At 48.4% G+C, this 71048-nt stretch overlaps 3 protein-coding genes across 3 annotated transcripts; 2 read left to right on the plus strand and 1 right to left on the minus strand.

Moving 5' to 3' along the window:
* Positions 1 to 6962: 6962 nt before the first annotated feature.
* LOC309543262 (protein S100-A13-like) lies at positions 6963 to 25299 on the minus strand. The gene is made up of 3 exons (XM_082242717.1): positions 25164 to 25299; positions 12846 to 13001; positions 6963 to 7191 (listed from the first exon to the last, which is right to left on the minus strand). The coding sequence occupies exons 2-3, from the start codon at positions 12993 to 12995 to the stop codon at positions 7057 to 7059; spliced, it is 285 nt and encodes a 94-aa protein (XP_082098843.1). The 5' UTR covers positions 12996 to 13001; positions 25164 to 25299; the 3' UTR covers positions 6963 to 7056.
* A 3044-nt stretch (positions 25300 to 28343) lies between these two features.
* Positions 28344 to 40671, plus strand: LOC309569537 (protein S100-A1-like). The gene is made up of 3 exons (XM_082275403.1): positions 28344 to 28592; positions 37024 to 37260; positions 40462 to 40671. Exons 2-3 carry the CDS (start codon positions 37123 to 37125, stop codon positions 40603 to 40605), a joined length of 282 nt encoding a protein of 93 aa, XP_082131529.1. The 5' UTR covers positions 28344 to 28592; positions 37024 to 37122; the 3' UTR covers positions 40606 to 40671.
* A 9692-nt stretch (positions 40672 to 50363) lies between these two features.
* CHTOP (chromatin target of PRMT1) lies at positions 50364 to 65280 on the plus strand. Its single transcript, XM_082275400.1, has 6 exons — positions 50364 to 50480; positions 52881 to 52962; positions 56486 to 56636; positions 63295 to 63478; positions 63574 to 63705; positions 64843 to 65280. The coding sequence occupies exons 1-6, from the start codon at positions 50462 to 50464 to the stop codon at positions 65043 to 65045; spliced, it is 771 nt and encodes a 256-aa protein (XP_082131526.1). The 5' UTR covers positions 50364 to 50461; the 3' UTR covers positions 65046 to 65280.
* Positions 65281 to 71048: the final 5768 nt, after the last annotated feature.

Below are 71048 nucleotides of genomic sequence, written 5' to 3' on the forward strand. Positions count from 1 at the left end.
TTTTTCCAGAAGCGCATTTGTGAGGTCAGGCACTGATGTTGGATGAGAAGGCCTGGCTCACAGTCTCGGCTCTAATTAATCCCAGAGGTGTTCTATCGGGTTGAGGTCCACACCAAACTCGCTCATCCATGTCTTTATGGGCCTTGCTTTGTGCACTGGTGTGCAGTCATGTTGGAACAGGAAGGGGCCATCCCCAAACTCTTCCCACAAAGTTGGGAGCATGAAATAGTTCCAAAATGTCTTGGTATGCTAAAAACCTTAAGGCTCCGTTCACATGTCAGCGTATGGATCGCGGGCAGAACCGCTGCGGTTCCGCCCGCGATCCGGAGATTATTGCAAATCGCGGGACGCCTAGCGTTGCCCGTTGATTTGCAATAGCCCCCCAAACGCTGAGCGATGTTGCCGCGATTTCCGCCTGCCGAATCGCGGTAACATCGCGCAAAAAAAAATTGCGGGACGCATTACGCCCAAAAAAGTACAAGAGCTTCTTTGGAGCGTATTGCGTCCCGCAATTTTTTTTTGCGCGATGTTACCGCGATTCGGCAGGCGGAAATCGCGGCAACATCGCTCAGCGTTTGGGGGGCTATTGCAAATCAACGGGCAACGCACAGGCGTCCCGCGATTTGCAATAATCTCCGGATCGCGGGCGGAACCGCGGCGGTTCTGCCCGCGATCCATACGCTGACATGTGAACGGAGCCTAAGAGTTCCCTTTACTGAAACAAAGGGCCCAAGCCCAACCCCTGAAATACAACCTCACACCATAATCCCCCCCAGAGGCATAACTAAACCTTCAGGGCTCCGGTGCAAGAAACTATAAAGGGCCCCCCTCCCTCCTATGGATTAGTGGCATCAGTGCTGGTGATAGTGAGGGGGTAGGGTTGCCATCTCATCCCTTTAAAACTGAACACATATTAATAACACAGGTTCTGTGGCTGAATAAGGTGATGGGGGGGGGGGTCATTGGGATGGTGTTAGGGGGATGGGATCAGTGGCAGTGGGACGGTGTTGGGGGGATGGGATCAGTGACAGAGGGATGGTGGTGGAGGGATGGGATCAGTGGCAGAGGGATGCAAGTGGATGGATGGGATCAGTGGCAGAGGGATGGTGGTGGAGGGATGGGATCTGTGACAGAGGGATGATGGTGGATGGGAAGGGATCATTGGCAGAGGGGATGGTGGTAGAGGGATGGTATCAGTGGCAGAGGGATGATAGTGGGGGATGGAATCAGTGGCAGAGGGATGCAAGTGGAGGAATGGGATCAGTGGCAGAGGGATGCAAGTGGATGGATGGGATCACTGGCAGAGGGATGGTAGTGGGGGATGGGGTCAGTGGCAGAGGGATGGTTGTGGAGAGATGGGATCAGTGGCAGGGGGATGGTGGTGGATGGGATGGAATCAGTAGCAGAGGGTTGGTGATAGGGGGAATGGGATCAGTGGCAGAGGGATGGCAGTGGAGGGATGGGATCAGTGGCAGAGTGATGGTGGTGGAGGGATGGGATCAGTGGCAGAGGGATGGTGGTGGAGGGATGGGATCAGTGGCAGAGGAACAGTGGTGGAAGGATGGGATCAGTGGCAGAGGGATGGTGGTGGAAGGATGGGATCAGTGATAGAGGGATAGTGGTGGAAGGATGGGATCAGTGGCAGAGGGATGGTGGTGGAGGGATGGGATCAGTGGCAGAGGGATGGTGGTGGATGGGGTGGAATCAGTGGCAGAGGGATGGTGGTGGAGGGATGCGATCAGTGGCAGAGGGATGGTGGTGGAGGGATGGGATCAGTGGCAGAGAGATGGTGGTGGAGGGATGGGATCAGTGGCAGAGGGATGGTGGTGGAGGGATGGGATCAGTGGCAGAGGGATGGTGGTGGATGGGGTGGGATCAGTGGCAGAGTGATGGTGGTGGAGGGATGGGATCAGTGGCAGAGGGATGGTGGTGGAGGGATGGGATCAGTGGCAGAGGAACAGTGGTGGAAGGATGGGATCAGTGGCAGAGGGATGGTGGTGGAAGGATGGGATCAGTGATAGAGGGATAGTGGTGGAAGGATGGGATCAGTGGCAGAGGGATGGTGGTGGAGGGATGCGATCAGTGGCAGAGGGATGGTGGTGGAGGGATGGGATCAGTGGCAGAGTGATGGTGGTGGAGGGATGGGATCAGTGGCAGAGGGATGGTGGTGGAGGGATGGGATCAGTGGCAGAGGAACAGTGGTGGAAGGATGGGATCAGTGGCAGAGGGATGGTGGTGGAAGGATGGGATCAGTGATAGAGGGATAGTGGTGGAAGGATGGGATCAGTGGCAGAGGGATGGTGGTGGAGGGATGGGATCAGTGGCAGAGGGATGGTGGTGGATGGGGTGGAATCAGTGGCAGAGGGATGGTGGTGGAGGGATGCGATCAGTGGCAGAGGGATGGTGGTGGAGGGATGGGATCAGTGGCAGAGAGATGGTGGTGGAGGGATGGGATCAGTGGCAGAGGGATGGTGGTGGAGGGATGGGATCAGTGGCAGAGGGATGGTGGTGGATGGGGTGGGATCAGTGGCAGAGTGATGGTGGTGGAGGGATGGGATCAGTGGCAGAGGGATGGTGGTGGAGGGATGGGATCAGTGGCAGAGGAACAGTGGTGGAAGGATGGGATCAGTGGCAGAGGGATGGTGGTGGAAGGATGGGATCAGTGATAGAGGGATAGTGGTGGAAGGATGGGATCAGTGGCAGAGGGATGGTGGTGGAGGGATGCGATCAGTGGCAGAGGGATGGTGGTGGAGGGATGGGATCAGTGGCAGAGGGATGGTGGTGGATGGGGTGGAATCAGTGGCAGAGGGTTGGTGATGGGGGGAATAAGATCAGTGGCAGAGGGATGGTGGTGAAGGGATTCCCATAGACACTCCTAAACCTTGTGGACAGCCTTCCCAGAAGAGTTGAAGCTGTTATAGTTGCAAAGGGTGGGCCAACTCAATATTGAACCCTATAGACTAATGGGCCATACACACTATAAGATTTTCCGGCCCTTACACTACATAGAAAAGGTAAATCTGAAGGAAAAAGTCTTCAGAAAATCTTATAGTGTGTATGGCCCCTAAGACTGGGATGCCATTAAAGTTAATTTGGTTGTAAAAGCAGGTGTCCCAATACTTTTGACAAAAGCAGAGACCTCTGATAAATAAAATGGTGGTAGCTACTTTTTTTTTTTTTTATGTCACGCAATATTAGTGCAACAGTTGCAAAATCTTCAGAAAAAGTTGATGTTACTACGCAATATATTCCTTAATTTTTGGTAAAATATAAAAGGTGAGGTTGTGCCGAGTAAATAGATACCCAACATATAAAAGGAATAGGGGTGATGGCGCTGCCTATATAATTTAGATATAATAAAAAGCTGTGCTGCAAAGTGCCTTAAACTAAAAGCAATAATGTGTAATATTCAAACAATAATATATTTCATAAAAACTTCAATTAAGTGCAAGGTATAAAAGTGCCTGCAGAAAGATTGGAAAGTGACTGGTGCAATGATGTATGAGCAATAAATAATATTTAACATGCAATATTAATGTGCTAAAAAATATAATACTATATAAAGTGAGCTGTTCCACTAATACCACGTGTTGGTATGGGGAATAAAAAAGTGCCAACAGAGCAAAAATAGAAAAAAGTTATTATTTTAAAAAATACAGCTTGCAATGTCCAATAAGAAAGATCCAGTAGAAAAGTCTATTTCATGTGCGGTGACTTCAAAAGAAATAAAAATAAAATAAAAAAAAATTTGACGCTGCTGATGACGTACAAGCTACGAAACGCGTACAGCGTGTCAAGTCATTTCCGGTAAACCTATATGGGAACGAGGCTTGGATCGCAAGCGCTCGGACAATACAGTCACGCTCGTTTTTTTCCTGTTTAATGTGAGTACCTTTTCAAATTTCTGCTCAATAAAGCATATCGCGGAATTACACTATGTCCACCATTTATTTTCTGGTTTAAATATCGGGAGTGGAGCTGAGTGGATCCCTCGGAACATACCTAGGCAGGAAGGCACACAGGGGACCATCCTAGGGCACATCCATACCAGGACCAGCCTGATTCTCGGCACACGCCCTCCACCCAGGGATAGGAGGATACCGCTAGGTTGCCAGACCCATAAATACACCCGCTCTATACCCCTGTGTGGGGTGGGTGTCTCTGGTAAGTGTGCAATTTTATCAAAGGAATCCCAGCACCTTACCACCCACCACGGGGTCACCTTTTCACCTGAGTGTCGGTTTGTTCCGAGTGTTGTCACTTTTATTTCTTTTGAAGTCACCGCACATGAAATAGACTTTTCTACTGGATCTTTCTTATTGGACATTGCAAGCTGTATTTTTTAAAATAATAACTTTTTTCTATTTTTGCTCTGTTGGCACTTTTTTATTCCCCATATCAACACGTGGTATTAGTGGAACAGCTCACTTTATATAGTATTATATTTTTTAGCACATTAATATTGCATGTTAAATATTATTTATTGCTCATACATCATTGCACCAGTCACTTTCCAATCTTTCTGCAGGCACTTTTATACCTTGCACTTGCACTTAATTGAAGTTTTTATGAAATATATTATTGTTTGAATATTACACATTATTGCTTTTAGTTTAAGGCACTTTGCAGCACAGCTTTTTATTATATCTAAATTATATAGGCAGCGCCATCACCCCTATTCCTTTTATATCCAGTGCATAGTCTTCGGACTATCATCCAGGGAGGCTGCAGCCTATTTTTAGATATATATATATATATATATATTTTATATTTCATACATTTACTACATATTTTTTATTTATTTATTTATACACACATTTTTTTCACTTAATTATTCACTTATCTATCCACTTAATCCATAGCGCGGAAGTTCTCATTTTTCTTAAATAGATACCCAACATGCCCAGCCTTAACATTATGTGCGCCCAGCGACAAACTTTGGCATCCTGAATTTTCCATAGGGGACACTTTAGAAGCTCCTTTAAAAGTTAAAGTCTAACGAAAGGCAAAACTTTTTTTTTTGTGTTGGACGGAGTGGAGAGGGATTGGACCCCCTGTCAGGTTTTTATTGCTGTCTGCATCCACATTACGGAGATTCACCCTCTCTATTTGTCCTAGTGATCCCCATTAGTGAAAAGTGAAAGAAAATCCCAAATTTTGAGTTGTCGCCAGAACAGGAATAGAGAGGAAATTTTCTAATGGGGACACTAGTTTTGGTGACCCCGATGATAACTAGGAATTTCCTCTCAATTCCTGTTGTGAATATAAAGTGAAGGTAAACTTCCCCATTGGGAAGCTGTAAAAACTCTTCTTTACCATATAACCCTTCCTTACTCTGGACCCAGGACTCGGGGCACTCAGGAGAAGACCCAGGCACTTAGTCTCCTCAGCTCCATGTGTCTACTAAGACCTGGGCTCTTAGAAGAACACTCAGGGAGGGCACTCAGTAGAAGACTTGGGGCTCTCAGGAGAAGATATGAGGGTACTCAGTAGAAGACCGGGGGCTCTCATTAGAAGACTTGGGGTACTCAGTAGACCTGGAGTACTCAGTACAAGACCTGGAGCACTACTGGGGCGCTCAGTACAAGACCTGGGGCTCTCAGTACAAGACCTGGGGCACTCAGTAGAAGACCTGGGGCACTTAATGCAAGTAAAGGGGCTCTCAGTACAAGACTTGGAGGTCTCAATACAAGACCTGAGGTATTCAATAGAAGACTTTGGGCACGCCATAGAAGACCTGGGGCTCTCAGTAGACCTGGAGCACTACTGGGGCACTCAGTACAAGACCTGGGTCACTCTGTACAAAACTTGGGGTACTCAGTACAAGACCTGAGGCACTCAGTAGAAGACCTGGGGCACTCTGTACAATACCTGGGGCTCTCAGGACAAGACTTGGAGCTCTCAATACAAGACCTGGAGCACTCTGTAGAAGACCTGGGGCACTCTGTAGAAGGCCTGGGGCTCTCAGTAGAAGACCTGGGGCTCTCAGTAGAAGACCTGGGGCTCTCCGTAGAAGACCTGGGGCATTCTGTAGAAGACCTGGGGCACTCTGTAGAAGACCTGGGGCTCGCAGTAGAAGACCTGGGGCTCTCTGTAGAAGACCTGGGGCACTCTGTAGAAGACCTGGGGCTCTCCGTAGAAGACCTGGGCTCTCAGTAGAAGACCTTGGGCACGCCATAGAAGACCTGGGGCTCTCAGTAGACCTGGAGCACTACTGGGGCACTCTGTACAAAACTTGGGGTACTCAGTACAAGACCTGAGGCTCTCGGTAGAAGACCTGGGGCACTCAGTACAATACCTGGGGCTCTCAGGACAAGACTTGGAGCTCTCAATACAAGACCTGGGGCACTCTGTAGAAGACCTGGGGCACTCTGTAGAAGACCTGGGGCTCTCAGTAGACCTGGGCACTCAGTACAAGACCTTGGGCACTCCATAGAAGACCTGAGGTACTCAGTAGAAGACCTGGGGCTCTCAGTAGACCTGGGGTACTCAGTACAAGACCTGGGGCACTCAGTAGAAGGCCCGGTGCTCTCCGTAGAAGACCTGAGGAACTCTGTTGAAGACCTGAGGCACTCTGTAGACGACCTGGGGCACTCAGTACAAGACCTGGGGCACTCAGTACAAGACCTGGGGCACTCAGTACAAGACCTGGGGCACTAAGTAGAAGACCTCTGTAGAAGACCTGGGGCTCTCAGAGGGAAGACTTGGGCATTCAGTTTGATACATGGGGAATGTGCCCTGGGTGCCAGGGTCTAGGTCTAGGTAGACCCCAAAGATTGCTCTGTGTATTGTAGATAAGAAACTCACTCATTTTTTTCATCCTATGGTATATCTCAGTGCTGCTGATCTCCTGCAGCCTCTTTGAATCCACTTCCCCTCTACAGGCACTCCAGTGATGGCTAGTGATGGTATATGTCAGAGCTATATAGCTATTTTATTAACATACAATACATAAGACACAATTCACAAAAGCAGTTTAATTTTATTATAATAAACAAAAATGAGAATGCATTCCGATGGCTTTGTTCCCGGTGGCTCCGCCCTCTCCGCGGCTCTTCACTTATTTTTGGCTTTGATCTCTTTCTTGGTCTCTTTGGCCAGCTCTCCGATCAGTCTCCAGAACTCGTTAAATTTCAGCTCGTTATCCTGATTAATGTCCAACTCCTTCAACTTGTCCTCCAGGGAGACGTCCTGAGGAAGGGAGGAGAGGTTAGTGAAACATGGCGGCAGCCTGGTCATGTGACGCCTACTGAAAGATTAGCTTAGTGTTCTCTGTACAGCACTGCGGTATATGTCAGAGCTATATAATGTATAATAATAATGGGTGACTGTGGGGGAGGGGACATTAGAGTGTAAGCTCCTCTGGTACAGAGACTGATGTGACTGTGGGGGAGGGGACATTAGAGTGTAAGCTCCTCTGGTAGAGAGACTGATGTGACTGTGGGGGAGGGGACATTAGAGTGTAAGCTCCTCTGGTACAGAGAATGATGTGACTGTGGGGGAGGGGACATTAGAGTGTAAGCTCCTCTGGTACAGAGACTGATGTGACTGTGGGGGAGGGGACATTAGAGTGTAAGCTCCTCTGGTACAGAGACTGATGTGACTGTGGGGGAGGGGACATTAGAGTGTAAGCTCCTCTGGTACAGAGACTGATGTGACTGTGGGGGGAGGGACATTAGAGTGTAAGCTCCTCTGGTACAGAGACTGATGTGACTGTGGGGGAGGGGACATTAGAGTGTAAGCTCCTCTGGTAGAGAGACTGATGTGACTGTGGGGGAGGGGACATTAGAGTGTAAGCTCCTCTGGTACAGAGACTGATGTGACTGTGGGGGAGGGGACATTAGAGTGTAAGCTCCTCTGGTAGAGAGACTGATGTGACTGTGGGGGAGGGGACATTAGAGTGTAAGCTCCTCTGGTACAGAGACTGATGTGACTGTGGGGGAGGGGACATTAGAGTGTAAGCTCCTCTGGTACAGAGACTGATGTGACTGTGGGGGAGGGGACATTAGAGTGTAAGCTCCTCTGGTAGAGAGACTGATGTGACTGTGGGGGAGGGGACATTAGAGTGTAAGCTCCTCTGGTACAGAGACTGATGTGACTGTGGGGGAGGGGACATTAGAGTGTAAGCTCCTCTGGTACAGAGACTGATGTGACTGTGGGGGGAGGGACATTAGAGTGTAAGCTCCTCTGGTACAGAGACTGATGTGACTGTGGGGGAGGGGACATTAGAGTGTAAGCTCCTCTGGTAGAGAGACTGATGTGACTGTGGGGGAGGGGACATTAGAGTGTAAGCTCCTCTGGTACAGAGACTGATGTGACTGTGGAGGAGGAGACATTAGAGTGTAAGCTCCTCTGGTACAGAGACTCAAGTGACTGTGGGGGAGGGGACATTAGAGTGTAAGCTCCTCTGGTACAGAGACTGATGTGACTGTGGGGGAGGGGACATTAGAGTGTAAGCTCCTCTGGTACAGAGACTGATGTGACTGTGGGGGAGGGGACATTAGAGTGTAAGCTCCTCTGGTACAGAGACTGATGTGACTGTGGGGGAGGGGACATTAGAGTGTAAGCTCCTCTGGTACAGAGACTGATGTGACTGTGGGGGGAGGGACATTAGAGTGTAAGCTCCTCTGGTACAGAGACTGATGTGACTGTGGGGGAGGGGACATTAGAGTGTAAGCTCCTCTGGTAGAGAGACTGATGTGACTGTGGGAGAGGGGACATTAGAGTGTAAGCTCCTCTGGTACAGAGACTGATGTGACTGTGGAGGAGGAGACATTAGAGTGTAAGCTCCTCTGGTACAGAGACTCAAGTGACTGTGGGGGAGGGGACATTAGAGTGTAAGCTCCTCTGGTACAGAGACTGATGTGACTGTGGGGGAGGGGACATTAGAGTGTAAGCTCCTCTGGTACAGAGACTGATGTGACTGTGGGGGAGGGGACATTAGAGTGTAAGCTCCTCTGGTACAGAGACTGATGTGACTGTGGGGGAGGGGACATTAGAGTGTAAGCTCCTCTGGTACAGAGACTGATGTGACTGTGGGGGAGGGGACATTAGAGTGTAAGCTCCTCTGGTAGAGAGACTGATGTGACTGTGGGGGAGGGGACATTAGAGTGTAAGCTCCTCTGGTACAGAGACTGATGTGACTGTGGGGGAGGGGACATTAGAGTGTAAGCTCCTCTGGTACAGAGACTGATGTGACTGTGGGGGGAGGGACATTAGAGTGTAAGCTCCTCTGGTACAGAGACTGATGTGACTGTGGGGGAGGGGACATTAGAGTGTAAGCTCCTCTGGTAGAGAGACTGATGTGACTGTGGGGGAGGGGACATTAGAGTGTAAGCTCCTCTGGTACAGAGACTGATGTGACTGTGGGGGAGGGGACATTAGAGTGTAAGCTCCTCTGGTACAGAGACTGATGTGACTGTGGAGGAGGAGACATTAGAGTGTAAGCTCCTCTGGTACAGAGACTCAAGTGACTGTGGGGGAGGGGACATTAGAGTGTAAGCTCCTCTGGTACAGAGACTGATGTGACTGTGGGGGAGGGGACATTAGAGTGTAAGCTCCTCTGGTACAGAGACTGATGTGACTGTGGGGGAGGGGACATTAGAGTGTAAGCTCCTCTGGTACAGAGACTGATGTGACTGTGGGAGAAGGGGACATTAGAGTGTAAGCTCCTCTGGTAGAGAGACTGATGCGACTGTGGGGGGGGGGGGGACATTAGAGTGTAAGCTCCTCTGGTATTGGCTCAGTGATCTCTATATGTCAGAGGTATATAAATGTATAATAATACAGAAGTAGAAGTTGTAGAGTAGAGGTCACTGTCCCTTGGCCCCGGGGGGGCCTCCGCTGACAGAGGGGTCTTCTGTTGGGTGGTATTGATTGGCTCTCGGAGAAGGTGGCAGGAAGCCGCAGGGAACAAGCCGGCTCTCACACTCCCGGACAAAGCTCACCTGTCCTCCCCCGGGCAGGAAAACGAGGACATTGTTCCCGATGGATAAACATGTCGGAATGGCCTGAACTTCTCTATGTAATGGCGCCATTCATGGAGGGGCGCCTGAGAGATTCCAGATGGAATTCCTGATTCTGGGGGGGGGGGTTTGGGGGGAAGATATTCCCCTGCGCACAACCACCTTCCTCTCAATCATCCAACAAGGCAGCAAAACCCCAGACAAAAATGTTTTGTTTGGCAGGGGGAGGGGGAGGGAGGGTTTGAACCCTTTACCAATACTAAAAAATATAAGTTGCCTCCTGCATTGGGCGCTTTATAGTGGAACTCTACAATGGTGGCCAATCCAACGCTGAGGAGGGAGGTGGCCTTATTACTCTAGAGGAGTATATCTGTGCAGGCTCTTAAAGTATACACTATATTACCAAAAGTATTGGGACGCCTCTCTATATACACTATATTACCAAAAGTATTGGGACGCCTCTCTATATACACTATATTACCAAAAGTATTGGGACGCCTCTCTATATACACTATATTACCAAAAGTATTGGGACGCCTCTCTATATACTCTATATTACCAAAAGTATTGGGACCCCTCTCTATACACACTATATTACCAAAAGTATTGGGACGCCTCTCTATATACACTATATTACCAAAAGTATTGTGACGCCTCTCTATAAACATTATATTACCAAAAGTATTGGGACGCCTCCCTATATACACTATATTACCAAAAGTATTGGGACACCTCTCTATATTCACTATGCTACCAAAAGTATTGGGACGCCTCTCTATATTCACTATGTTACCAAAAGTATTGGGACGCCTCCCTATATACACTATATTACCAAAAGTATTGGGACACCTCTCTATATTCACTATGCTACCAAAAGTATTGGGACGCCTCCCTATATACACTATATTACCAAAAGTATTGGGACGACTCCCTATATACACTATATTACCAAAAGTATTGGGACGCCTCTCTATATACACTATATTACCAAAAGTATTGGGACCCCTCTCTATATACACTATATTACCAAAAGTATTGGGACCCCTCTCTATATACTCTATATTACCAAAAGTATTGGGACGCCTCTCTATATACACTATATTACCAAAAGTATTGGGACGCCTCTCTATATACACTATATTACCAAAAGTATTGGGTCGCCTCTCTATATACACTATATTACCAAAAGTATTGGGACCCCTCTCTATATACACTATATTACCAAAAGTATTGGGACCCCTCTCTATATACACTATATTACCAAAAGTATTGGGACGCCTCCTTTACACACACATGAACTTTAATGACCCCCCAGTCTTAGTCTGTAGGGTTCAATATTGAGTTGGCCCACCCTTTGCAGCTATAACAGCTTCAACTCTTCTGGGAAGGCTGTCCACAAGGTTTAGGAGTGTCTATGGGAAGGTTTCACCATTCTTCCAGAAGCGCATTTGTGAGGTCAGGCACTGATGTTGGATGAGAAGGCCTGGCTCACAGCCTCTGCTCTAATACATCCCAAAGATGTTCTATCGGGTTGAGGTCAGGACTCTGTGCAGGCCTGTCAAGTTCCTCCCCCCCAAACTCTCTCATCCATGTCTTTATGGACCTTGCTTTGTGCACTCGTGGGCAGTCATGTTGGAACAGGGAGGGGCCATCCTCAAACTCCTCCCACAAAGTTGGGAGCATGAAATTGTCCAAAATGTCTTGGTATGGTGACGCCTTAAGAGTTCCCTTCACTGGAACTAAGGGGCCAAGCCCAACCCCTGAAAAACAACCCTACACCATAATCCCCCCCTCCACTCAATATTGAACCCTACGGGCTAAGACTGGTGCACTTGGGTTGGTGGGGAGCCCTTTTATAATGGTTGGTAGGGAGGGAGCTTTTTTGCTCTCAGGAGGGGGCTGGGCTTGATAGATCTTTGGCCTGAATTTTATAAGAGAGTGCATGGGCATTCTCAGTAGGGGGCGGGGCCTAGTAGATCTTTGGCGTGACCTTTTTAGGGGAGTACGTGGGAGCTCTCAGGAGGGGGCGTAGCTTGGTAGATCTTTGGCGTGACTTATATTGGATAGTACGTGGGAGTTCTCAGGATGGGGCGTAGCTTTGTAGATCTTTGGCGTGACTTTTATTGGATAGTACAAGGGAGTTCTCAGGATGGGGCGGGGCCAGGTAGATCTTTGACATGATTTTCATTGGGGAGTTTGTGGGAGCTCTCAGATGGGGTGGGGCTTGGTAGATCTTTGGCCTGATTTTTATTAGCGAGTGCATGGGCATTCTCAGTAGGGGGCGGGGCCTGGTAGATCTTTGGCGTGACCTTTTTAGGGGGAGTACGTGGGAGCTCTCAGGAGGGGGGTGTAGCTTTGTAGATCTCTGGCTTGACTTTTATTGGATAGTACCGTACGTGGGAGTTCTCAGGATGGGGCGGGGCTCAGTAAATCTTTAGTGTGACTTTTATTAAGGAGTTTGTGGAGCTCTCAGGAGGGGGTGTGGCTTGGTAGATCATTAGCGTGACTTTTATTGGGGAGTTTGTGGAGCTCTCAGGAGGGGGTGTGGCTTGGTAGATCTTTGGCGTGACTTTTATTGGTTAGTATGTGGGTGTTCTCAGGATGGGACGGGGCTTGGTAGATCATTAGCGTGACTTTTATTGGTTAGTATGTGGGTGTTCTCAGGATGGGGCGGGGCTTGGTAGATCTTTGGCGTGACTTTTATTGGGGGTATGTGGGAGATCTCAGGAGGGGGCGGGGCTTGGTAAATCTTTGGCGTGACTTTTATTGGGGAGTACGTGGAAGCTCTAAGGAGGGGGCTTGGCTTGGTAGATTTTCGGCGTGACTCTGATTGGATAGTACGAGGGAGCTCTCAGAAAGGGGAGGGGCATGATGGCTCACCTTCATCAGGTGTGGGAGTTCTTTGGCCACCAGACTGTTGAACTCGCCCTGCGTCAGGGTCTCCTTCTTGCCCTCCTCACCGGCGTGTTCGAAGAAAGTGGTCACGATGGTGACAATTGCGCGTTCTACCTCGGTCTGTGCGGCTGCCATAATAATCTGCTGGGAGAGAGAGAAGAAAGGGGAGGATCAGGGGGCGGGCCTGACAAGAATCCAGAAGAAACGGGTTTTCAGCCGGTCACACACTGTTACCATTTGATACAATGTATCCATGTGTTACAATATTACACTCAATTCAACAACGCTAACACAACAGGATAAGGAAACTTAGCAAAAAAAGTCAGTTGTTATAAAAAATGAACTGTTGTTATAATGAAACATTTCAGTTATTATATAAAAAGTGACAGTCATTATAAAACAAGTGACAGTTATAGAAAAGAAGTGACAGCAGAGACATAGTACACAGAGTAACAGTGAGCAGAGACATAGTACACAAAATAACGGTGAGAGACAAGGTACATGGAGTAACAGTGATCGGGGGACTACATTGAGTAACAGTGAGCAGAGACCTAGTACTCAGAGTAACAGTGAGCAGAGACAAGGTACATGGAGTAACAGTGATCGGGGGACTACATACAGTAACAGTGAGCAGAGACATATTACTCAGAGTAACAGTGAGCAGAGACATAGTACTCAGAGTAACAGTGAGCAGAGACATAGTACTCAGAGTAATAGTGAAAAGAGACATAGTACACAGAGTAACAGTGAGCAGAGACATAGTACTCAGAGTAACAGTGAGCAGAGACATAGTACTCAGAGTAATAGTGAAAAGAGACATAGTACACAGAGTAACAGTGAGCAGAGACATAGTACTCAGAGTAACAGTGAGCAGAGACATAGTACTCAGAGTAATAGTGAAAAGAGACATAGTACACAGAGTAACAGTGAGCAGAGACATAGTACTCAGAGTAACAGTGAGCAGAGACATAGTACTCAGAGTAACAGTGAGCAGAGACATAGTACACAGAGTAACAGTGAGCAGAGAAATAGTACACAGAGTAACAGTGAGCAGAGAAATAGTACACAGAGTAACAGTGAGCAGAGACATAGTACACAGAGTAACAGTGAAAAGAGATATCGTATACAGAGTAAAAGTGAGAAGAGACATATTACTTAGAGTAACAGTGAGCAGAGACATAGTACACAGGGTAACAGTGAACAGAGACATAGTATACAGAGTAAAAGTGAGAGGAGACATATTACTTAGAGTAACAGTGAAAAGAGACATAGTACACAGGGTAACAGTGAGCAGAGACCTTGTACACGATGGAACAGTGATCGGAGACATAGTACATGGAATAACAGAGATCGGGGAACTACACAGAGTAACAGTGAGCAGAGACATAGTACACAGAGTACCAGTGAGCAGAGACATAGTACACAGAGTAAAAGTGAGCAGAGACATATTGCTTAGAGTAAAGCCCCGTACACACGTACTGATCGTCGGCCGAACGATCGGCCGTCTTTTGTCCAGGGCTGTCCTGTGGGCTGAAAACTGCTAAACACTGCACACGAATTTTGTCGGCCAACAACAGCCGACTGCAGAAGTGATGTCATGTGATGGTTAACTTTCCGTGTCTTTTTTCTTTTCTGAGCATGGCCAGTCTTGCTAATCGGCTGTTTGTCGGCCGAATTCTGTACTGACTGGCGAACAATCGGCCGTTCTGGTGACGGCCAACAAAAATTTTAATGCCTGCACGACAGATTCTGTTCGGCCGAAAATGCGCTGTCGGCTGTCGGAAGCATCATACTAACAAGCCTACAATCGGCCGATCGGTCGGCGGCCGAATATTTACGGCTGACAATCGGTGCGTGGGTACGGGGCTTAACAGTGAGCAGGGACATATTACACAGAGTAACAGTGAGCAGAGACATAGTACTCAGAGTAATAGTGCACAGAGACAGAGTACTCAGAGTAATAGTGCACAGAGACAGAGTACTCAGAGTAATAGTGCACAGAGACAGAGTACTCAGAGTAACAGTGAGCAGAGACATAGTACTCAGAGTAATAGTGCACAGAGTACTCAGAGTAATAGTGCACAGAGACAGAGTACTCAGAGTAATAGTGCACAGAGACAGAGTATTCAGAGTAACAGTGAAAGAGAGATAGTACATGGAAACAGTGATCAGGGGACCACACAGAGTAACAGTGAGCAGAGACATAGTACTCTGAGTAACAGTGAGCAGAGACATAGTACACAGAGTAACAGTGAGCAGAGACATAGTACACAGAGTAACAGTGAGCAGAGACATAGTACACAGAGTAACAGAGAGCAGAGTAACAGTGAAAGAGAGACAGTACATGGAAACAGTGATCAGGGGACCACACAGAGTAACAGTAAGCAGAGACAGAGTACTCAGAGTAACAGTAAAAGAGAGATAGTACATGGAGTAAGAGTGAGCAGAGAAGTAGTACATAGGGTAACATTCATCAGAGAAGTAGTACTCACTGTAAGAAGATGATATATAGTACACAGTAGCAGTAAGCAGAGACCTAGTACTCAGAGGGAGAGATTTACTGAAACTGAAGAGTACAAAACTTGGTGCAGCTCTGCACAGGAGCCAATCAGCTTCTTACATTGTTACACATAGTTACACAGTAGGTGAGGTTGAATAAAGACAATAGTCCATCCAGTTCAACCTGTGTAGGTGTGTAGCTTCTAACTTCAGCTTGTTCAATTAAGCTTTCACAATAAAGACCCGGAAGCTGATTGGCTCCCATGCACAGCTGCACCAGATTTTGTACTCCTCAAGTTCTAGGAAATCCACCACAGAGTATTGGTGAACAGAGACACAGTACTGAGTAACAGAAATCAGAGAGATAGTACACAGAGTAATAGTGAGCAGAGACATATTACTGGGTAACAGTGAGAAGACACATAGTACACAGAGTAATAGCAAGTAGAGACCTATTACCCAGAGTAACAGTGAGAAGACACATAGTACACAGAGTAACAGTGAGCAGAGACATAGTACTCAGAGTAACAGTGAGCAGAGACATAGTACACAAAGTAACAGTGAGCAGAGACATAGTACACAAAGTAACAGTGAGCAGAGACATAGTACACAGAGTAACAGTGAGCAGAGACATAGTACACAGAGTAACAGTGAGCAGAGACATAGTACACAGAGAAACAGTGGGCAGAGACATAGTACACAGAGTAACAGTGAGCAGAGACATAGTACACAGAGTAACAGTAAGCAGAGACATAGTACACAAAGTAACAGTGAGCAGAGACATAGTACACAAAGTAACAGTAAGCAGAGACATAGTACACAGAGTAACAGTGAGCAGAGACATAGTACACAAAGTAACAGTGAGCAGAGACATAGTACTCAGAGTAACAGTGGGCAGAGACATAGTACACAGAGTAACAGTGGGCAGAGACATAGTACACAGAGTAACAGTGAGCAGAGACATAGTACTCAGAGTAACAGTGAGCAGAGACATAGTACACAAAGTAACAGTGAGCAGAGACATAGTACACAAAGTAACAGTAAGCAGAGACATGGTACACAGAGTAACAGTGGGCAGAGACATAGTACACAGAGTAACAGTGGGCAGAGACATAGTACACAGAGTAACAGTGAGCAGAGACATAGTACTCAGAGTAACAGTGAGCAGAGACATAGTACACAAAGTAACAGTGAGCAGAGACATAGTACACAAAGTAACAGTGAGCAGAGACATAGTACTCAGAGTAACAGTGGGCAGAGACATAGTACACAGAGTAACAGTGGGCAGAGACATAGTACACAGAGTAACAGTGAGCAGAGACATAGTACTCAGAGTAACAGTGGGCAGAGACATAGTACACAGAGTAACAGTGGGCAGAGACATAGTACACAGAGTAACAGTGAGCAGAGACATAGTACTCAGAGTAACAGTGAGCAGAGACATAGTACACAAAGTAACAGTGAGCAGAGACATAGTACACAAAGTAACAGTGAGCAGAGACATAGTACTCAGAGTAACAGTGGGCAGAGATATAGTACACAGAGTAACAGTGGGCAGAGACATAGTACACAGAGTAACAGTGAGCAGAGACATAGTACACAGAGTAACAGTGAGCAGAGACATAGTACTCAGAGTAACAGTGAGCAGAGACATAGTACACAGAGAAACAGTGGGCAGAGACATAGTACACAGAGTAACAGTTAGCAGAGACATAGTACTCAGAGTAACAGCAAGCAGACATAAGCAGGAGTAGTAGCAGAGTATGGAAGAGTAGTAGCAGAGTATAGAGGAGTAGTAGCAGAGTATAGAGGAGTAGTAGCAGAGTATGGAGGAGAAGTAGTAGCAGAGTATGGAAGAGTAGTAGCAGAGTATAGAGAAGTAGTAGCAGAGTATAGAGAAGTAGTAGCAGAGTATGGAGGAGAAGTATCAGAGTATGGAGAAGTAGTAGCAGAGTATTGGAGTAGTAGCAGAGTATGGAGGAGAAGTAGCAGAGTATTGGAGAAGTAGTAGCAGAGTATGGAGAAGTAGTAGCAGAGTATTGGAGAAGTAGTAGCAGAGTATTGGAGTAGTAGTAGCAGAGTATGGAGAAGTAGTAGCAGAGTATTGAGTAGTAGTAGCAGAGTATGGAGAAGTAGTAGCAGAGTATGGAGAAGTAGTAGCAGAGTATTGGAGTAGTAGTAGCAGAGTATGGAGAAGTAGTAGCAGAGTATTGGAGAAGTAGTAGCAGAGTATTGGAGTAGTAGTAGCAGAGTATGGAGAAGTAGTATCAGAGTATGGAGAAGTAGTAGCAGAGTATTGGAGAAGTAGTAGCAGAGTATGGAGGAGAAGTAGCAGAGTATTGGAGAAGTAGTAGCAGAGTATTGGAGTAGTAGTAGCAGAGTATGGAGAAGTAGTAGCAGAGTATTGGAGAAGTAGTAGCAGAGTATTGGAGTAGTAGTAGCAGAGTATGGAGAAGTAGTAGCAGAGTATTGGAGAAGTAGTAGCAGAGTATTGGAGTAGTAGTAGCAGAGTATGGAGAAGTAGTAGCAGAGTATTGGAGTAGTAGTAGCAGAGTATGGAGAAGTAGTAGCAGAGTATTGGAGTAGTAGTAGCAGAGTATTGGAGTAGTAGTAGCAGAGTATGGAGAAGTAGTAGCAGAGTATGGAGAAGTAGTAGCAGAGTATTGGAGAAGTAGTAGCAGAGTATTGGAGTAGTAGTAGCAGAGTATGGAGAAGTAGTAGCAGAGTATGGAGAAGTAGTAGCAGAGTATTGAGTAGTAGTAGCAGAGTATGGAGAAGTAGTAGCAGAGTATTGGAGAAGTAGTAGCAGAGTATTGGAGAAGTAGTAGCAGAGTATTGGAGAAGTAGTAGCAGAGTATTGGAGAAGTAGTAGCAGAGTATGGAGAAGTAGTAGCAGAGTATTGGAGTAGTAGTAGCAGAGTATGGAGAAGTAGTAGCAGAGTATGGAGAAGTAGTAGCAGAGTATTGGAGAAGTAGTAGCAGAGTATGGAGAAGTAGTAGCAGAGTATAGAGAAGTAGTAGCAGGGTATTGGAGTATCACCTGGTATGAGGAGAGTGCTGTGGTCCCGGCTGTTCCCTGCTCTCAGTCTGCTCTCTGCGCTCAGAATGACCAATTTCTCCCCTGACAGAGAAGTTATGTGTCCCCGCCACACCCCCCAATCCTGGCACTACAACAGCGCCCACTGTTCTCCTGGACTGACAGGGGCCAGTGTGTACCATGGGGGGCCCCACACCGCCCCCAACCACAGCCCACCTCCCATTAACCTCTCACTGCCTGAGGTGTACCAGGGACTTCATCATTCAATAACACCCTTTGTACCCCAATATACCCCTGTGTACTATAACTGTCACCCCAAAAAACTGATACCTTCCCCCTGTGTACCCCAATATACTCCTGTGTACTATAACATCACCCCTGACCTGATACCTGCCCCCTGTGTACCCAAATATACTCCTGTGTACTATAACTGTCACCTCCAAACTGATACCTTCCCCCTGTGTACCCCAATATACTCCTGTGTACTATAACTGTCACCCCCAAACTGATACCTTCCCCCTGTGTACCCCAATATACTCCTGTGTACTATAACTGTCACCCCCAAACTGATACCTTCCCCCTGTGTACCCCAATATACTCCTGTGTACTATAACTGTCACCCCCAAACTGATACCTTCCCCCTGTGTACCCCAATATACTCCTGTGTACTATAACTGTCACCCCCAAACTGATACCTTCCCCCTGTGTACCCCAATATACTCCTGTGTACTATAACATCACCCCTGACCTGATACCTGCCCCCTGTGTACCCAAATATACTCCTGTGTACTATAACTGTCACCTCCAAACTGATACCTTCCCCCTGTGTACCCCAATATACCCCTGTGTACTATAACTGTCACCCCCAAACTGATACCTTCCCCCTGTGTACCCCAATATACTCCTGTGTACTATAACTGTCACCCCCAAACTGATACCTTCCCCCTGTGTACCCCAATATACTCCTGTGTACTATAACTGTCACCCCCAAACTGATACCTTCCCCTTGTGTACCCCAATATACTCCTGTGTGCTATAACTGTCACCCCCAAACTGATACCATCCCCCCTGTGTACCCCAATATACTCCTGTGTACTATAACTGTCACCTCCAAACTGATACCTGCCCCCTGTGCACCCCAATATACTCCTGTTTACTATAGCATTACCCCTGAGCTGATACCTGCCCCTGATAGGATGGTTTATCCTATAACTGGTGTAGTGCTCCCCACGCAGGGGACCCTTGGTATGACAGGTCCTCTGTTCTGCAACTGCTTTGTCCTATCTGACACACCTGGATATGTCTTAGCGTGCTGCAAGGACCTGGATTAGCTTAGGCATTAGTATAATACCACAACGGTATTAGCACCCAGGAAATAGGCCACAAGCTGCTTGATGGTGGGTAAAGTAAATATATGATTGCAGGGCAAGCAAAATGCGATGTATGGAACGGTGAACAAGGCAATGAATACGTTAGATTACCTGGCTGGTATAGTAGCCACACCTATGGCCATTAACTTACACCACAATAAGGCTAAGCCCCATTAGACTAGTACACACAACATTAGTAAGAACAGTATCAACCTTGAAACCATGAATGCCACCAAAAAAAAGCCTCACTGTAACTCTTGGCAATAGCTATTTAAAAAAAAAAAAGTCCCCAAGAGCGGGTGGGTGTACGCGTTCCTCAGAGGGAAGCCCCTGGGAATGGCAAGTACCTGCCGCCTTAATTAGCAGATTTAAGCCAGCTAACGTTGGGGCCCATCTGTAAGGTGGTGCACGTAAAGCTATCCCTTTAGACCAGCTTTTCTCCAACTTTGCAACAAAGAGTAACCCTCTTAACCCTCTCCCATGACCCACTGCTGTCACAGTCAGGCGAGAGACCCGGCTACGCTGGCTTTATCTTAGCAGTCACTCACAGCCATTAAGGTTCACCTTGAAGCCTCTGCAATGGGCTCTCCAAAAACGTACCTGAAACGTCCAGAAGAAATCCCTTTCTACTGAATTGGTCATTAGGGCCCCTACCGATGACAGCCTCATGGTCACCCTCCCTACCAGCCCAACCATCCCATAAAGGTCTACTGATGGCTCTGTGCAACCAAAAAAAGAATCACAATTTTAGTACTGTGACTCCGGCATGTTCATTGAATGTGTTCATTGTGGTCAGTAGTCGGTCACCTGGGTGAGGCTAGGAGCGAGCCAAGCTGGCCAATACAGCGTTATTTTTCCTGCGTCTCGTAGGTGCTTCAAATATTCAGTATTATATACTTACTACAAATGTGCTCCAGATTCTGAGCAGCGGAACCTATACGGAATCAGTGGTAAGGTTCACCCATTGTCCCTGAGGCAGGCGCGTCATGACTGCTCTGGTTAGACCAGTTCAGCTATTTTCATGGGCTTTTCACCTAATTTCCCCTCTTTCTCTTGTTAAGTCAAGAATGAGGACAGAAAGAGCTACAAAAATTCTTATTGAATTCGGGAGAACTTTTTTTTGGCACCAAGTCCCCGGCATTGTGAGATATCAGCTCAGGAGGGACCCTAATGTTCCTGGAGCCTCATAACGTAAATGCTACACCTCAGGGGTTAATCGTTATTAGGACTTATGGTTAGGCTATGGTCAGAGTCGCATATTTGTGGTGCTGCATGTATGTAATGTGCGTTGCGGTTCGGCAGCTCCTTAATTATTATGGCTTTCCAACGCACCACAAACGATCTAATAATGGACCTACAACTTCACTGAGGTTATCACATTAGTGTACTCGAAACGAGATGACATTGTAACACAAATATCTAAATTCTGACTTAGTAAAGGTTACTGTTTAAGGATTTATGGATTATTTTTATATTAAGTGTTAAGGTTAAGTTAGGTGGGGTCAGATAGGGGAGTGTTGAGCATTGGGGTCAAGTTGTTTGAGTATTGAGTGTTGGGGTCAGACAGAGGGAGGGTTGAGTGATGGGGTCAGATAGGGAAAGGGCTGAGTGTTGTGGTCAGGCTGGGTGAGGGCTGTGTGATGGGGTCAGATAGGGAAAGGGTTGAGGGTTGTGGTCAGGCTGGGTGAGGGCTGTGTGATGGGGTTAGATAGGGAAAGGGTTGAGGGTTGTGGTCAGGCTGGGTGAGGGCTGTGTGATGGGGTTAGATAGGGAAAGGGTTGAGGGTTGTGGTCAGGCTGGGTGAGGGTTGAGTGTTTGGGTCAGGTTGGTTGAGGACTGAGTATTCAGGTCAGACAGAGGGAGGGATGAGTGATGGGGTTAGATAGGGAAAGGGATGAGTGTTGTGGCCAGGCTGGGTGAGGGTTGTGTGATGTGGTTAGATAGGGAAAGGGATGAGGGTTGAGTGTTGAGTTCAGGTTGGTTGAGGACTGAGTATTCAGGTCAGACAGAGGGAGGATTGAGAGTTGGGGTCAGTTTGGGTGAGGATTGAGTGCTGGGGTCAGATAGGGGAGGTGTTGAGTGTTGGGGTCAGACAGAGGGAGGGTTGAGTGATGGGGTTAGATAGGGAAAGGGCTGAGTGTTGTGGCCAGGCTGGGTGGGGGTTGTGTGATGTGGTTAGATAGGGAAAGGGATGAGGGTTGAGTGTTGAGGTCAGGTTGGTTGAGGACTGAGTATTCAGGTCAGACAGAGGGAGGATTGAGAGTTGGGGTCAGTTTGGGTGAGGATTGAGTGCTGGGGTCAGATAGGGGAGGTGTTGTGTTTTGGAGTCAGATTGGTTGAGGATTGAGTGTTGGGGTCAGACAGAGGAAGGATTAAAGGTTAGGATCAGATAAGGGAAGGATTGAGTGTTGAGGTTAGGTTGTGTAAGATTTGAATGTTAGGGACAAACAGGAGAAGGATTGAGTGTTGGTCTCAGGTAGGGAAGGGTTGAGTGTTGGGGTCAAATAGGGAAAGGGTTGAGTGTTGTGGTTAGATTAGGGGAGGGTTAAGTGCTGGAGTCAGATAGGGGGGGGGGTTGAGTGTTGGGGTCAGGTTGGTTGAGGACTGAGTGTTCAGGTCAGACAAAGGAAGGGTTGAGAGTTGGGGTCAGGTTGGGTGAGGTTTGAGTGTTGTGGTCAGGTCAGGTCAGGGTTGAGTGTTGAGGTCAGGTTGGTTAAGGACTGAGTGTTCGGGTTAGATAGAAGCATTGAGTATTGGGGTCAGATAGGTGAGGTGTTGGGGTCAGATTGGTTGAGGATTGGGTGTTGGGGTCAGACAGAGGAAGGATTGAGGGTTAAGATCAGAAAAGGGAAGGGTTAAGTGTTGAGGTTAAGGATTGAGTTGTGTAAGGATTGAGTATTAGGGTCAAATAAGGGAAGGATTGAGTGTTGGGCTGGAAACGGGAGGGGTTGAGCTTTGGGGGTCAGACTAGTTAAGGGATGAGGTTAGATAGGTGAGGGGTTGAGTGTTGAGGTAAGGTTGGTTAAGGACTGAGTGCTCGGGTCAGATAGAAGAAGGGTTGAGTGCTGGGTGTCAGATAGGGAAAGGGTTGAGAGCTGGGGTCAGGTTGTGTGAGAATTGAGTGCTGGGGTCAGATAGGTGAGGGGTTATGTGTTGAGATCAGGTTGGTTAAGGACTGAGTGTTTGAGTTAGATAGAAGGGTTGAGTGTTGGGGTCAGATCGGTGAGGGGTTGAGTGCTGAGGTCAGTTTGGTTAAGGACTAAATGTTCAGGTTGGATAGTAGAAGGGTTGAGTGTTGGGGTCAGCTAGGGAAAGGCTTGAGTGTTTGAGTCAGATTGGTTGAGGATTGGGTGTTGGGGTCAGACAGAGGAAGGATTAAGGGTTAGGATCAGATAAGCGAAGGGTTGAGTGTTGAGGTTAGGTTGTGTAAGGATTGAGTGTTAGGGTTAAATAAGGGAAGGATTGTGTGTTGGGCTCAGATAGAGAAGGGTTGAGCATTGGGGGCAAGTTAGTTGAGGAGTCCTCAACTAATTTGACCCCAACTCTCAACCCTTACTGAGCCTGACCCCAAAGCTCAACCCCTCCCTATCTGAGCCCAACACTCAACCCTCACACAATCTGATCCCACATTCAGTCCTGATTGTGGGATCAGGTTGTGTGAGGGTTGAATGTTGGGTTCAGATAGGTGGAGGGTTGGATGTTGGGGTCAGATAGTGAAAGGGTTGAGTGTTGGGATCAGTTAATGTTGAGGATTGATAGTTGGGAGTCAGATAGAGAAAATGTTGAGTGTTAGGATCAGATAGGGGGAGGGTTGGATGTTGGGGTCAGATAGTGAAAGGGTTGAGTGTTGGGTTCAGATAGGTGGAGATGTGGATGTTGGGGTCAGATAGTGAAAGGGTTGAGTGTTACGATCAGATAGGTGGAGGGTTGGATGTTGGGGTCAGATAGTGAAAGGGTTGAGTGTTACGATCAGATAGGTGGAGGGTTGGATGTTGGGGTCAGATAGTGAAAGGGTTGAGTGTTAGGATCAGATAGGCGGAGGGTTGGATGTTGGGGTCAGATAGTGAAAGGGTTGAGTGTTACGATCAGATAGGTGGAGGGTTGGATGTTGGGGTCAGATAGTGAAAGGGTTGAGTGTTACGATCAGATAGGTGGAGGGTTGGATGTTGGGGTCAGATAGTGAAAGGGTTGAGTGTTAAGATCAGATAGGTGGAGGGTTGGATGTTGGGGTCAGATAGTGAAAGGGTTGAGTGTTGGGTTCAGATAGGTGGAGGGTTGGATGTTGGGGTCAGATAGTGAAAGGGTTGAGCGTTACGATCAGATAGGTGGAGGGTAGGATGTTGGGGTCAGATAGTGAAAGGGTTGAGTGTTACGATCAGATAGGTGGAGGGTTGGATGTTGGGGTCAGATAGTGAAAGGGTTGAGTGTTGGGATCAGTTAATGTTGAGGATTGATAGTTGGGAGTCAGATAGAGAAAATGTTGAGTGTTAGGATCAGATAAGGGAAGGGTTGGGGTAACTCAGAGGTTTAGGATTGATTGCTGAGGTCAAAGAAGAAGGAGGATTGAGTGTTGGGGTCAGTTAGGGCCAAGAGTTGTGGCCAGGAACTGTTCTAGGCACACCACAGATACCCCCATGGCACCACTAAATAGCAATAGTGAATACCATTCTCCACCCTCCCAAAGAGTCACCCCCTCACAAATTTGGGCACCCCTGTGTACCCAGACTTGAGGGCACCCTTTAGGATGTAAGCTACGTGTGCAGGACCCCATCATCCTTTACCACTTAGCAAGCCTTTCACCCAGAATGAGTTTGTAGGTCACAGGTCGCATGCTAGGAAGACAGCCCCTCAAAACTTCCTCAAGGGCCCCCCCAGAGTGGTTTCTGTATTGGCACAGAAAAACCATCCTACAAAAGAAGTTGGAGAGATCGGTCAAGCTACTGATAAAAGAACCATCCTAAAAGTAAGCCGGACGCTTTGGTTGGGGAACTGTTTTAAAAGATCCAATTGGGCCACCGCCAAGGAAAGTTTGACATGCCAACATGGCAAGCTCAGCATGGCATACCATAGGAGTGCTATGGGGCCCGACTCTGGATACATGACAACTTCTACGGGAAACATTTGGATACATTGAACATACTATATATAAACCTGCTGTGTCAGCAAACAACATTCCATATCCCCGGGGGGAGTTGACGTTGACACAGAGAGTAAACAGGGGGCCACCTAACGTACGTGGTGACACCCCTCAGCGACGCGCACGCACACAGCCCCTAACGGCCAAGACGGTTAACCCACATGTGTGCCGGACCTCCATGCATTTTTAAGGAGCAGTCCCCAGGAGTGGGATCAGATGATACAGTTGCTACATTTAAGGTCCCGATGCCTCCTACTTACAGGCACTGCGGTGTAGCCAAGGCTCCGGTCCCTTTAAGTCATCCCTGGCCTCCCGAAAACAGGACGTTTGGGGTGTATGAACGAGGAGGAGGAGGTGGTGGAGGAGGAGTGGCCCTCTGCTGACTGCAGCCTCTTCATAGCTGGGAGTCGCTGACTCATTCCAAGGAGATTCCTGAATCCCAGCTGTAATGGAGAGCGGCAGGCAGCAGGGGGCGGCGCAGAGACCGTATAGAGTGGCACATCATCAATAATGGATCTGCGGGAGCTTGTCCTTTAAAATTAAATCTTAATTATTGACAAGGGCATTGTCCACCACGGAGATAGGAGAGATAGAGACAAATTAGGAGAGGAACCTGAGATGCCACCTGGAGCTCAGGGGGAGAAGAGCTTGCAATCTAACGGAGGTGGGGGTTGACGACTGTAGCCTACCGGGCAAATTTAGAAATCTGGCGAAATGGTTGCGTAAAAAAAAGAAAAAATTGGTTGTTTTTATAAATCTCATTTGCGTATCTCCGGGGATCGATGTGTTATTGATAATGCGTTCACACCTGAGCGTTTATTTTTTTTTTGCGTTTTCTTTAGCTTTGGCATTTTTTGTTAGCCAATAGAGAAAACCATCATCTTTTGCATGATTGATTGCTAGGTTTTTCAGATTTTCTTTTTTTTCTTTTTTTTAGCTTTTCCATTAGCTTTTATTTATTATTTACTAATATTATTTATTTATTTATTTATTGTTAGGATAAATTAGGTTAAGGTTAGGACTAGGGGTTGGGGGTTATTTATTTATTGTTTTACTATTAATCATGTATTTATTTTTTTGGTAGGGTTAGGACTAGGGGTTGGGGTTATTTATTTTTATTTTTATTTTTTTACTATTATTCATGTATTTATTTTTGTTAGGATAAATCAGGTTAGAGTTGGAACTAGGGGTTGGGGTTATTTATTTATTTTTTTTATTTACTATTATTCATGTATTTTTTTTTTTTTTGGTAGGGTTAAGACTAGGGGTTGGGGTTATTTATTTATTTATTTATTTATTTTCTCTACCTTTTTTAATCCTATCACAAGAAATATACGCGGGTGAAACCTACGTATGCGTTCTCATCTGCGGGCGAGCATGGGGGGAACGAGGGCGCTTTACATTTTTTTCGATTAATATTTATTTTATTTTTATTTTTTTCATTTTTACATTCTCTTTATTTTATTTTTATTTTTTTCATTTTTACATTCTCTTTATTTATTTATTTTTATTTTTTGATCACTTTTATTACTATAACAAGAAATATAAACATTGCCTGTAATAGAAATAAGGGAAGACCGGTCCTCTTTATGGAAAGATCTAAGGAATAGTGCCCCATCATTGGTGTCAGTGGAAGGAATAGTGCCCCATCATTGGTGTCAGTGGAAGGAATAGTGCCCCATCATTGGTATCAGTGGGAGGAATAGTGCCCCATCATTGGTGTCAGTGGGAGGAATAGTGCCCCATCATTGGTGTCAGTGGAAGGAATAGTGCCTCGTCATTGGTGTCAGTGGGAGGAATAGTGCCCCATCATTGGTGTCAGTGGGAGGAATAGTGCCCCATCATTGGTGTCAGTGGAAGGAATAGTGCCCCATCATTGGTGTCAGTGGGAGGAATAGTGTCCCATCATTGGTGTCAGTGGGAGGAATAGTGCCCCATCATTGGTGTCAGTGGGAGGAATAGTGCCCCATCATTGGTGTCAGTGGAAGGAATAGTGCCCCATCATTGGTGTCAGTGGGAGGAATAGTGCCCCATCATTGGTGTCAGTGGGAGGAATAGTGCCCCATCATTGGTGTCAGTGGAAGGAATAGTGCCTCGTCATTGGTGTCAGTGGGAGGAATAGTGCCCCATCATTGGTGTCAGTGGGAGGAATAGTGTCCCATCATTGGTGTCAGTGGGAGGAATAGTGCCCCATCATTGGTGTCAGTGGAAGGAATAGTGTCCCATCATTGGTGTCAGTGGGAGGAATAGTGCCCCATCATTGATGTCAGTGGGATGAATAGTGCCCCATCATTGGTATCAGTGGGAGGAATAATGTCCCATCATTGGTGTCAGCGGGAGGAATAGTGTACCATCATTGGTGTTAGTGGGAGGAATAGTGCCCTATAATTGGTGTCAGTGGGAGGAATAGTGCCCCATCATTGGTGTCAGTGGGAGGAATAGTGTCCCATCATTGGTATCAGTGGGGGGAATAGTGCCCCATCATTGGTGTCAGTGGAAGGAATAGTGTCCCATCATTGGTGTCAGTGGGAGGAATAGTGCCCCATCATTGGTGTCAGTGGGAGGAATAGTGCCCCATCATTGGTGTCAGTGTGAGGAATAGTGTCCCATCATTGGTGTCAGTGTGAGGAATAGTGCCCCATCGTTGGTGTCAGTTGGAGGAATAGTGTCCCATCATTGGTGTCAGTAGGAGGAATAGTGTCCCATCATTGGTGTCAGTGTGAGGAATAGTGTCCCATCGTTGGTGTCAGTTGGAGGAATAGTGTCCCATCATTGGTGTCAGTAGGAGGAATAGTGTCCCATCGTTGATGTCAGAACTATGCCCCACTTTTTCTGACAGTGGATGGAGTACGGCCCCACGGGCTGGGAAAAAGCAAGCAAAGGGCCTCATCTAACCCCAGTTTGCACACCACCGCTCTAGACTCTTCAGCACTTTTGAGTGTTGGGTGCCCATATCCAGGCCAGTAGTTCGGGTTCCATCCTCCTACATGAGTCCTGTAGTGACGTAGGAGTCGGAGAAGGAACCACAGAGTGTGGTGGGATAGGACTAGCACCCATCGCTCCTGGAGATGTTGAATGCTTGGCAACTTGACCAAGACTGCAGCTCTGCAACAGAGGAAAAGTTAGAGATATGGGCCATCAGAGGTGACCATAATGGTTCTTCTATTACAGGGACCTGTCCTTTGAAGCTTTTAGGGAGTACAAAGGATCTCTTTAAATGTGATAACTGGGGCCATGATATGCCTAATCTCATTGGGATTTGTGACTCATTAGATATACAGTACTTGAGTAGAGTATAACCATAACTACCTAACGTAGTGGGCTGATTCCCAGCATGCTCCCTGTTATGTAAACAGGTAGCTCAATCAGGCACCATGTGTAAGACCAGCTGATAGGAATACAAAGAGCAGATCCCTAACACGACTCATTAACAACAGGTGACTGGCATCTCAGAAGGTTCTCTAGGTGTCAGGAGTCCGGTTTCCTGTGGTCTCCCGGGTGATGTGCCAGAAGTCCACAATGATGGTATGGAAATGAGAATGGTGACACCTGATAAGGACAGACCTCATTGTTTGGGATGTAACAGATACACCGGAGGAGACGATGAAAAGGAGATCAGCAGTGGAGATGACCAAAGGTGAGCAGTCATCGCCGGGCGCTACAGAGGAACAGCCACTGGATCCAGTCTGGTGAGTCCAAAACACCGACCAACTGTGCCGAGAGTTACTGCTAAAATAATTCTCCGAATGTCTTCTTTTCCTTCTAACCCCAGGTGGTTTCTTTTCTCCGTGTACATAACAGCTCTTTATTTTATGTGTTTGGATCCATCACGTATGTTGGGTCTTTGTTTGTAGACAGCCAACCATAACTGGTGCTCAGAACTTCTGCTCATTATCTGAACATCCACCCAATTTTCCGTCAACCTATTCATCCACCATACTCTGCTTCTCCAAATGACCTTATCCTGGCATCCATCCAATTCTCCGTCTGTCCATCCATCTCTCTATCCACCATACTCTACTTCTCCAAATGACCTTATCCTGGCATCCATCCAATTCTCTGTCTGTCCGTCCAACTGTCCATCCACCATACTCTGCTTCTCCAAATGATTTTATTCTGGCATCCATCCAATTCCCTGTCTGTCCGTCGGTTTGTCTAACCACCATACTCTGCTTCTCCAAATGACCTTATCCCAGCATCCATCCAATTCTCTGTCTGTCCATCCACCTATCCATCCACCATACTCTGCTTCTCCAAATTTCCCTGTACTGGCATCCATCCAATTCTCCGTCTGTCCATCCACCTATTCATCCACCATACTCTGCTTCTCCAAAAGACCTTATCCCAACATCCAAATCTCCATCTGTGTGCCCACCTATCCATCCACCATACTCTGCTTCTCCAAATTTCCCTGTACTGGCATCCATCCAATTCTCCGTCTGTCCATCCACCTATTCATCCACCATACTCTGCTTCTCCAAAAGACCTTATCCCAACATCCATCCAATTCTCCATCTGTGTGCCCACCTATCCATCCACCATACTCTGCTTCTCCAAATTTCCCTGTACTGGCATCCATCCAATTCTCCGTCTGTCCATCCACCTATTCATCCACCATACTCTGCTTCTCCAAAAGACCTTATCCCAACATCCATCCAATTCTCCATCTGTCCATCCACCTACTGTATCTATCCTCTATACTCTACTTCTCCCAATGATCTTATCCTGGCATCCATCCAATTCTCTGTCTGTCCTTCCACCATACTCTGATTCTCCAAATGACCTTATACTGACATCTATCCAATTCTCTGTCTGTCCGTCTGCCTATCCAGCCAGCATACTCTGTATCTCCAAATTATCTTATTCCGGCATCCATCCAATTCTCCGCCTGTCCGTCCACCTATCCTTCCACCATACTCTACTTCTCTAAATTAAATTATACAGGTATCCATCCAATACTCTGTCTGTCCATCTACCAATCCATCCACCATATTCTGCTTCTCCGAATTACCCTATACTGGCATCCATCCAATTCTCCGTCTGTCTTTCTACCTATCCATCCACCATACTCTGCTTCTCCAAATTACCTTATCTCGGCATCCATCCAATTCTCCCTCTGTCCATCCATCTATCCATCCACCATATTCTGCTTCCCCAAATGACCTTATCCAGGCATCCATCCAATTCTCCATCTGTCCGTCTTCTTGTCTATCCACCATACTCTACTTCTTCAAAGGACCTTATCCCAACATCCATCCAATTCTCCATCTTTCCATCCACCTATCCATCCACAATACTGTGCTTCTCCAAATGACCTTATCCAGTCATCCATCCAATTCTCAATCTGTCCGTCCTCCTATCCATCCATCATACCGTGCTTCTCCAAATGACCTTATCCCGGCGTCCATGCATTTCTCAAAACAAGAGAGATTGGCCCAGGGACTTTAAATGAGGTGGCCAATAAATGTACAATAAACATATATTCCAGTTTATTGAAGTAGAAATCATCATAATGCATAAAATACGTGTACAAACATGCCAAATTGATTGGTAGTACTGCAATTTAAGATACGTAATAATGGGTTACAATTGTAAATACGTGATAGTACAATGCATCTTTGGTCTCGACGCGTTTCGCGAGCTGTCGCTCAGGAGTGGATGCATAAAAAGCAATATGTAAAGAGTAAAACATCAACTTAGAATGCAAGCCAAAAATAGTAAACCAAGTTTTGAAAATAATTGGGGACTCCCTAAGGGACCCCATACTTGCAAATCGGCTGAGCTGCAATCCAAAAGCAACGTTTCTATCTGGTGGCGGTAGGATAAGTCTGACCCAGGAGCTAAAGGGGTCGAACAAAGGAAGACCCGCATGCCGTACATGGGGGGTGGATAGCACATGGGTAGAGTAAATATGTGTCCTTCCATATCTGTCTTCAAATGGTAATAATAGTGTACTGTATATGTTTCTATAACTGGTGTACAGAATATTGCAGTGACAAACTAGATGAAGATAGGAAATGTGGATTATAGCCAAAGCAGTGCAATTGGTGAAAAAAAGTGAACAAAATCTGTCACAAAAGAAATAGCAGAATACAAAAGAAAGACATTTGTGTAGACTCCAGAGTAGACAATAAGGTGTGATGATGTGTGAGTAGGTAAACGTATACTGTACCTACCATGAGTGTGAAAGCTGGTAGTATAAACAAAGTATTCATGTGGTGAAAAGAAAATAAATTCCTCCATCTACCATCCCTCCCATTGGTACTCCAAGCGGGCATCGTCTGTCCAACCCCTAACGTCATGATAAGGGTGACAGAGGAGGATTAGGCCACCTATCTAACCTATCCATCCACCATACTCTGCTTCTCCAAATGACCTTATCCCGGCATCCATCCAATTCTCCGTCTGCCCATCCACCTATCCATCCACCATACTCTACTTTTCCCAATGACTTTATCCCGGCATCCATCCAATTCTCCATCTGTCCATCCACCTATCCATCCACCATACTCTACTTTCCCAATGATCTTATCCCGGCATCCATCCAATTCTCCATCTGTCCATCCACATATCCTTCCACCATACTCTACTTTCCCAATGACCTTATCCCAGCATCCATCCAATTCTCCATCTGTCCATCCACCTATCCATCCACCATACTCTACTTTCCCAATGATCTTATCCCGGCATCCATCCAATTCTCCATCTGTCCATCCACATATCCTTCCACCATACTCTACTTTCCCAATGATCTTATCCCGGCATCCATCCAATTCTTCATCTGTCCATCCACCTATCCATCCACCATACTCTACTTTTCCCAATGATCTTATCCCGGCATCCATCCAATTCTTCATCTGTCCATCCACCTATCCATCCACCATACTCTACTTTTCCCAATGATCTTATCCCGCCATCCATCCAATTCTTCATCTGTCCATCCACCTATCCTTCCGCCACTCTCTACTTTTCCCAATAACCTTATCTCAGCATCCATTCAATTCTCCATCTGTCCATCCACCTATCCATCCACCATACTCTACTTTTCCCAATGACTTTATCCCTGCATCCATCCAATTCTTCATCTGTCCATCCACCTATCCTTCTGCCACTCTCTACTTTTCCCAGTGACCTTATCCCGGCATCCATCCAATTTTTCGTCTTTCTGTCCACCTATTCATCCACCATACCCCAATTCCCCAAATGACCTTATCCCGGCAGCCATCCAATTCTCCATCTGTGCGTCCGCCTTTCTATCCACCATACTCTACTTTTCCCAATAACCTTATCCCGGCAGCCATCCAATTCTCCATCTGTCCATCCACCTATTCATCCACCATACTCTGCTTCTCCAAATGACCTTATCCCAACATCCATCCAATTCTCTGTCTGTCCATCCACCTACTGTATCTATCCTCTATACTCTACTTCTCCCAATGATCTTATCCTGGCATCCATCCAATTCTCCGTCTGTCCGTCCACCATGCTCTTCTTCTCCAAATGACCTTATCCCGGCATCCATCTGACACCAACCTTTCTCCACTTGTTCTGTCTCTGTCTTCACAACAGTTCTTTATTTTATGCGGCTTTATTTGGATCTAGACATGTGCGACTCGTTTCGTCAGAAAATGAATTTGAAATGGAAAAATATTGAAATAAACACAATCAGGTATAAAAGTGAAACAAGATGATGATTCCTGCATAGACTGCTTTTTAGAATAGAATAGAAAACAAAAGAATTGAATAGAAAATAAAATAATAGAATAAGTAAGAATAGAACAGAATAGAGAACAATAGAATAAAAAAGGTAGAATAAAATAAAACAGAATAGAACAGAGTAAAACAAAATAGAATGTAAAGGAATAGAAAAGAAAGGAATAGAATTGAAAATAAAAGAATATTATATTCTTTTATATTCTATTCTATTCTGTTCTAATCTATTGTCTATTCTATGCCTTTATATTCTATTCTATTCTGTTCTATTCTTTTGTCTATTCTATGCCTTTATATTCTATTCTATTCTGTTCTATTCTTTTGTCTATTCTATGCCTTTATAATCTATTCAGTTCTATTCTTTTCTATTCTGTTTTATTATATTATATTCCTTTATTTTCTATTGTTTTCTATTCTACTCCTTTTCTGTTTTATTCTATTCTGTTATTTTCTTATTCCATTCTTTTATTTTCTATTCTATTCTGTTCTTTTTTTTCTATTCCTTTATATACTATTTTTTTATTCTGCTTTATTCTATTCTTTTTTTTTTCTTTTTTTTTATCTTTTGTTTTCTATTCTGTTCTATTTGTTCTATTCTTTTATATTCCATCCTATTATTTTCTCTTCAATTCTGTTCAAATCAATTTTCTTATTTTCTGTTCTAGATTAGAACAGAATACAATACAACAAAATACAATAGAATATAGTATAATGGGATATATTCTGTTCTATTCTTTTGTCTATTCTATGCCTTTATATTCTATTCTATTCTGTTCTATTTGTTTCTATTCTGATTTTTCTATTTTATTATATTCTATTTTTTTCTACTTTATTCTGTTCTATTCTTTTCTATTCTCTTTTCTTTCTACTCTTTTTGGTTCTGTTTTATTATATTATATTCTTTTATTTTCTATTGTTTTATATTCTAGTCCTTTGTTTTCTGTTTTATTTTATTCTATTGTTTTCTTATTTTATTCTCTTTTTTCTATTCTATTCTGTTCTGTTCTAAAAGAACTGTTCTGTTCTGTTCTAAAAGAACAGAATAGAAAAAATAGAACAGAATGAAATCAAACAAATATAGTAATCTCCCGAAGATCAAAAAAAAAAAAATCTAATTTCGCAATTCGAATTTTGAATCGATTTGAAAATAACGATCATACGAATCAAATTCTGAAAATGAATAATTCGAACATAACGAATATGGCTAAAGAAAATGATTAACTTACCAAACAAATTCAAAACAAATGTTTCTGTCCTGCACATCTCTATTTAGATCCATCACGTATGTGTTGGGTCTTTGCTGGTAAGCAGCCAATCATAACTGGTGCCCAGAACTTCTGCCCATTATCTATCTATCCTGTTCTCCATGTGCCCGTCCGCCTATCCATCCACCATACTCTTCTTCTCCAATTGTCCTCTCTTTCCTGTAAAACACTGAGCTTTGTCTCAGGAGGTATGAAGGTTCTCGTTCCTCCATAGCTTGTAGTAGTGGTCACATTCTACTGGACTTGTTTTTTTTTAATTTGAGGTATTTCATTGCACATCCGAGTGGTTTCCTTAGCTCACATGGGGGTTAGGAATTTACCCCATCATGTATACCTCCACGGGCAACTTAGTCACCTTAACCAAACCACCATGGTTCCATAAAATGTGTTAAGGAAGATTTTGATGTGGGAGGTGTGAAAAGTCAAAATGTCTCACTCTGGATGGCTTCATCCAGGGTTTTTCAACTTGGGTTCCTTCAGAGGTTGCTAGAGGGTTCCTTGAGCAATGAGCAATGTCTGCCGCTCAGATACGTTTCCACTGACACCAATGATCTTTTTAGCTATTTTTAATGGTGGGTCCTTCCAAATGACCACAAATGTAAGGATAATTTGTCCTACTGACCCTCACACTAATACATTATGAGTTGTAGATATAGTCATTTTTAGAAGGGGTTTCCTGAGATTGGAAATGTTTTTGCAATGGTTCCTCTATGTTGCAAAGATTGAGAAAGGCTAGTCTAAGAAGACACATGCACCACCTTACAGATGGGCCCCAATGTTAGCCAGCTTAAATCTGCTAATTAAGGACTTGTAGATATAGCCATATTTTGAATGGGTTCCCTGAGATTGGAAAGTTATTTCAAGGATTCCTCTGTGTTCTTGCAAGAAAGCAACTCTCCTGCACTCACGTGTTATGTTGGAGGGAAGAAAGTGTGTTTTAATCTTTACTGACAGCGCAGTCTTGCTGCCTTCTCAGGACCATGGGTATCCACAAGTGCTAAAAGGCAACAAAAACAAGAGAAGGGTGCACCAACCTAGTGCAATTCCAGTAAAAACATTTATTAAAGGATAAAATGTGACACACATGATACTCACAAATGCATGTAGTATATACACATGTCAAAACACAATGTAGACAAGGTGCCTCAAGAACTGCTGCACTGCTACAATGGTGCAAGGAGACCAAATGGTGTCCAGCTACCAGATGGTAGCCTATCCATCGCGGACACCATCAGTTTCACCTGCACCTTACAGATGGACTCCAAGGTTAGCCAGCTTAAATCTGTTAATTATTTGTAGATATAGTCATTTTTAGAAGGGGTTCCCTGAGATGGAAAATTTATTTCAAAGGTTCGTTTGTGTTGCAAAGGTTGAGAAACATACAACCAACTTAAGTTCTTAAGTTCTCCTCTTCCACCAAACATACATCTAACTGAAGTTCCATAGTTCTCCTCTTCCGCCAAACATACATCTAACTAAAGTTCCATAGTTCTCCTCTTCCGCCAAACATACATCTAACTGAAATTCCATAGTTCTCCTCTTCCGCCAAACATAAATCTAACTGAAGTTCCATAGTTCTCCTCTTCCGCCAAACATACATCTAACTGAAGTTCCATAGTTCTCCTCTTCCGCCAAACATACAACCAACTTAAGTTCTTAAGTTCTCCTCTTCCACCAAACATACATCTAACCGAAGTTCCATAGATCTCCTCTTCCGCCAAAAATACATCTAACTGAAGTTCCATAGTTCTCCTCTTCCGCCAAACATACATCTAACTGAAGTTCCATAGTTCTCCTCTTCCGCCAAACATACATCTAACTGAAGTTCCATAGTTCTCCTCTTCCGCCAAACATACATCTAACTGAAGTTCCATAGTTCTCCTCTTCCGCCAAACATACAACCAACTTAAGTTCTTAAGTTCTCCTCTTCCACCAAACATACATCTAACCGAAGTTCCATAGATCTCCTCTTCCGCCAAACATACATCTAACTGAAGTTCCATAGTTCTCCTCTTCCGCCAAACATACATCTAACTGAAATTCCATAGTTCTCCTCTTCCGCCAAACATACATCTAACTGAAGTTCCATAGTTCTCCTCTTCCGCCAAACATACATCTAACTGAAGTTCCATAGTTCTCCTCTTCCGCCAAACATACATCTAACTGAAGTTCCATAGTTCTCCTCTTCCGCCAAACATACATCTAACTGAAGTTCCATAGTTCTCCTCTTCCACCAAACATACATCTAACCGAAGTTCCATAGATCTCCTCTTCCGCCAAAAATACATCTAACTGAAGTTCCATAGTTCTCCTCTTCTGCCAAACATACATCTAACTGAAGTTCCATAGTTCTCCTCTTCCGCCAAACGTACATCTAACTGAAGTTCCATAGATCTCCTCTTCCGCCAAACATACATCTAACCGAAGTTCCATAGATCTCCTCTTCCGCCAAACATACATCTAACTAAAGTTCCATAGTTCTCCTCTTCCGCCAAACATACATCTAACTGAAATTCCATAGTTCTCCTCTTCCGCCAAACATACATCTAACTGAAGTTCCATAGTTCTCCTCTTCCGCCAAACATACAACCAACTTAAGTTCTTAAGTTCTCCTCTTCCACCAAACATACATCTAACTGAAATTCCATAGTTCTCCTCTTCCGCCAAACATACATCTAACTGAAGTTCCATAGTTCTCCTCTTCCGCCAAACATACAACCAACTTAAGTTCTTAAGTTCTCCTCTTCCACCAAACATACATCTAACCGAAGTTCCATAGATCTCCTCTTCCGCCAAACATACAACCAACTGAAGTTCTTAAGTTCTCCTCTTCCAAACATCCAACCAAATGCAGTTCTTAAATTCTGCACTTTCACCAAACATCCAACCAGCTGAGGTTCCTAAGTTCTGTTGTTCCACGAAACATATAACCAACTGTAATTCAGACCTCCTTTACAAACCACCACCCACCAAAACAGACCTCTGTAATTCTCCTATTAGTTCTGTAAGACTAAAATCTTGTCTCTAGTCTTCATCCTTTCCCTGGTTCATTGTTGCATGACAAAAACCAACTTGTTCTGGTTTTGAGATCTTCGTACTGCTCCATTTGAATAAATTGTATCTTTCGCTCGATCATTTTTAGATAAACAGCCACAATTAGAAGTTCCGACTTCTGATTTTCGGTGGTACACCCAACCAAACTTTGACTCGTCCACCTATCTACTGACCTAACCATCCCAAGATGTCAAAACTGGAAAAGGCCATGGATACACTTATCGATGTCTTCCACACATATTCAGCTCGGGAAGGTGACAAGCACAAGCTGTGCAAGAGGGAGCTGAAGGATCTTCTACAGAACGAGCTCGGAGAGTATCTTGAGGTGAGACGCAATAAGACGGGAAGTGTACAGCTGTGCAATCATTGGGGTTCATTTATTTTTGCAGAAAGTTTGAAGATGAAAAGTGAAATCTTTTCATTTCAATATGTTTATTGGTTTTGTAAAATGTATAAAAGATTGTAGTAGGAACATACAATAAAGGTGAACACGTAAAATAGAGTCCAATAGACAGGGAAAAAATGCTTTACAAACAGTGTCATGGCCTTATCCTTCGTTTATAAATAGTATATTTTCATCATAAGAATTTACAAAAACAGGGAAAGAAACAAAACTTAAATATAAGGCTCCGTTCACATGTGAGCGTATGGATCACGGGCAGAACCGCCGCGGTTCCGCCCGCGATCCGGAGATTTATTGCAAATCGCGGGACGCCTAGCGTTGCCCATTGATTTGCAATAGCCCCCCAAACGCCGAGCGATGTTGCCGCGATTTCCGCCTGCCGAATCGCGGCAACATCGCGCAAACAAAATCGCGGGACGCAATACGCTCCAAAGAAGTACAAGAGCTTCTCTGGAGCGTATTGAGTCCCGCGATTTTGTTTGCGCGATGTTGCCGCGATTCGGCAGGCGGAAATCGCGGCAACATCGCTCGGCGTTTGGGGGGCTATTGCAAATCAACGGGCAACGCTAGGCGTCCCGCGATTTGCAATAATCTCCGGATCGCGGGCGGAACCGCGGCGGTTCTGCCCGCGATCCAAACACTGACATGTGAATGCAGCCTAAAAGTAAAGCCAGATAGTACAAAAATAAATACGTAACAATATAGATATGGCTCTTGGTATAGATTGCTTTAGGAGAATGAAAACATCATTGCAAATTTAGGTAGAAGTTTCGGATCGATTCGTTTTCAACTTGATTGACATTTTTCCAATGGATTTGAAGTATTCAAATCGAATTTGAATCTAAAAAAATCAAAACGATCTGATATCATTGTGAAGAATAGCTGGTTCTATTCTGTTCTTTAATCAAATTTCGGAAGACGGTTATATTCTTTCTATTCTATTCTATTTTATTCAATTCTACTCTACTATTTTCTATTTTATTTTATTCTGTTCTTTTATTTTCTATTCTATTTTGCTTTACTCTATTATTTCCTATTCTATTTTATTCTATTCTTTTCAAAATACTGTATGAATTTTCGGAAGACTCCAATATTCTTCCTATTCTATTCTATTCTACTCTAATCTATTCTTTTTTTTTTCTATTCTATTGCTTTATTTACTATTCTATTCTTACATAGCATACACCCCACAAAAAGCAGTGTTCCCTCACAAGTCAGCAGGGGAGGACTGGGCCAGGGGGCAGGGGGGCAATTGCCCCCTGGGCCACTCTGATATCCTGTAAAAAGGCTGCAACGCTTCTGCCACAGACATGCCTAAAGGATTCCTGGTGAAGAGAAGTAAAAAGTCCCCGCCACTGACCTACTAAGTGCGGGATGAAGACAAGGACAGAGCGCAGGCCTAACTCCCCCCCCCCCCCAGCATGGATGGTGTAAACTGTGTCTGAGCAGAGGCCGGTTCCATGCCCCATTGGAGACTCTCCTCCCCTGGCCAGCCCCAGCTGAGTTGTCCCAGTTCCCCTCAACTGCCCCCTGCTGGCCAGGTTGGAAACCTGGATTCGGCTGGTGAGTAGAGAGTACCTGGAGCAGGACTTGGGCCTGGAATGGGGGTAAGGAGGGAGAGTGGGAGGGGGGCCAAGTCGCTGCACCATGGGCCTCTGGTTTGTACTTGCCCCTGGGCCGAAAGTTGCCAGTCTGCCCCTGCAAGTCAGGGCCCATAGTCAGTAGGCAAGAGGCTAGCCTGCAGTCCCCTCCAAAAGCCCCTGTTCTGAGTGAGTTGGTCACACAAAGTACTGCACAATACATACATTTTTTTAAAGGCAAGATAGTAAAAACAACATATGAAAATACAGTATCTAGAAGGTATATTGCAGCACATCCTAAAATGCGATGGATCGACGCGTTTCACCCATACTTAGGGCTTCCTCCAGGATCCAGATGTGGTACAGGCTTTCTCAAAAAGTATATATACACCCTCACTAAAAGCACCAAACTATAATTCATCGGCCATCCTAGAGAACCTATACTGGTATGCTCAAAAATGTGCAAAGCGTATACGCAGGAAGAAGGAACTCGCAGGCCTCTAGAGAAAAGTAGGTGCTAATAAACCATAAGTGCAAAAACCACAAGGTTCAGAAAACATATGGCTACCTATGGTTAAAGCTACATGTCCAATAGAAGGAGAATGTTCATATCATCAGAGAGAGGAATAACGCTGTCCAGTGTCCATGCTGACAGAAAGCTGGCCGAGAAAAGCCTGCTACACATCTGGATCCTGAGGAAGCTCAAAGTATGGGTGAAACGCGTCGAACCATCACATTTTAGGATATGCTGCAATACACCTTCTAGATACTGTATTTTCATATGTTGTTTTTACTATCTTGCCTTTAATAAACATTTATATTTTTATCATTTGTATTTTATCCAACTGCTACTTCTGGGCACATTAAAATCCCCATCCTCCTCGTCTACAGGGTTGTACCTGAGAGACTTGGTTGACTCTTGGCACTTAATTTACAGGGGATTGCGCTGATACTTTTCTTGGATAGATAATTACTCTCCACCCAATTTCCATGCCGCACAATACACACTATTACAAGTATAAACACATCGATGGAGAAGACAGAGAGAAACAATAGAGGATCCAACCAGCAATGGGAGGAAGACCATAAACAGATTATATCATGCTACCGCAGAATCGGGGTAACTTTGAGCGAATGATATTACCATCTGTTCTGAGTCTCGCAGTGTGAACCAGTCAATGCTGGTAATGGGGCATCTAGGCCCTAAATATGGATCCTGGGCCTAGATTCCCAGAGTCTGTGTGTTTTGGGGAGACATGAACTTGAATCAGAAACAAGACCATTCCATGGGTCCCCCAGGCATACACCTCCCGAAGAGTAGTGTTCCCCTAAATGCCAGGGCCCTTAGTCAGTGGGTAACAGGCCACCTTGAAGTTCCCTCAAAAAGCCCCTGTCCTGGCTGGGTGTGTCACGCAATCTAATTACACTTTTTTTTTTATTTCCTGGGGGAGATGCTTGTAAATCTCAGTCTAATGTAGGCAGGTAGGAACCGGTCAGAGATGGAAAAGAAACGGTTGATTAAATCTAAGTCTTCCTTCTCCAGGAACAGAAAGATGCCACCTCCGTGGACAAGATCCTGAAGGAACTGGATGAGAACGGAGATGGGGAGGTGGACTTTCAGGAGTTTGTCATCTTGGTGGCCTCTTTGACCGTGGCCTGCAACACCTTCTTCTGTGAGAGCAGCTGAGCCACCGTTCGTAACACCAGCCCTGAGGAGACCCTTGTACAAAGACTGATGTCTCAATAAACTAGAAATTTATCCTTTACCTGTTTCTGTGTTTCTTTTCTGCATCAATGTATCAATAATGTACGAATTACTATGATCCAATACCAATATTCCTGAGTGTCATTGTTCTGGGACCCCTACATGTCAGTGTGACATTGTTCTGGGACCCCCAAGTGTCAGTGTGTTTGTCCTGGGACCCCCACATGTCAGTGTTTCATTGTTCCTGGACCCCCCAAAGTGTCAGGGTGTCATTGTTCTGGGACCCCAAAGTGTCAGGGTGTCATTGTTCTGGGACCCCCAAGTGTCAGTGTGTCATTGTTCTGGGACCCCCAAGTGTCAGTGTATCATCTTCCAGTATATACTTTTTCTCCATGCATTCACCCTCCTGTCCATCAGTCCGTATTTCCATACACTATGAAGTCATGTCCTTTTTTTCTTTCTTGTCCCCAATGAACTTACTGCATATTACTCAATATAATCTCTCTGTAAATGCAAAAATATCTTCTTATCCTGTGTGCCTTGTTGTTGGGTTCATTGTTCAACTTTCGTTGAACGTTTGGCCATCTAGTAAGTCATTCATAGAGAAATACATAACTCTAATCAATTACATTTAAATACCAATAATAATCAGAGGCTTTGGTTGTAAAACTATACGCCAACCCATCACCTCTTGCCAACCCATCACCTCTTCCAACCCATCACCTCTTCCCAACCCATCACCTCTTCCCAACCCATCACCTCTTCCAACCCATCACCTCTTCCAACCCATCACCTCTTCCAACCCATCACCTCTTCCAACCCATCACTTCTTCCCAACCCATCACCTCTTCCCAACCCATCACCTCTTCCCAACCCATAACCTCTTCCAACCCATCACCTCTTCCCAACCCATCACCTCTTCCAACCCATCACCTCTTCCAACCCATCACCTCTTCCAACCCATCACCTATTGCCAACCCATCACTTCTTCCCAACCCATCACTTCTTCCCAACCCATCATCTCTTCCCAACCCATCACCTCTTCCAACCCATCACCTCTTCCAGCCCATCACTTCTTCCCAACCCATCACCTCTTCCCAACCCATCACTTCTTCCCAACCCATCACCTCTTCTAACCCATCACCTCTTCCCAACCCATCACTTCTTCCCAACCCATCACCTCTACCCAACCCATCACCTCTTCCCAACCCATCACCTCTTCCAACCCATCACTTCTTCCAACCCATCACTTCTTCCCAACCCATCACTTATTCCCAACCCATCACCTCTTCCCAACCCATCACCTCTTCTAACCCATCACCTCTTCCCAATCCATCACTTCTTCCCAACCCATCACCTCTTCCCAACCCATCACCTCTTCCAACCCATCACCTCTTCCCAACCCATCACCTCTTCCCAACCCATCACCTCTTCCAACCCATCACCTCTTCCAGCCCATCACTTCTTCCCAACCCATCACCTCTTCCCAACCCATCACTTCTTCCCAACCCATCACATCTTCCCAACCCATCACTTCTTCCCAACCCATCAACTCTACCCAACCCATCACCTCTTCCCAACCCATCACCTCTTCCAACCCATCACTTCTTCCAACCCATCACTTCTTCCAACCCATCACTTCTTCCCAACCCATCACCTCTTCCCAACCCATCACTTCTTCCCAACCCATCACCTCTTCCCAACCCATCACCTCTTCCAACCCATCACCCATCACCTCTTCCAACCCATCACCTCTTCCAGCCCATCACTTCTTCCCAACCCATCACCTCTTCCCAACCCATCACTTCTTCCCAACCCATCACCTCTTCTAACCCATCACCTCTTCCCAACCCATCACTTCTTCCCAACCCATCACCTCTACCCAACCCATCACCTCTTCCCAACCCATCACCTCTTCCAACCCATCACTTCTTCCAACCCATCACTTCTTCCCAACCCATCACTTCTTCCCAACCCATCACCTCTTCCCAACCCATCACCTCTTCTAACCCATCACCTCTTCCCAATCCATCACTTCTTCCCAACCCATCACCTCTTCCCAACCCATCACCTCTTCCAACCCATCACCTCTTCCCAACCCATCACCTCTTCCCAACCCATCACCTCTTCCAACCCATCACCTCTTCCAGCCCATCACTTCTTCCCAACCCATCACCTCTTCCCAACCCATCACTTCTTCCCAACCCATCACCTCTTCCCAACCCATCACTTCTTCCCAACCCATCAACTCTACCCAACCCATCACCTCTTCCCAACCCATCACCTCTTCCAACCCAACACTTCTTCCAACCCATCACTTCTTCCAACCCATCACTTCTTCCCAACCCATCACCTCTTCCCAACCCATCACTTCTTCCAAACCCATCACCTCTTCCCAACCCATCACCTCTTCCAACCCATCACCTCTTCTAACCCATCACTTCTTCCAACCCATCACTTCTTCCCAACCCATCACCTCTTCCCAACCCATCACTTCTTCCCAACCCATCACCTCTTCCAACCCATCACCTCTTCTAACCCATCACTTCTTCCAACCCATCACTTCTTCCCAACCCATCACCTCTTCCCAACCCATCACTTCTTCCCAACCCATCCCCTCTTCCCAACCCATCACTTCTTCCCAACCCATCACCTCTTCCCAACCCATCACCTCTTCCCAACCCATCACCTCTACCCAACCAATCACCTCTTCCAACCCATCACCTCTTCCCAACCCATCACCTCTTCCAACCCATCACTTCTTCCCAACCCATCACCTCTTCCCAACCCATCACTTCTTCCAACCCATCACCTCTTCCCAACCCATCGCCTCTCCCCAACCCATCACTTCTTCCCAACCCATCACTTCTTCCCAACCCATCACCTCTTCCCAACCCATCACTTCTTCCCAACCCATCACCTCTTCCCAACCCATCACCTCTTCCAGCCCATCACTTCTTCCAACCCATCACCTCTTCCCAACCCATCACTTCTTCCCAACCCATCACCTCTTCTAACCCATCACCTCTTCCCAACCCATCACTTCTTCCCAACCCATCACCTCTTCCCAACCCATCACCTCTTCCCAACCCATCACTTCTTCAACACATCACTTCTTCCAACCCATCACTTCTTCCCAACCCATCACTTCTTCCCAACCCATCACCTCTTCCCAATCCATCACTTCTTCCCAACCCATCACCTCTTCCCAACCCATCACCTCTACCCAACCAATCACCTCTTCCAACCCATCACCTCTTCCCAACCCATCACCTCTTCCAACCCATCACTTCTTCCCAACCCATCACCTCTTCCCAACCCATCACCTCTTCCAACCCATCACTTCTTCCCAACCCATCACCTCTTCCCAACCCATCACTTCTTCCAACCCATCACCTCATCCCAACCCATCACCTCTTCCAACCAATCACCTCTTCCAACCCATCACTTCTTCCCAACCCATCACCTCTTCCAAACCATCACTTCTTCCAAACCATCACTTCTTCCAACCCATCACTTCTTCCCAACCCATCACCTCTTCCAACCCATCACTTCTTCCCAACCCATCACTTCTTTCCAACCCATCACCTCTTCCCAACCCATCACTTCTTCCAACCCATCACTTCTTCCAACCCATCACCTCTTCCCAACCCATCACCTCTCCCCAACCCATCACCTCTCCCCAACCCATCACTTCTTCCCAACCCATCACTTCTTCCCAACCCATCACCTCTTCCCAACCCATCACTTCTTCCCAACCCATCACCTCTTCCCAACCCATCACCTCTTCCAGCCCATCACTTCTTCCAACCCATCACCTCTTCCCAACCCATCACCTCTTCCCAACCCATCACTTCTTCCCAACCCATCACCTCTTGTAACCCATCACCTCTTCCCAACCCATCACTTCTTCCCAACCCATCACCTCTACCCAACCCATCACCTTTTCTAACCCATCACCTCTTCCCAACCCATCACTTCTTCAACACATCACTTCTTCCAACCCATCACTTCTTCCCAACCCATCACTTCTTCCCAACCCATCACCTCTTCCCAATCCATCACTTCTTCCCAACCCATCACCTCTTCCCAACCCATCACCTCTTCCCAACCCATCACCTCTACCCAACCAATCACCTCTTCCAACCCATCACCTCTTCCCAACCCATCACCTCTTCCAACCCATCACTTCTTCCCAACCCATCACCTCTTCCCAACCCATCACCTCTTCCAACCCATCACTTCTTCCCAACCCATCACCTCTTCCCAACCCATCACTTCTTCCAACCCATCACTTCTTCCAACCCATCACCTCATCCCAACCCATCACCTCTTCCAACCAATCACCTCTTCCAACCCATCACTTCTTCCCAACCCATCACCTCTTCCAAACCATCACTTCTTCCAACCCATCACTTCTTCCCAACCCATCACCTCTTCCAACCCATCACTTCTTCCCAACCCATCACTTCTTTCCAACCCATCACCTCTTTCCAACCCATCACCTCTTCCCAACCCATCACCTCTTCCCAACCCATCACCTCTTTCCAACCCATCACCTCTTCCCAACCCATCACCTCTTCCAACCCATCATCTCTTCCAACCCATCACCTCTTCCAACCCATCACTTCTTCCCAACCCATCACTTCTTCCCAACCCATCACTTCTTCCCAACCCATCACTTCTTCCCAACCCATCACCTCTTCCCAACCCATCACCTCTTCCCAACCCATCACCTCTTCCAACCATCTGGAACAAACTTCTTTTACTAGTGTAGCACCCTGTCCTAAACAGTGGCTATTGCCCAAACTTTGTTTTTGGCAGCATGGTAGGCTGCTGAGATAAATTTCTATTTTTCATTTGGCCCTTCCCTAAGCTCAGTGGGATTGTGATTTATCACTGCTGCCAGTAGGGGTCACTGGTACCACTGGAAATAGTATGAGATTTCATATAAGGCCCAATACCCTGTGTGGGGCCTAGCATGTGCTTTAGATGCACAGGGGGCAGTGCTTTTTACAGGCAGTGGGCTGTGCTTGTTACAGGCAGGGGGTTGTGCTTGTTGCGGGAAGGGGGCTGTGCATGTTGCAGGCAGGGGGCTGTGCTTGTTGCGGGAAGGGGGCTGTGCTTGTTGCGGGAAGGGGGCTGTGCTTGTTGCGGGAAGGGGGCTGTGCTTGTTGCAGGCAGGGGGCTGTGCTTGTTGCAGGCAGGGGGTTGTGCTTGTTGCAGGAAGAGGGTTGTGCTTGTTGTGGGAAGGTGGTTGTGCTTGTTGCGGGAAGGTGGTTGTGCTTGTTGCGGGAAGGGGGCTGTGCTTGTTGCAGGCAGGGGGCTGTGCTTGTTGCGGGAAGGGGGCTGTGCTTGTTGCAGGCAGGGGGTTGTGCTTGTTGCAGGAAGAGGGTTGTGCTTGTTGTGGGAAGGTGGTTGTGCTTGTTGCGGGAAGGTGGTTGTGCTTGTTGCGGGAAGGGGGCTGTGCTTGTTACAGGCAGTGGGCTGTGCTTGTTACAGGCAGGGGGTTGTGCTTGTTGCAGGAAGAGGGTTGTGCTTGTTGTGGGAAGGTGGTTGTGCTTGTTGCGGGAAGGTGGTTGTGCTTGTTGCGGGAAGGTGGTTGTGCTTGTTGCGGGAAGGGGGCTGTGCTTGTTGCAGGCAGGGGGCTGTGCTTGTTGCAGGCAGGGGGCTGTGCTTGTTGCGGGCAGGGGGCTGTGCTTGTTGCAGGAAGGTGGTTGTGCTTGTTGCAGGCAGGGGGCTGTGCTTGTTGCGGGAAGGGGGCTGTGCTTGTTGCAGGCAGGGGGCTGTGCTTGTTTCGGGAAGGTGGTTGTGCTTGTTGCAGGCAGGGGGCTGTGCTTGTTGCGGGAAGGGGATTATGCTTGTTGCAGGCAGGGGGCTGTGCTTGTTGCAGGCAGGGGGCTGTGCTTGTTGCGGGAAGGGGGTTGTGCTTGTTGCGGGAAGGGGGTTGTGCTTGTTGCGGGAAGGTGGTTGTGCTCGTTGCGGGAAGGGGGCTGTGCTTGTTGCGGGAAGGTGGTTGTGCTTGTTACAGGCAGGGGGCTGTGCTTGTTGCTGGGTGAAGGGGATTATGCTTGTTGCAGGCAGGGGGCTGTGCTTGTTGCAGGCAGGGGGCTGTGCTTGTTGCTGGGTGAAGGGGATTATGCTTGTTGCAGGCAGGGGGCTGTGCTTGTTGCAGGCAGGGGGCTGTGCATGTTGCAGGCAGGGGGCTGTGCTTGTTGCGGGAAGGGGGTTATGCTTGTTGCAGGCAGGGGGCTGTGCATTTTGCAGGCAGGGGGTTGTGCTTGTTGCAGGCAGGGGGTTGTGCTTGTTGCGGGAAGGGGGCTGTGCTTGTTGCGGGAAGGAGGCTGTGCTTGTTGCAGGCAGGGGGCTGTGCTTGTTGCAGGGAACGTGGTTGTGCTTGTTGCAGGAAGGTGGTTGTGCTTGTTGCAGGCAGGGGGCTGTGCTTGTTGCAGGCAGGGGGCTGTGCTTGTTGCAGGCAGGGGGCTGTGCTTGTTGCAGGCAGAGGGGTGTGCTTGTTGCAGGCAGGGGGCTGTGCTTGTTGCGGGAAGGGGGTTGTGCTTGTTGCGGGAAGGGGGTTGTGCTTGTTGAAGGAAGGGGGTTGTGCTTGTTGCGGGAAAGTGGCTGTGCTTGTTGCGGGCATGGGGTTTTGCTTGTTGCGGGCAGGGGGCTGTGCTTGTTGCAGGCAGGGGGCTGTGATTGTTGCGGGCAGGGGGCTGTGCTTGTTGCGGGCAGGGGGCTGTGCTTGTTGCGGGCAGGGGGCTGTGCTTGTTGCGGGCAGGGGGCTGTGCTTGTTGAAGGCAGGGGGTTGTGCTTGTTGCAGGCAGGGGGCTGTGCTTGTTTCGGGAAGGTGGTTGTGCTTGTTGCAGGCAGGGGGCTGTGCTTGTTGCGGGAAGAAGATTATGCTTGTTGCAGGCAGGGGGCTGTGCTTGTTGCAGGCAGGGGGCTGTGCTTGTTGCGGGAAGGGGGTTGTGCTTGTTGCGGGAAGGGGGTTGTGCTTGTTGCGGGAAGGTGGTTGTGCTCGTTGCGGGAAGGGGGCTGTGCTTGTTGCTGGGTGAAGGGGATTATGCTTGTTGCAGGCAGGGGGCTGTGCTTGTTGCAGGCAGGGGGCTGTGCATGTTGCAGGCAGGGGGCTGTGCTTGTTGCGGGAAGGGGGTTATGCTTGTTGCAGGCAGGGGGCTGTGCATGTTGCAGGCAGGGGGTTGTGCTTGTTGCAGGCAGGGGGTTGTGCTTGTTGCGGGAAGGGGGCTGTGCTTGTTGCGGGAAGGGGGCTGTGCTTGTTGCAGGCAGGGGGCTGTGCTTGTTGCAGGGAACGTGGTTGTGCTTGTTGCAGGAAGGTGGTTGTGCTTGTTGCAGGCAGGGGGCTGTGCTTGTTGCAGGCAGGGGGCTGTGCTTGTTGCAGGCAGGGGGCTGTGCTTGTTGCAGGCAGGGGGCTGTGCTTGTTGCGGGAAGGGGGTTGTGCTTGTTGCAGGAAGGGGGTTGTGCTTGTTGCGGGAAAGTGGCTGTGCTTGTTGCGGGCAGGGGGTTGTGCTTGTTGCGGGAAGGGGGTTGTGCTTGTTGCGGGAAGGGGGTTGTGCTCGTTGCGGGAAGGTGGTTGTGCTTGTTGCGGGAAGGGGGCTGTGCTTGTTGCGGGCAGGGGGCTGTGCTTGTTGCGGGCAGGGGGTTGTGCTTGTTGGAGGCAGGGGGCTGTGCTTGTTGGAGGCAGGGGGCTGTGCTTGTTGGAGGCAGGGGGCTGTGCTTGTTGGAGGCAGGGGGCTGTGCTTGTTGCGGGAAGGGGGTTGTGCTTGTTGGAGGCAGGGGGCTGTGCTTGTTGGAGGCAGGGGGCTGTGCTTGTTGCAGGCCGGGGGTTGTGCTTGTTGGAGGCAGGGGGCTGTGCTTGTTGCGGGAAGGGGGTTGTGCTTGTTGCGGGAAGGGGGTTGTGCTTGTTGCAGGCCGGGGGTTGTGCTTGTTGCGGGAAGGGGGTTGTGCTTGTTGCAGGCAGGGGGTTGTGCTTGCTGTGGGCAGTGGGCTGTGCTTGTTGCGGGAAGGGGGTTGTGCTTGTTGCGGGAAGGTGGTTGTGCTTGTTGCGGGAAGGGGGTTGTGCTTGTTGCGGGAAGGGGGTTGTGCTTGTTGCAGGCAGGGGGTTGTGCTCGTTGCAGGCAGGGGGCTGTGCTCGTTGCAGGCAGGGGGTTGTGCTTGTTGCAGGCAGGGGGTTGTGCTTGTTGCAGGCAGGGGGTTGTGCTTGTTGCGGGAAGGGGGCTGTGCTTGTTGCGGGAAGGGGGTTGTGCTCGTTGCAGGCAGGGGTTGTGCTCGTTGCAAGCAGGGGGCTGTGCTTGTTGTGTTGCAGCAAATAAATTGAAACCCAGAATGAATTTCTTGGACTCGGGCTTCGGAATCAAACCTTTTCATTCGCTAGCGAAAATGGCTTAGCCCGGCTCATGCCCGCTTGCTAAGTGAGCAAAAAAAGCGTGTACGTCCTATATATGAAACAGCAGTTACGTCACAGATACAGATTTCCCTAACTAGCTTGGCAGCAATAAAATACAATACAATTCCTCCCCCTACCATTGATTCCCGCACATCCCTGGCCTCGGCCTTCACTCTTATCTGTATTCTCATTATTTGTATTCTCGTTGTTCTTGGGAGGCTGGAGAGGAAAATATGAGGGAGAAGGTCACGGCCTCAAATGGGCATCTTTGGCTGTCATGGTCTCTGTAGTCCCACAGAATCCACCATTTTGTCTTAAAAGGCTATTTAGCCGCCATTTTAGAAGCTTTCCCAGTACTGCCACACTGCTGCAGGCTGGCCCAGCTGCGCAAACCGGTGCCCGGGTACGTCCTGGAGGCGCGCGCCACGGAAGGGGTGCTCCCGCCCCCATTAGGAAGCGGGGAATTCGATCTCCTGTGTAAAAATAAAAATCGCACGTTTGTGGGGAAAGAAGAACATCAATTTTATTTGGGTACAGGCGTCGCATGACCGCGCAATTGTCAGCTAATGTAACATACGGCCGTACCACAAAAAAAATGGCCTGGTCATTAAAGGGGGAAAAACCTTTCTGGTCCAGAAATGGTTAAAGTGTATTTTTTCCAAAAAATTGCGTTTGAAAATCCGCTGCGCAAATAGCGTGTGGCATAAAAAATTGCAACGACCGCCATTTTATTTTCTATAGTCTCTGCTAAAAAAAAAAAAAATGTATACTATTTGGGTTTTATAAGTAATTTTCTAACAAAAAAAAATATATATAGGAGATATTTTCTCCTCAGAGAACACACCTCATCCTGACTGAGCCATTTTATGTCATACAAAGATGGCTACCAATCCAACTTCCTATAACAAAATGGCCGCCCAGGTGCTCTGACTCTATTCCTGGGTGTGGCTGCCAACCACAAGATGGCTTCTCCAGTAATTCCTCACAGCTCTCCCTAAGAAAGAACAGCTGCCAACCACAAGATGGCGTCCCCATTAACGCCTCACTGCTCTCCCGCGCAAAGAAAAGCTGCCAGCCACAAGATGGCGCCTGGTATCTGAGGAGCAGAGTTCCAGCCACAAGATGACGCCGCTGTCTCCATGGTGACCGCCCTCCCCCGGAGCGCGGGGATTGGGCGGAGGATAAGAGCGGCGGTGACGTTGGCAATTGCTGTGCGTGATGACGTAAGGGCTTTACGTGCGGGGAAGACGCGTCCATCTCACAGAGAAGAGCTCAGCTACTGACTCCATTTTGTAGTTTGAGGTGTGAGCGGCTTTCTGCCCGAATTTACACCCGACCTCAGAGCCTCCGCCCGAATCTACACCCGAATACAGGGCCTCCGCCCGATACTACGCCCAGAACACCCGAATACAGGGCGCCCAGTGAGTGAGGAGGATGGAATGGGGGAAAAGAGGTAAAGAGACCATGAGGGGTACACAGGGGGGTGTTGTGGGAAATGCGTGATGGGGATTTTTTTTTTTGGAGGAGGGGTGCATTAGAGAGGGAGAGGGTATGTAGAAGGGGGTGGGGTGGTAGAAAGAGGGGGTATGTAGGAGGGGGGGTATACATTAGAGGCGGTAGCGGGGTTTGTGGGAGGGGTACATAAGAGGGGGTATGTAGGAGGGGGGTATACATTAGAGGGGGTAGCGGTATGTAGGAGGGGTACATTAGAGGGGGTAGCGGGCTCTGTAGGAGGGGTACATTAGAGGGGGTATGTAGGAGGGGTACATTAGAGGGGGTATGTAGGAGGGGAGGGGTACATTTAGAGGGGGTAGCGGGGTATGGGGGAGGGGGTATGTAGGAGGGGTACATTAGAGGGGGTAGCAGGGTCTGTAGGAGGGAGGGGTACATTAGAGGGGGTAGCGGGGTATGTAGGAGGGGCACATTAGAGGGGGTGGAGGGGCACAGAGGGGGTAGCGGGGTATGTAGAAGGGGCACATTATAGGGTGTAGTGGGGTATGTAGGAGGGGCACATTAGAGGGGGTAGCGGGGTATGTAGGAGGGTGTATATTAAAGGGTTACAGTGGGGAGGGGTACATTGGAATGGTTGGGGGAGGGGGGTACATAAAAGGAAGGGGGTGTATAGGAGGCTGATAGGATAAATATGTATGGGAAGGGGGTACATTAGATTGGGGGTATTCATGTAGGGGACTGCGGGTGGGTAGATGTCTGTACAGGGGGCAGTGGAGGTACATATGTCGGGGTTAGGTGTCTGTAGGCGGTGGAGGGGTGGTTGGGTAGGTGTCTGTAGGCGGTGGGGTGGGTAGGTGTCTGTAGACAGTAGGTAGGTATCTGTAGTAAGTGGTGTCTTGTTGTCTGTAGGTGGAGGGGTAGGTGTCTGTGCAGTAGGTAGGTATCTGTAGTAAGTGGTGTCCCATTGTGTCTGTAGGCGGTGGGGTAGGTAGGTGTCCGTAGTAAGTGGTGTCCCGTTGTCTGTAGGCGGTGGGGTAGGTAGGTGTCTGTAGGCGGTGGGGTAGGTAGGTGTCTGTAGGCGGTGGGGTAGGTAGGTGTCTGTAGGCGGTGGGGTAGGTAGGTGTCTGTAGGCGGTGGGGTAGGTAGGTGTCTGTAGGCGGTGGGGGGGGTTGGTGTCTGTAGGCGGTGGGGTAGGTAGGTGTCTGTAGGCGGTGGGGTAGGTAGGTGTCTGTAGGCGGTGGGGTAGGTAGGTGTCTGTAGGCGGTGGGGTAGGTAGGTGTCTGTAGGCGGTGGGGGGGGTTGGTGTCTGTAGGCGGTGGGGGGGGTTGGTGTCTGTGCAGTAGGTAGGTGTCTGTAGTAAGTAAGTGGTGTCCCGTTGTGTCTGTAGGTGGTGGGGGGGTAGGTAGGTGTCTGTAGGTGGTGAGGGGGGTAGGTGTCTGTAGGTGGTGGGGGGGGGTAGGTAGGGGTCTGTAGGTGGTGGTGGGGGGGGGGGTAGGTAGGGGTCTGTAGGTGGTGGGGGGGGATAGGTAGGGGTCTGTAGGTGGTGGAGGGGGGTAGGTGTCTGTAGGTGGTGGAGGGGGGTAGGTGTCTGTGGGGGGTAGGTGTCGGTGCAGTAGGTAGGTATCTATAGTAAGTGGTTTCCCATTGTCTGTAGGCGGTGGGGTGGTTGGGTAGGTAGGTGTCTGTAGGTGGAGGGGTAGGTAGGTATCTGTAGGTAGGTGTCTGTAGTATGTGTTGTCCGGTTGTGTCTGTAGGTAGGTGTCTGTGTAGTAGGTGTCTGTAGGCGGTGGGGTGGTTGGGTAGGTAGGTGTCTGTAGTAAGTGTTGTCCGGTTGTGTCTGTAGGTGGAGGGGTAGGTAGGTGTCTGTGTAGTAGGTAGGTGTCTGTAGGTGGAGGGGTAGGTAGGTATCTGTAGGTGTTGGTGCAGTAGGTAGGTATCTGTAGGTAGGTGTCCGTAGTAAGTGTTGTCCCGTTGTGTCTGTAGGTGGAGGGGTGGGGTAAGTAGGTGGGGTAGGTAGGTATCTGTAGGTAGGTATCTATAGTAAGTGTTGTCCGGTTGTGTCTGTAGGTGGTGGGGTAGGTAGGTGTCTGTAGGCGGTAGGTAGGTATCTGTAGGTGGTGGGGTGGTGGGGTAGGTAGGTATCTGTAGGTGGTGGGGTAGGTAGGTATCTGTAGGTGTCGGTGCAGTAGGTAGGTATCTGTAGGTAGGTATCTATAGTAAGTGTTGTCCCGTTGTGTCTGTAGGTGGAGGGGTGGGGTAGGTAGGTGTCTGTAGGCAGTAGGTGGGGTAGGTAGGTGTCTGTAGGCAGTAGGTGGGGTAGGTAGGTGTCTGTAGGTGGAGGGGTAGGTAGGTGTCTGTAGGTAGGTGTCTGTAGTAAGTGTTGTCCGGTTGTGTCTTGCAGGAGATCCAGGAGGAGAGATGGCCACTCCGGCAGCATCTAAAGTTGTACTAAAGAGCACCACCAAGCTGTCCCTGAACGAGCGGTGAGGAAGCCCCAACACCATCTGCACTGTATAACATTCCAAATGTATACAAAGTACCCAATCAGAGCCCCGCCTACCCCGGCTCCTCCCTACATGAGAGCGGGGTGCCCAGACGTGGCAGCGGTGGTACACTGTGTGTGAGGAGTAATGTGTAGCGTTGGGTCATCACACAGTGGAGGGGCCAATAGCCAGCCTCCCGCCCCCCCTCTATATACTCCGTGTTGTATATGGTTCTGGCTGCAGCCTGGTAGCATGTTACCTGTGCTGCCTGATAACCCGCTGGCGTGTCCGAGGCCGGCGCACTCCCAGTGTGGCCGGTACTGTAAGAGGCATGATGGCGGGTCACCCTCCCTGCCCCAAGACCCTCTGACCACACTCTGGGGTCTTGTAAGAGGCAATTGTGTTGCTTTGTCTGCTCCTCCCCCCCTCAAGCCTGCTCCTCCCCCCTCAAGCCTTGCTCCTCCCTCTACTGCTTCCCTCTCACCTCAATGGCCTCTCCCTGCTGCCTTCCCATCCTGCATTGCGGTGTCTCCATTTCATTGGTCAAGTGATCGTCATGTGTGGTATGGAGGTAACCAGGCCGATGAGCCTCTGTCCAGTATAGTTTAGTTTTCCTCTGCGGTTGTGGACCCCTGACCATCACACCTAGGGAACCCCAGATCATAAACCCTATAAGGCCAAGAGTCAAGGGAACCCCAGATCATAAACCTTATAAGGCCAAGAGTCTGGACCCCTGACCATCAAACCTGTATGGCCAAGAGTCTGGACCCCTGACCATCAAACCTGTATGGCCAAGAGTCTGGACCCCTGACCATCAAACCTGTATGGCCAAGAGTCTGGACCCATGACCTTAACTCTATGACCAAGACTCCTGGCCATGAACCCTATAAAGACCGAGCCTGTAGACCCCATACCATCAACCCTATAAGGCCAAGAGTCTGGACCCCTGACCTTCAGCCCTATAAGGCTGAGAGTCAAGGGAACCCCCAGACCATCAATCCTATAAGGCTGAGTGTCTAGACCCATAACCATCAAACCTGTATGGCCAAGACTCCTGGCCATGAACCCTATAAGGCCAAGAGTCTGGACTCATGACCATCAAACCTGTATAGCCAAGAGTCTGTGGACCCCTGACCTTCAACCCTATATGGCCATGAACCCTGTAAGGCTGAGAGTCTGGACCCATGACCATCAAACCTGTATGACCAAGACTCCTGGCCATGAACCCTATAAAGCCCCGAGTCTGTAGACCCCAGACCATCAACCCTATAAGACCAAGTGACTGGACCCTTGACCTTTAACCCTATATGGCCAAGAGTGTGGACCCTAATCAATTTCATAAAACGAAGAGTCTGGACTCTTGACCATCAACCCTGTATGGCCATGAGTCTGTGAACCTCTGGCCATGAACTTTATAAAGCCATGGGTCTGTAGACCACTGAGCATCAACCCTATAAGGCCAAGAGTCTGTTGGCCCCTGATCTTCAGCCCTATATGGCCAAGACTCAAGGGAACCCCTGACCATCACACCTATATGGCAGAGTCCGGAGGACCCCTGACCATCAGATCTGTGTGGCAAGGAGTCTGTGGACCCCTGAAAATGGACACTATAGAGCCAAGAGTCTGTGGGCCCCTGATCTTCAGCCCTATAAGGCTGAGAGTCAAGGGAACCCCAGACCATCAATCACCATAAGGCTGAGAGTCTGGGCCCATGACCATCTAACCTGTATGGCCCAGAGTCTGTGGACTCCAGCCCATCAACCCTATAAGGCCAATTGACTTGACCCTCAACCTTATATGGCCTAGAGTCTGTGAGGCCCCTGATCTTCAGCCCTATAAGGCCAAGACTCAAGGGAACCCATGACTATCGCACCTATATGGCCAACAGTCTGTGGACCCCTGACCAACCATGTATGGCAAAGAGTCTGGACCCCTGGCCATGAACCCTTATAAAGCCATGAGTCTGGACCATCGACCCTATAGGGCAAAGTCTGTTGGTCCCTGATGTTCAGCCCTGTAAGGCTGAGAGTCAAGGGAACCCCAGACCATCAATCCCATGAGGCTGAGAATCTGGGCCCATGACCATCAACCTTGTATGGCCGAGAGTCTGTGGACCCCAGACCATCAATCCCATGAGGCTGAGAGTCTGTGGACCCTAGACCATCAACCCTATAAGGACAATTGACTTGACCCTCAACCTTATATGGCCTAGAGTCTGTGAGGCCCCTGATATTCAGCCCTATAAGGCCAAGACTCAAGGTAACCCATGACTATCGCACCTATAAGGCCAAGTCTGAGAACCCTTGACCATCAACCCTGTATGGCCTAGAGTCTGTGGACCCCTGGCCAACCATGTATGGCAAAGAGTCTGTGGACCCCTGGTCATGAAGCCCTATAAAGCCATGAGTCTGGACCGTCGACCCTATAGGGCAAAGTCTGTTGGTCCCTGATGTTCAGCCCTGTAAGTCTGAGAGTCAGGGAAACCCCAGACCATCAATCCCATGAGGCTGAGAATCTGGGCCCATGACCATCAACCCTATGTGGCTGAGAGTCTGTGGACCCCAGACCATCAACCCTATAAGGCCAAGTGACTTGACCCTCAACCTTATATGGCCTAGAGTCTGTGGGCCCCTGATCTTCAGCCCTATAAGGCCATGACTATCGCACCTATATGGCCAAGAGTCTGTGGACTCCTAACCCTTAGACCCTATGGGGCCCAGGAGTCACCTTGGCCGTGTGCATTGCAGTCTCTCCATTTTGTTGGTCAAGTGGTGCCATCATATGTGCTATGGAGGTAATTGGGTTCAATTAAACCCATCAAACCTATAAGACGAGGAGTCTGGACGCCCACCATCAACTCCTGTATGGTGAAGAGTCAAGGGAACCCCAGACCAGGCCAAGAGTCCTGAGGTCCCATTGACCCAGTGTGGCCTAGAGTCTGCAGTCCCCTAGGTGACCCTCTGTAGATCTCCTGTCCTGTAGATCTGCCTAGGATTGGACCCTTTTCCAGGATGTGGCCCCCAATCCTGCCTTGTGTAGGCCAGGCTGGGGGCTCCAGCGATGAGCTAGGCCCACCAGTTGTGTGCAGCATGAAGGTGACTGAGCCATGTGAAAGGGATACTTGGCCACTATCTTACACTATGAGAGGTTTCCCGTATAATGGAGTGTCGGGCGATGACCACCTTCGTCTCGTACTTTATCTAACCCACCCTGTGCTCTCCTGTGCTCCTCATCTCTCCTCACGTTTTGTCATCCTCTGTCTCTCCTCCACCCCTCTTCCCCTTTCATCTCCTGCTATTTCCCAGACTCCTTTGCTTCCCTGTGCTGCCCAGCCTATCTTCTAGGTCTCGTTATTTGCTTTGCATTATGTGGAAATTTCAATGGCTAGATCTTACACCGGCCTGAGTGCCGCCTATTAATGGATCATGGCCATCTCCAGTGTGGGGGGGCCTTGAGGTTACGGCATAGTGTCTGTTGAAATCTTTGATCTAAACACCTCCCCCCATTTTGTTCGACCTTGAAGCTTTACTAACATGCTGAAGAACAAACAGATGATGCCGATCAACATCCGCGCCACCATGCAACAGCAGCACCTGGCCAGCGCCAGGAACAGAAGACTAGCCCAGCAGATGGAGAGCAGGCCTTCGGTGCAAGCCGCTCTGAAGCTGAAACAGGTGAGGAGGAGGAGGGGTGGGGGGTCAGTCTACATGGGGTACTACTCCACTCAGGTGTGATACTTCACATATGGGGGGCATTTGGTGAACGGACAATCCTGACTCTTCCCTGCCATAGACTCCAACACTAAGCCAGTCACATCAGTCTCTGTACCAGAGGAGCTTACACTCCAATATCCCCTCCCCCCACAGTCACATCAGTCTCTGTACCAGAGGAGCTTACACTCTAATGTCCCCTCCCCCCCACAGTCACATCAGTCTCTGTACCAGAGGAGCTTACACTCCAATGTCCCCTCCCCCACAGTCACATCAGTCTCTGTACCAGAGGAGCTTACACTCCAATATCCCCTCCCCCACAGTCACATTAGTCTCTGTACCAGAGGAGCTTACACTCTAATGTCCCCTCCCCCACAGTTACATCGGTCTCTGTACCAGAGGAGCTTACACTCTAATGTCCCCTCCAGTCACATCAGTCTCTGTACCAGAAGAGCTTACACTCTAATGTCCCCTCCCCCACAGTCACATCAGTCTCTGTACCAGAGGAGCTTACACTCTAATGTCCCCTCCCCCACAGTCACATCAGTCTCTGTACCAGAGGAGCTTACACTCTAATGTCCCCTCCCCCCACAGTCACATCAGTCTCTGTACCAGAGGAGCTTACACTCTAATGTCCCCTCCCCCCACAGTACATTAAAGGGACACCCCGTATTTTTTTGCAAAAAAAGTAGTAAATGAATCTTGTGAAAAATGTGCATAGAAGTCTGCAGAGCGTTGCTCCATGGTGTAGAGGCAGAGCGTTGCTCCATGGTGTAGAGGCAGAGCGTTGCTCCATGGTATAGAGGGCCAAAGAAGGACCCCTTCCTGCCCAGGTCATTTTTCAGCGCTGTCACACTTTGAATGACAATTGCGCGGTCATACTACACTGTACCCAGATGACATTTTTATCATTTCAGTTAAATGGCTTTCTTCTGGTATTTATTCATCACCACTGGAGATTATTTAGCAAAAAAGACAAAAAAATGTGAAAAGAGAAACTTTCAAAGTTTGTTATAAAGTTTTTGCAATATTTTTTTTCTTCACTGAGGCGGCGCTACTGGGCGACGGGATTGATAATCTAGATCCAGTTGTCACCCCAGTCTGGCCAGCGCATGCAGACCTCAGCTCCGCGATAGGTTGGCTGCAACATAGGTCCACTGGACGGGGACTGGAGTTAAACACCTCGTGAGGTCGCATAAGACCGGGTCTCGGCCCGTGTCGTAGCGTTCCTCCTGCCTGACAGCCCCACATTTTGATGGCGAGGGGTTCTGTCTGTAGCGGTACCCTCCTGGTATGGTGAGTAGCTGTCCATTCTCTCCCCCCTCGAGGGTTTTGGGGTGGATGTGGGCCTCTCCTTGGGACAGTCGGACCCCTGGGTTCCCATCAGGCACCCCCCTATCTTGCCCCCCCCCCCCCCCCCCCACTTAATGCTGGGACTGTGTAGGTGGTCTGTGCAAGGGGGTTGTACCTGGTGGGGACTCCTGCCAGGGCCCCCTGTCCTTGAGGCCTGGGATCCCTCCTGGTGACGCATGGGGTCGCCACTTTCTTGTAGCCTGTGTGCTCAATGCACGGCGGCCATGTTTGTGTAGTCCAGTGGCCATTTTGTTGTGGTTTGCCATTGACAATAGCGGCGCCCATGACAGTGGTGGTGATTTCGGCCGTGGGAGCCCCTCATCACCTGATGTTGACTCCTGAATCCTTTCATTTCTTGACCGCCACTCGTGCAGTGCAGATTCTCCTGTTGGCTGCAGGGGGGGGGGGGGGGGGAGTCTGTGGGGGTCCTCTCCCTTTGCTGAGAATCGATTGGTGCTCTGTGACTGGCAACTGGATGGTGCTGCCAGGAGAGGTGGGGCTTGTCCCTTTGCGGTGTTTTACACTTTTTTTGTGGGGTCCCCCTGGTGACTCATGTAGTCTTTGGGTCACATCTCCTCACCTGATCGGGACTGGGGGGCCCTCTGTGCCCCATCAATCGATTCAGTGATGGCGGTTCTGGAGTCTGTTGTGCCCCCGCTGGAGATGGCTTTTGGATGATGGGCTGGCATGAAGCGCCCCTCTTCTTCCTCTGCCTCGTCTGTCTTAAAATCTGGAATCTGACTTGGCCGCCGCGGACTTGGGGTCACCCTTTCGAAGTATGCGATCACAAGCCCTGAATCCTCAGATAGTGAGGATGATTCCTCTGCTTCTACAAAGGCGCTGGTAAACGCACTGATGGTATCTGTGCTTGAGACTTGGAGGACGTGGCTGCAACAGAGGCATAGGTTCCTTTTGGCACTCACAAGCTTTACAGAGCGGCAAAGGAGTTCCTTTCTTTCCCAGGCTACTAAGGGCAAGGACCCTTGTCATAGTCGTGGGCCCTCCTTGGTTCATTGTCCCTCAGGGTCGACTTACAAGGGATTGTAGCCTTTCGGGGCCTCCTGGAGGATCCAAGCGATCTTGGTCTGGCATGTCAAGTGCGGGCTTCTCCAGACCCGGGGACAAGGCCCCTTCAGCAGGAAGGTGTGCCCTCACCTGTATCTAGGGGGGGGGGGGGGCGTCTTTGCTGGTTCCCGGACTTGTGAACTTCCCTGGTACAAGAACAGGTGGGTCCATTGGGTAATTCGGTCTGGCTATACAATCGAGTTTCGTTTTTACCCTCTGGTAAGATTCTTCCTTCCGACGTGCGACTGTCCTCGGTACACTTACAGGCTCTTTTTAGGGCGGTGCAAGACCTCCTTGGGTCTTCACGAACATGTTGGTCCCAGTGCCAGCATTGTTATGCCAATGGGGGATCACGGTGCTGGGCTAATTGGGACGCCCTTCCTCCTTCTGCGAGCAGAGTCTCCCTACTGCTCTGGTGGAAAACCTGGAAATCTCCATATGAACTTGGAGTTTGGCTGAATTCTGAATTTTCAGAAGTCTTCTCTGGTTCCGGCCACAAGCTGGAATATCTGGGTCTGACCCTGGACTCGGCCTTAGCCAGAGTGCTCCTTCCTCTGGACAAACTCCAGCAACTACAGGCTGCAATTCCTCTCCTGCTGTCCAGCAGATGGTCATCCCTCCGTACTTGCATGTGGGTGCTGGGCCGGATGGTGTCTTCCTTCAAGGCTGTTCCGTTGGCACAGTTCGTACGAGGTCCCTGCAGGGAGATTCTGGCTAAATGGGACAAGACTCCGCAGTCTCTGGACAACTGGACCTGGCTGAGCCGGGGGAACGAAAGACTCTGATATGGTGGCTTCATTCTTTTGGCGCTTCGGCTGGGCAAATCTCCCCCCCCCCCCCCCCTTTTGTTGGGCAGTGGTCACCACGGATGCAAGCCTGTCAGTTGGGGAGGCGTTCTGCTCGGGGATCTGCAAACTAGAAGAGTCCAGACTGATCAATGTCTTGGAACTCCGAGCGATCAGACTGGAACATTGGACGGATCATCTTAGTCCAGTGTGTATTCAATGGGACGTCCCAATGGTTAAGATCAGGAGCTGTCAATGAACGAAAGAGAAAATGGGATTCTCTGATCGATGGACACAGAACCCACCCCTCTGTGGAGTTGTATTTCTTCTGACACTGCTCGTAACAAAACAAAACGTAGTACCTATAGCTGAGAGGGAGTATACCCTTGGGACTGTCCATAGGTGTAGGCAGACTCTTTTTTTTTTTCCTGCCTAGTGTCCTACTCCTGTAGGGGGCAGTATAACCCAGTAGTTGGGAAGATCTGAAGGCTGCGTCATCAGTTTATATCTGGGTAGGTGAGGCAGAGCCGGGTCTGGGCACTGTCTCGTCAGTTTATATCTGGGTAGGTGGGGCAGAGCCGGGTCTGGGGACTGTCTCGTCAGTTTATATCTGGGTAGGTGAGGCAGAGCAGAGTCTGGGGACTGTCTCGTCAGTTTATATCTGGGTAGGTGGGGCAGAGGGGGAGCTGGGACTGGAGGCTGTGTTATCAGTTAATATCGGGTAAGTGAGGTGGAGCTGGGGACTGGAGGCTGTCTCGTCAGTTTATATCTGGGTTAAGTGGGGCAGAGCCAGGCCTGGAGGCTGCGTCATCAGTTTATATATGGGGTAGGTGGGGCGGAGGGCGAGCCAGGTCTGGGGACTGGAGGCTGCATCAGTTTATATCTGGGGTAAGTGGGGGGGGGGGGGAGGGGGAGCCGGGTCCGAAGGCTGTCATTAGTCTATAACTGGGGTAGGTAAAGGTGGACTGGAGGCTGTATCAGTTTATATCTGGGGTTGGTGGGGCGAAGGGGGAGCCGAGCGTCAGCCATCACATTCAAGTCCTCCAACCTAAGGGTCTGCTGGGCAGCAAAGAGAACCTGTCTGATTTGTTTGTAGTTTCAAAAGAGGAGACCTAGGTCTTGTATGCTTGTAGAGGATTGGACGCTGTCAGGATTGTCTCACAGCTGGACATGCATTTATTATACATAAACTCTAAATCTAGCATTGAAGACTAGGAGTCCTACATGGAGATTTGACTTCAGCGGGTATCAGCCAAAATTGGGAGTCCTCTATGGCCGACTTAAGGACCACCTCTGTGCTGCCTCATGTTTGCTACTGCCAGCAGGAAGGGGCTAACACATGGCTCCTGTTATACTTTCGAGGCAACTCTGATGTAAATGCCGCAGGTTCTGGCCCCCCAGCGCTCTAGTTGTATTTCCAGCTCCTCCTGGCTATTCCTATAGCTTGGAGAAGGGGTCGGGGGGGACTGGGCTTCAGCCCTGGGGATTGGGTTGCAGCTTTGGGTCTGTTGTTGGGGACTGTGCTGCAGCCTTGGGAAGGGGGGTCTGGTGGGGGGATGTGGCCTTAGCCTTTGGGGGGGGGGGGAAGATGGTGGTGGGGGGACGTGGCCATAGCCTTGAGGAGAGATTCTGGTGGGGGGACGTGGCCATAGCCTTGAGGAGAGATTCTGGTGGGGGGACGTGGCCATAGCCTTGAGGAGAGATTCTGGTGGGGGGACGTGGCCATAGCCTTGAGGAGAGAGAGTCTGGAGGGGGGAACGTGGCCATAGCCTTGAGGAGAGAGAGTCTGGAGGGGGGACGTGGCCTTAGCCTTGAGGAGAGAGTCTGGTGGGGGCGTGGCCTTGGGGCGGGGAGGGTCTTGTGGGGGGACGTGGCCTTGGGGAGGGTCTTGGGGGGGGGGGGGTGGTCTTAGCCTTGAGGGGGGGGGGTTCTGATGGGGCAGACAAGGTCTTAGCCATGAGGGTGGCAGTCTGGTGGGGGGGCGTGGCCTTAGCCTTGAGGGTGGGGGTCTGGTGGGGGCGCGTGGCCTTAGCCATGAGAGGGGAGTCTGGTGGAATGGAAGAGTTCTTAGCCTTGAGGGGAGGGTAGTCTGGTGGGGCGGGCGAGGTCTTATCCTGGGGGGGGTCTGATGGGGGGGCCGTGGCCTTAGCCTTGAGGAGAGAGTCTGGTGGGGGCGTGGCCTTGGGGCGGGGAAGGTCTTGTGGGGGGATGTGGCCTTGGGGCGGGGAGGGTCTTGGGGGGGGGGGGTGGCCTTAGCCTTGAGGGGGTGGGTTCTGATGGGGCAGAAAATGTCTTAGCCATGAGGGTGTCAGTCTGGTGGGGGGGCGTGGCCTTAGCATTGAGGGTGGGGGTCTGGTGGGGGCGCGTGGCCTTAGCCATGAGAGGGGAGTCTGGTGGGATGGAAGAGTTCTTAGCCTTGAGGGGAGGGTAGTCTGGTGGGGTGGGCGAGATCTTATCCTGGGGGGGGTCTGATGGGGGGGCCGTGGCCTTAGCCTTGAGGGGGAAATTTGGTGGGGGGGGGGGGGGGAGACATGACCTTATACTTGGGGGAGAGGGGTTTGGTGGGGGCACGTGGCCTTAGCCTTGAGGGGGTGGGTCTTGTGGGGGGGCGTGGCCTTAGCCTTGAGAGGGGGTCTGGTGAGGGGGCCTTGGCTTTGAGAGGGCGGCGTGGCCTTAGCCTTGAGGGAGATCTGGTGGGGGGACGTGGCCTTAGCCTTGGGGGGGGGGGGTCTGGGCCTTAGCCATTGGGGGGTACGTGGCCTTAGCCTTGGGGGGGCACATAATCTTCCTGTGTTCTGCTAATTTACTGTAGAAAGTTGTCAATCGCGCAATTCCATTCCCTGGACATCTTTTGGACTCAAGCACCAGTTATGTGCCGAGGCATTGGTCAGATGGTCTGTTGTGGGGGAGGATTGGCTGACCCGGCATGGCAGGCACAATTTTCAAGGGAAGTTCTGGACACTCTGAGCTTTTTTTTTTATCTAAACAAAGTCCATGGATTTACCATATGTCCTGCCACACAGATATTTACACCGTCCTCAAACTATGTGAAGGTGAGGTCATCCTCCATCTGCCCAGCTCTTCCAGAATGTTGAGTAGCCCAAGAAGACGTAGGATAGTGCAGGATGGGCGTCTTGTGAGATGTGCTACTCAGCGTTCCCAAGTCTCCAGTGGAAAACTGAGGAAAAATTAGATTTTTTTTGTTTTGGGAGACCACATTGACAAAGTGGTCTTTGCCTGAAGTGCCCAGTCCTATTCAAGTATTATTCTGCGGGGGCCATTTTCAAAGGGTAGCCTGGAAAGACTCTTCCTTTTCCTTGTGTTGACTTTTATTATATATCCTGCCAGATGCTTGTTGTCTCCGCCTCTTAAACATACAGACATCCTTTAATTTCATGCTTTCCTCCGTGTCCTGACAGAGCTTGAAGCAGCGGCTCGGCAAGAGTAACATCCAGGCCCGGTTGGGGAGACCGGTGGGGAACCTTCAGCGAGGAGTCGGTGGGATGAGAGGAGGCGGTATAGGAATGCGCGGCTCCCAGAGAGGCATGATGAGGGCCGGCCGGGGAGGTAGAGGAATGCCAAGGGGAGCGATGAGCATGAGAGGTCGGTTGGATTTGGCCAATAATAAACCCTAAGGGAGAGCTTTTCACAATGGCTAACCACTAATTTTTGTAATTTTTTTTTTTTTTCCCATGCAGGTCAAAACCTCAGAGGCCGTGGCGGTCCTCCAAGAATGGGAATGAGGAGAGGAGGGCTGCGAGGACGGGGCATGGCTGGAAGAGGGGGACTAAGAGGGGGAGTCCTGAACCGTGGAGGTGTGGGAGGAAGAGGTTGGTATTTGCGTGCCTTCATCACACCACTAGGGGGGGGGGGGGGTAGCATGGTTCAGTTTTGGCACTATAAAGGGTACCTGTAGTCTTTTACTACTCCATATTTTTATAGCCATGGTCACCTGCAGCAAATCATTGTGCTTTGAATTTTTGGGCTTCTCCAGTTTCGGAAGCGGACATGAGTGTTAAGACTCATACCCATAAATGAAGCCTGGTTAAAAATCCAAGGGACCCCCATAAATGAAGCCTGGTAGGAATCCAAGGGACCCCCATAAATGAAGCCTGGTAGGAATCCAAGGGACCCCCATAAATGAAGCCTGGTAGGAATCCAAGGGACCCCCCATAAATGAAGCCTGGTTAGGAATCCAAGGGACCCCCATGAATGAAGCCTGGTTAGGAATCCAAGGGACCCCCATGAATGAAGCCTGGTTAGGAATCCAAGGGACCCCCATGAATGAAGCCTGGTTAGGAATCCAAGGGACCCCCATGAATGAAGCCTGGTTAGGAATCCAAGGGACCCCCATGAATGAAGCCTGGTTAGGAATCCAAGGGACCCCCATGAATGAAGCCTGGTTAGGAATCCAAGGGACCCCCATGAATGAAGCCTTAGGAATCCAAGGGACCCCCATGAATGAAGCCTGGTTAAGAATCCAAGGGACCCCCCCATAAATGAAGCCTGGTTAAGAATCCAAGGGACCCCCCCATAAATGAAGCCTGGTTAAGAATCCAAGGGACCCCCCCATAAATGAAGCCTTAGGAATCCAAGGGACCCCCCCATAAATGAAGCCTTAGGAATCCAAGGGACCCCCCATAAATGAAGCCTTAGTAATCCAAGGGACCCCCCCATAAATGAAGCCTTAGGAATCCAAGGGACCCCCCCATAAATGAAGCCTTAGGAATCCAAGGGAACCCCATAAATGAAGCCTGGTTAGGAATCCAGGGGACCCCCATAAATGAAGCCTGGTTTAGGAATCCAGGGGATCCCCATAAATGAAGCCTGGTTTAAAAATCCAAGGGATCCCCCATAAATGAAGCCCGGTAGGAATCCAAAGGGAAGCCCAGAAATGATGCCAAACCCTCTAGGTTGCGTACCTGTGTATTTATACCTTCAGTGTAATTGAATCTTTTTGTCCTCAGGCCGAGGCGGTGTCATTGCTCGGGGCAGAGGAGGGTTCAGCCGAGGGCGAGGCCGCGGTAGAGGAAGGGGATCACCTCGCCCCGCACTGACCCGCGAGCAGCTCGACAACCAGCTGGACGCCTACATGTCCAAGACGAAAGGCCACCTGGATGCGGAGCTCGACGCCTACATGGCTCAGGCGGACCCCGAAGCCAACGACTGACCCACCAGCTTTTTATTTAAAGAACTGAATTCTTACCAGCCTCTGCCGGAGACAAAAAACGGCAGCCAACCGGCTCATCACCTCGTTTTAGAGTTCCTTTTACTTTTTTTGATACTTAGAACTGGTTTTTGTTTTCAAGTATTTTATTATAAAACTGAATGTACGGCGACGGACACACCGCCGCCCGTCTTTTCCGCGGACAGGGATCTTTTATCACTGCCCTGCCGATTTCCAAAACATGGCCGGTCGGGGGGGCCCATTAACACTGGTCTGCTGCATTAAGGTGCATTGCCGGTAAAGGTGGCACATCGATTGGCGCACCACATTGTAAGTTGTTCGTTGTGTGCTGGCCAGTGTGCATGGGGCCCCCGGCCGTTCTCAGGACGGGACCGCTGTGGACAATTGGCGTTCTGTCTTTTTGGCAGTATGTAGGATATTGTCAGGTTTTGTAGCCGCGGTGTTTATTACTGTTGAACAATCATTAAACACTTTACAAGTCTGAATTTGTCCGGCTGCCTTTCTGAAAATCTGTGCGCCATTTTACAAATCCTACGGTAAGTCTTAAAGGGACGGAATGATTTCCATCTTGGATTTTTGAGAACGGAGCGCTTTTAATCTCAGTTATAGAAGTCTAGAAAAGTTTCAAGCCCATTAGTATGGAGACCATGGAACCTTTATACCGAAAGAGGTGATGCAGAGCTCATTGAAGTGTCTGGATGGTGCAACCAGATCGGCAAGATGCAATTTACCTTCATGCCAAATATCCTTAAAGTCCCAACGCACCACCCTGTAAAAGAAGCTTTGATTTGCCTTTTCTTTTTATCCGTTTTCCCTTTTGTTCATTGAGGTAGTGGTCCCCAACCTCCCCAGAACCAGGGAACGACCTCCCAGAAAACAGCCCCTCCTCAGACCAGGAGTAGCGGGTGGGTGCAGCCCAATTATGTGCTCACCAATATGACCTCCATAGGAGTCTCCGTGCAGCCAAACCTCCTTGCATGCAACCCACAGCAGGGCCTGCGCTCCCATGAGGATCCCCATACCCAGTGGCCTCTTGGGGGTGGTGGGTGGATGTAGCCCAATTGTTGCGTGCTCACCAATATAGCCCCCATAGGAGTCTTCATGCAACCCACAGCAGGGCCTGCATTTTCATGAGGAACCAATACCCAGTGGCCTGTTGGGGGGGGGTGGAGTGGATGCTTGCCTTGCTGTCTGCGCTTCAGGTAATGGCCACCAACCTTCCTTACATTTTCCACATCATTGACCTAACCATACTAAGATTGCAGGAACGCAGCATGCCTGAACTGATTGGCTGCTCTAGATGGACTTATCTCGCCAGTTGTTGGGGATTCTAGGATCAGTAGTCTGGTTTAGGGCTGGTCTCGGACTCTCATCAGTTTCTTGAACTACAATTCCTGCCGCAGAGCACACGGGAACAATCAGCCAAATGGCGCCCTCTTCCTGCCAGGTCCTCCTGTGTGCAGGTATGGCATTGACTCTCCTCACCCCCTGTGTGTGTACTGGGAGATAAATCGTACAGGGTTGGCCAGATTGGGGGAAGCCCAAACCACTCCCCCCCCCCCCCCCCCCCCAAAAAAAAACAGTCCCGTGCAGCCTGGCCCCCAACAGGCAATGTTCTTGAATAAAGATTCCTCTATAATCTGCTGAGCTTGTCTCTAAACTCCGCCGTCTGAATTAGCAGCTTCTCAGCTTGGCACTAGCTTTGGAGGCCATACCCAACAAATGTGGCCTTCCGGCACTGGGCTGTGTTTTGGTGCTTTCTGGACCGGAGTGTGCTTGTTTAGCCACCAAGTTCCTTCTGGATTAAAGCCACGACACTGCGTGGGCTGAGCAGAAAGGGACTGCGACTAGGGCGCTGCTATGTCACCGCCAAAAAAAACGGGTGAAACCAACACTCTTAGTGAAGATGGCTGCTCCCCTAGAGAGTCATAAGTAAACTTATTGCAAATATAAAGAGGGCTCCTCCATCTTGAGTGTAGACCATGTAAAGAAAAAAAAAGCCTAAACTACTAGTAAGGTAATGCACCTGAACTCGACAACCAGGGCAGTCAACTTTTTAACAAAGGCCTCTCCTAAAACAGGTACAGCATTAATAGCAACTTGGGAGACATGAACATCTTGTCAGGGTTTTTCCAATCTCTGTATAGAACAATGGGAAGGTCTTGGGGTCCCTAAACACTAGGCTAGGAACTGCACCAGTAAGAGCTTCAGGCTGTCTTAAGGCAGTTCGCATCTGCAGGAACCGGCCAAAATTCGAACCAGGTATGGGTAGTCTGAATCAAAACAATATGGTGATACCACCTCCCTCCTGCGCTTAGAATCCAAGCTCCCCGACCACACTTCCCACGGGACTCACACGTGGCGTCTCTGATGGCTAGAGTCTTGCTGCCCAAAAAGGACTGGGGTAGTCCAACAGTACTACAGGCAAAAAGAAACAAAAAAAAGGGCACACCGACCTAGCGCATTATCCTCAATAATAGGCTTTATTAGTACAACATATAAAATGGCTACTCACAAAGAAAGGTAGGAAATAATCATATCAAGCTCAATCGCTCCAATGTCAGGAATGGTCCATGTATTAGTCCATAGTCCTGTTAAGATGAAAGCTGACGTGTTTCGAGGCTCAGCCTCTTCCTCAGAGCCCAGTCTGAATGTACCAATCAGCTTCGGTACAGCCAGCCTGCTGGGTTTTACATGTGATTATTGCTAGTGGCCATTATAGGTGCTAGCAATAATCACTGTTTCCCCAGTGGGGACAGCTTCCCCCGCCCAGAGAACACAATGGCTCGGTGGGAGAGATTCCCCTGTCAACCTGTGGTTGCAGGAAAGAAATTTTGCTCAGTCTATGGTGGGCCTAAGTTTTAAAGTGGTGCAAACCACATCAATAAAGCCCCGTACACACGTTTTGATTGTCGGCCGTAAATATTCGGCCGACGACCGATCGGCAGATTGTAGGCTTGTTAGCATGATGCTTCCGACAGCGCATTTTCGGCCGAACAGATCTTTCGTGCAGGCATTAAAATTTTTGTTGGCCAACACCAGAACGGCCGATTGTTTGCCAGTCAGTACAGATTTCGGCCGTCAGACAGCAGATTAGCAAGACTGGGCATGCTCAGAAAAGAAAAAAGACAAGGAAAGTTAACCATCACATGACATCACTTCTGCAGTCGGCTGTTGTTGGCCGACAAAATTCGTGTGCAGTCTTTTGCAGTTTTCAACAGACAAGACAGCCCTGGACAAAAGACGGCCGATCGTTCGGCCGACGATCAGTACGTGTGTACGGGGCTTAAGAGCAGTTATCGTCTCGAAGACTGGGAGTATTGACATTGTCCGATAAGGACTAAGTCCCCTGAGGTACTGCAAGGCTGACAGTTACGAGCATGACTTCCAAAGGCAGAGGCTTGATGGGACTTGTAGCTCTGTAACAGCCGGAGGGCCACAGGTTAAGCAGATCAGATAGGGATTTTGCAGGTGAAGGTGTGGAAGCATGCTTTAGGCTTCTGTGGCCAGGGTCATCAATTAAAGTTGCAATTCAGCCCATGAAATCTTGAGTGACTGCGGTCATTGTCCCGAGACAGTACCAAGGGGGGGAGGCTACACGCATCAGGGCTAAGGAAGACTCAAAGGATTGCAGGACTCGCTCGTAGTACAAAATTCCATACTCAGGCTCTAAAGGGTTTGCCCTGCAGGAAGCATTGAAACTGTTCTTGGGTCATGAATTGGAGGGCACTGGCACCGTTTCACATGCGTCTGTGATCCAAGAATGTTGCACTGCAAGGCAGGTGGCAACAAAAGCTCTGTGTACAAGGCCAAGCCTTGAATACTCAAATACCAAGTGTGGCCAGAAGAGACAGAGGATATACTTGTCACATACATGGACAGGAAAGTGATTCCTCCATGCTGAATGGCAGCAAAGAGTGCGGAGTGCATATGACACGCCACTCAACAGATGACCTTAACGTTCAATCCCTTATTGATTAACACAAAGAAGGTTTGTAGGACTCCTAAGGAACTAGGCAAAAAACTGAGCTCTGTGGTGCAGATGGTGGCTTGTTTGGCCACCAGCAGGGTGCTACCTCTTGGGTGTATTTTTTAGCTTCGGTTGCACCTAGCGTCTTGCTCCGGCATATGTAGCCCTGCCACAGCTTGAGCACCCATGACTTATTACCTGATAAGAGTCTCAAAAGCTAGTGTATCGGATCAGATGGGGACTTTGCAGGTGAAGGTGTGGAAGCATGCTTAAGGCTTCTGTGGCCAAAGTCCTAAATTAAAGTTGCAATGCAGTCCATAAAACCTTGGGTGACTGCAGGCAGATCCTCCCGAGACAGCACCGAGGAGGAGGCCGCACCCAACGGAGCCGAGGAAGACTCCATGACCATCTACTGTGTCCTTCAATAAACGGAAAGGAACTATGGTTGGTAGATGGCACCCAACAGCCCTAAAAATGAGGAGCTCCTAGTAGCTCAGCCCATGCATAAAAACTTAAGGAGAGAGGAACCTCCATCTGAATGTAGACCATGTAAAAAAGGTTAATGCCTCGTACACACGCATCGATTATTGGCCGGGAATTTTCGGCCAGCGTCCGATCGGCCGATTTTCGGCTTGTTAGTATGATGCTTTCGACAACCGACTCCGACTTTTCGGCCGAAAAAAATCTGGTGTGCAGGCTATAACATTTTTGTTGGCCGTCAACACAACGGCCAATTTTCTGTCAGTCAGTACAGATTTCGGCAGACAAAAATCTGATGAGCAAGACTGGGCATGCTCAGAGAAGAAAAAACACACGGAAAGTAAACCAGCACATGACATCACTTATTAAGTAGATTTTTGTTGGCCGAGAAAATTCGTGTGCAGTCTAGGCACATTCCAACCAACAAAACACCACTCTGGACAAAAGTCGGACGATCGGTTGGCCGATAATCGTTGCGTGTGTACGAGGCATTAGATACTAGTTTTAACTGCCTTCTCTCGTGTTGGAGCCATCATTCATGTCAATCAGTTTGGTGCAACAGCTCATCAAGGTGCGCAAGCGCTCTGTTTTATCTGCAGACTAATTAGCAGATGTAATATGCATATATTTGTTTTAGAACTGGTGATTCCATAATAATATTTTCCTCAGAATTGAGTGATTCTATATTTCTTTCCTCTGCTTGATCTGCAAAAACAGTTGCTATTTACTACAGTTTCCTTTTCTTTTTTTTTTTCTTTTTTTTTAAGTTTCTTAACCACTTAAGCCCCGGAGGATTTGGCTGCTAAACGACCAGGGGGTATTTTGCGATTCGGCACTGCGTGACTTTAACGGACAATTGCACGGTCGTGCAACGCTGTACCTAAACGAATTTGGCGTCCTTTTTTTCCCACAAACAGAGCTTTCTTTTGGTGGTATTTGATCACCTGTGCGATTTTTTGATCATGCGCTATAAACAAAAAAAGAGCGTCAATTTTGCAAAAATAGCAATATTTTTCACATTTTTTTATATGAAATTCCCCCCCAAAAAAATGTAAAAATCAAAATTTTTTAACATTTTCGGCCAATTTGTTTTCTGCTACATATGTTTGGTAAAAAAAAATCGCAAAAAGCGTATTTTGATTGGTTTGCGCAAAAGTTATCGCGTTACTAACAAAGGGAAAGATTTTGGTCATTTTTGTTTTTTTTTTTTTAACGCTTAATGGCGGCGATCTGCAATTTTTTTTTTTTTTGCGGTACTGCGACATTGGGGCGGACAGATCGGACCCTTGACTGACATTTTTGACACTTTTGGGGTTACCAGTGACATTTCTACAGTAATCAGTGCTATACATATGCACTGTTACTGTAAAAATACACTGGTAGTGAAGGGGTTAACTTTATTTGGGAGGGAGGGGCTGTGTGTGTCCCTAGGGGCGTGCTTTCTACTGTGATTGGCTGTGGCTTGAGATGGAAGGACACTGATCAACGGATCTACATAGTAGATCCGTGTGATCAGTGTCTTTACACAGAGGAGA

The sequence above is a fragment of the Pelophylax lessonae genome (genome assembly GCF_965119305.1).
Source record: "Pelophylax lessonae genome assembly, chromosome: 13".
In the NCBI taxonomy this organism is placed as follows: domain Eukaryota; kingdom Metazoa; phylum Chordata; class Amphibia; order Anura; family Ranidae; genus Pelophylax; species Pelophylax lessonae.

What these genes read in the sequence shown, in the direction of transcription:
- LOC309543262 (XM_082242717.1), bottom strand. Translation starts at nt 12,995, where the DNA reads ATGGCAGCCGCACAGACCGAGGTAGAACGCGCAATTGTCACCATCGTG. An exon ending in AACTCCCACACCTGATGAAG is followed by an intron (nt 7,192 to 12,845) that starts GTGAGCCATCAT and finishes TCCCTTCCTCAG; the next exon opens with GACGTCTCCCTGGAGGACAA.
- LOC309569537 (XM_082275403.1), top strand. Translation starts at nt 37,123, where the DNA reads ATGTCAAAACTGGAAAAGGCCATGGATACACTTATCGATGTCTTCCAC. An exon ending in AGCTCGGAGAGTATCTTGAG is followed by an intron (nt 37,261 to 40,461) that starts GTGAGACGCAAT and finishes TTCCTTCTCCAG; the next exon opens with GAACAGAAAGATGCCACCTC.
- CHTOP (XM_082275400.1), top strand. An exon ending in AAGCTGTCCCTGAACGAGCG is followed by an intron (nt 52,963 to 56,485) that starts GTGAGGAAGCCC and finishes TCGACCTTGAAG; the next exon opens with CTTTACTAACATGCTGAAGA. An exon ending in GGGAGCGATGAGCATGAGAG is followed by an intron (nt 63,479 to 63,573) that starts GTCGGTTGGATT and finishes TTTCCCATGCAG; the next exon opens with GTCAAAACCTCAGAGGCCGT.